Raw genomic sequence first — 71,692 nt, forward strand, 5'->3', positions numbered from 1 at the left:
AGTCACTCAGGGGATGAGGTCATCTGGAACTATTGATCTTGCTCACTGGGGCAGTATCCACACAGAAACTAAATAAAGGGGCATCAGACCAAGGTGCAAAATGTAACCCAGCTGCCAATTTTAGACAACTTTTAGAAGCATCTAATTTGCAGTGTGGCAGGAATCCCAGTTTATAGCCGAAGTAGGTCTGTCGCTCTGTGGTCAGCACGCCTGGGCATGTCTGGTGACCTGCTAAGGCAAGACTGAGAGACAAGCTGACTGATACAGGGTGGAGGCTGCTTCTTAGAACAGGACTCATTTTGGTTAAGAGGGAACCAGAGAAGCTGTGTAAGAAAGACTTAGTCATTCAATGGAGAGTCATAAATGCAGCTTGGGGTAGCTGTGACTCAAATCTGTCGCAAGTCTAGGCCCATGAAAACCTATCTGGGTCTCTAAAGGAAACAGAACTCAGAGCAAAAGCTTTAAGAACAGTTTCACAGAAAGCCTGGTACACTGGGCACAGCAGCCCACTCCAAGTTTCCCCTAACAGTGCTGGTCAACACAGTGATCTCAATTTCTCCAGAGTGTATCCTGGCTTTGCCTGTTTGGTTTGCCTTTCAGATTATGTTAGGTTGGTGCCTAGAACAGCAGACAAGTGTGGGAAGGCAATGGGATGGAGCGTTAGGAGACTTTCCACACCCTTCACCCCAAGGGTCCCACAGTGTCTTAACTTAGGTGCGAGGTGTAGGAGAATCAGTGAGATCCAAGCTAGTGATACTAGCTGGACCCCATTTGTACTGTGGTTGGTGTGTTTGAATACAGTACCTAATCCTATGTATCTTATGAAGTGGTGTGCTATGGGGCAATTGATAATTATGCTTGTTAGAAGTTTGGGGTCACAAAGCAAGAGACCACCATTGTAACCGCAGGGACTGGATTAGGCAACCACCTTTGATCAAGAGGGTATGCTCATGAGGTCAAGCACAAGGAGACAAGAAGTACATTTGGTTTTTATTCTAACTCAGGTAGTGGCTGTGGCTTTTCCTCATTGGCTGGGGTCTGACTTCACTATCTTATTCAACTGGCTAGTCTGAAAAAAATTCACGACATAGGAAACTGAGGAAGGCAGTCACTGCACCCAGGAGAAAAGGATGACTGCTCCAGGGCATCAAATTCCTAGAATAGAGCTTCATACAAACGCAGGTCTTATTGGGTGAGGAGGATTAAAATATTCACATAAAGTTCTTAGAAGGTGGGGGAGAGAAAAAGATTTGAATTTTCTCTGTTAGCCACAATGAATCCTGATCTTCAATGTGGGACAGAGCAACTGGCACATACTGTACGCATTTCAGTCTAATTCTGGTAATGGTTGACGTACAATCCAAGACGATAACACATTCCTGATTCATCTGGAAGAACGACTTCGAAGGTTAGTGTTTAGGGTTAGCACTCTGCACTGTAGAAGCATTTGAAACCATAAGTGTCCCCTATTACTATTTTATTTTTTGCTTTTCCTTGAGGCAATATTTTTTGAGGATGTTTCCTTCCACTGGGGGAACACTTTTGGCACGAACACATTACATATAATAGGATCCAAAGGTTAGGACTGCGGCCATAATAATGGGGTATTTGTGGTGATGTAGGCGTTTACCTTGTGGCCCACACTAGTTGGCCTTAAAATTGCAGTAATCCTCCTGTCTCACACTTGAGTGCTGCGGATACCTTGGTAGGCTACATGTTACTTCTGTTTTTTTTTTTTGTTTTTTTTTTTTTCGGTTTTTCGAGACAGGGTTTCTCTGTGTAGCTTTGCGCCTTTCCTGGAACTCGCTCTGTAGACCAGGCTGGCCTCGAACTCACAGAGATCTGCCTGGCTCTGCCTCCCGAGTGCTGGGATTAAAGGCGTGCCCCACCACCGCCCGGCTTTTTTTTTTTTTTTTTTTTTTTTTAATTAGCACAGTGAATTCTAGAAAAGTGAAAGTGCTCTACCCTACCTGAGAGCTGTCCCGGGCGCGTGGGAGGAGCTAAGAATGTCGGAGGGAATGCTCATTGTCTTTGAGAATGCCTCCCTTCTCCAGAGCACCAAGAGATGTGCCTTCCTCGTACTGTTAATGAAAATTTTGGGAAGGTGCAGTGTATCCCTTAAAGCCCTTCAGCACGAACGAAAGGGACTCTTGGCCCAGCAAGGGGAAGAGCCTTTCCCCTAGTTTGCGTGGTAATCTTTCCTTCCAGGCTTTCTTTCCTCTTCTTCACACCCTCCCGTTCTGTTTTTGAGACAGGATTTCACTGTGTATCACTGCCAACCTAGAACTCACTCTGTAGACCAGGCAGGTCCCAGAGGCCCTCCTGCCTCTCCCACCCCAGGGCTGGGATAGAAGGCGCACCCGTCGGAGGTCAGTGTTCTGCCTGCAGGTACGGATGTGCACCACCCACGTGACTGATGACCGAGCCCAGGAGAGGGCGTCGGCTCTTCTGGGGAGTGGATTTAGACAGTTGTGAGCCGCCATGTGGGTGCTGGGAACCGAGTGCCGAGTCCTCCGGAGGAGCGGCCGCAGCGCTTAGTGGCGGGACCATCGCTGTGCCCCCAAGAAGTCACCGAAAATCTTATCAGCGGCTCCTGAACTCAAAACGCCGGGGCCCTTGAGCCCAATCCCTGCCGCCTTCGTCGGAGCTGCCCTCCTTGGAACGCTGGGACACCGGGACAGGTAAGCAGGCCGGGCTGAGGGTGAGGCCTGGGGCACCCTGTTGTGGACGCGGGCTCCATCCCGATCCCTCAAAGAAACCAAACCAAACCAAACCGAAAAGTGCCGGGCGATGGTGGTGCACACACGCCTTTAATCCCAGCACTCGGGAGGCAGAGGCAGGTGGATCTCTTTGAGTTCTAGGCCAGCCTGGGCTACAGAGTGAGTTCCAGGAAAGGCGCCGAAGCTACACGGAGAAACCCCGTCTCGAAAAACCAAACCAGACCAACCCCAAACCGATTTATTTCACTTTCTGCACGTTTTCGTGGGCTGTCTTTGAGTATGGCAAGCGCTCAGAAGGCCAGACACTTGCTCCACTTATGGCTCCCTTCTTCAGGACACTCGCCCCAGACTCTCTGAGAGGGTGATTTTCTCTAGAGAAGTACAGGGCTGTGAAAAATCCCCCACTGGCTTCGGGTTTCGGTGGCTCGTCCCTCCGCCACCGGGCTCGGGAAGGCGTGGGAAGGCCGCGAGAAACTCCGAGGGGCCCGGGCGGGCAGGGGGCGTGGCCGCCGCGGGGCCGCCGCGCAGGCGCGCTGCCGCCTCCGCGTGAGTGCGCGCGTTCCGGCGCGTGTCCCCGCGCGGGCTCCGTAGCGCGTGTGCCGCCTGACGCAGCCCCGCGGGCCCTCCTCCCGCTCTGCGGCGGCCGCGGCCGAGAGGAGTTCGGGGCGGGCGTGCGGGCGAGGGCGGGGGGAGGCGAGGCGGCGCGCCGCGAGAGGAGGCGGCGGCGGCGGCGGCGGCGAGAGGAGGCGGAGGAGCAGCAGGCGCCGCCATGGCCGCGGCGCTCACCGACATGGCCGACCTGGAGGAGCTCTCCCGCCTCAGCCCGCTGCCCCCCGGCAGCCCCGGGCCCGCGGCGCGGGGCCGGGCCGAGCCGCCCGAGGAGGAGGAGGACGACGACGACGACGAGGCGGAGGCGGAGGCGGTGGCCGCGCTGCTGCTGAACGGCGGAGCGGGCGGCGGCGGCGCGGGGGGCGGCGAGGCGGAGACCATGTCGGAGCCGAGCCCCGAGAGCGCCAGCCAGGCGGGCGGGGACGAGGACGACGAGGAGGAGGACGACGAGGACGGGGGCAGCAGCAGCGGCGGCGCCGAGGAGGAGAGCAGCGCCGAGAGCCTGGTGGGCAGCAGCAGCGGCGGCTGCAGCGGCGACGAGACGCGCTCGCTGAGCCCCGGCGCGGCGAGCAGCAGCAGCGGCGATGGGGACGGGAAGGAGGGCCTGGAGGAGCCCAAGGGACCGCGGGGCGGCCCGGGCGGCCCGGGCAGTGGCGGCGGGAGTAGCAGCAGTAGCGTGGTGTCGAGCGGCGGCGACGAGGGCTATGGCACCGGGGGAGGCGGGAGCAGCGCGACCTCCGGGGGCCGGCGGGGCAGCCTGGAGATGTCGTCCGACGGGGAACCGCTGAGCCGCATGGACTCGGAGGACAGGTCAGTGCGCCGCCAAGGGGACTCCTCCGGGACCTGACCGAGGGGACTCTTACCGGACCCCGTCGAGGGGACTCGGGGGACTCCTTCCTGACTCACTCTCTCGAGGGGACTCTGCGTGGATCCCGTCTAGGGGACTCCTCCCGGACCCCATCGAGGCGGCTCCCCTGCCCGATCCCCTCCCACCTCCTGCACCCATGGCCCAGCCTTCGTCCTATCTAGACTCCCCGGCTCCGCCGAGGGGTCCAAGGGGACTTTCTCGCCGTAGTCCTTTCCGTCCCTTGCCCCTCCTTCCCCACCCCCCTCGCCCTGGGAACGTCTTCGTCGCGATCTCCCTTGCCCCCTGACACTGGGACCCCAGACCCGGAATACTTTCCCTCCGCGATCTCCCGCCCCCTGAATTCTCGGCCCCTCCCCCAGATCTCAACTCGGAAATCCCTGGCGGCCGCCGCGCCCCTCTCTCGCCACTGAGCGGCTTCCAACTCCTCACCATCCCCCTCAACTCTCCTTTCCCCACCCTCCTTCCCTCGGCGCGGCTCTCCTTTTGGATCGAAGGACGACTCTATCCCGGAGACAGCCCCCCAAAGTGGCCCAGACGCCCCAGCCGAGCTCCAGAGGCCCTTGATGTACACCTCGGTACACAAGGTTAGCTTCGTGCATCGGTGTTCAGGAACACTTGTCAGAACTGTAATTGACAAGTGTTTTCCAATATGGCTGGTCTCCTGGATCTCGCAGAACTAACTTGTGCAGGGAGGAGACCCCAGCCCTGGCTTTTCTTTACTTTTAAAAAGACGGTTGGTTTGTTATATGTAGTGACTGCTTCCCAAATCCCTCATGTATGTCAGTTGTATCATCTCTAAGGGGATTTGAATCTTGGTCATCAAATCTGAGCGAAAGTTTAAAACACAGAAAAGCCATTGTGAAAAGGAACAGTGTGAGTCGATGCCCTTTACAGTAACTTTGCCGAATCAGAAAGAATTGGAGTCACAAGATACAGCCACGGACGTTTTAAAAAATTAGGATGTGGCTTTTAAAACGGCACTACATAGTGATACTTTGATGTGGGAGTCATGTCCCCCTTGATTTTTTTTTTAAAGTCACATATAGGGGAGGTGTCTGGAGGAATTAGCTCTTTTCTTGAGCTTGTTAGAAGTAACAATGCACTACCATTTTTCTAGATAGAATATTTAAGAAATGCAGTATGCTTCCGTTGCTGCTCTAAATTTTTGATTGCTTTGTAGAATTTCATAATCAAAGTGGTCGATTTTTTAATGTACTTTTAAAAGAATCTCATGTTCATTATGTTCCTAAAGTACATTAGCTTGCTCATCTGCTAGTGTTTTGATGAGGGAATTTATAAGTCCATAGTGATTTCTCTCCTTGGGTTGTATTTTGGGGGCCTGGGGGCGTTGTCTGGCTAATAACATTAACCTAGTTGCTGTCACTTGAGAATCCAATCTTTTCTACCTACCTTAGCCTCTGAATACTGGGTTCAAACCCACCAGCATGCCTGGATTTTGATTTGATTTTAAGTTTAAGCATTCTGAAGTCTTCAGGAATTCTGGTTGCTAGCTAATAAAGATGAACATGTTATAGTTAATGATATGGGAATATTCTGAAAAAAAATTTCAGGAGTTCTTTTTGACACTTTAAAACCTAGACAAGTAAATACTTGTTCTTTCTCCTCCAACATTCTTTACAACAGGGTTTCACTCTGTAGCCCAGGATAGTCTGGAATTCACAAAAATCCTCAGTCTCCCAAATGCATGAACCACCATAGATGTAGCTCAAGAAATGGATCTTGAATGGGTGTAAAACAGACTGCTCCTTAGGAAAACATAGAAAATTGTGCTGAACTGGGTGGATGTAGTTGGAGATGGCATCTTCAAAAAAAATTAGAAGTTCATGTGGGGCAACCTATTTTGAGGGTTGCTCTCAACTTGTCTGCCCTTGAGAAACACTAGTTGATTCAAACTACACAATGAAGCATGTGCTATTATTCAGTGTTGTGTATGTTTCATTGATGACGTCTACCATCTTTTCTTTGCTTTTAGTGCACACATGTGCACATTCATGTTTCCATGTTCCCATTTCATTCTCACATTTATCATGCACAAGAGGGGTTATTTTAACTTCATTTAGCAGATGGGGAAGCAAATTGAATGTCTCACTGAAAACAGTATTTGTGAAGATGCAGCTGGATGTGAAACAAGGTTCGCAACGCTTTCTCCCTCACAAGAGTTGGAATAATTCACTTTTTTAGTTTTTAAGGAAGAAAGATTTTTTTTGGTTTGCAGTTCTGGGGGCGATGATACAACTCATCATGGCAGGGAATACAAGGCAGCGTGCAGGGAAGGCATTGGGGCGCGAGAGGAAGCTGGCTGGTCACAATATGTTCCCACTATGAGATTGGGTCTGAGAAGAGCCCGTGGCTTGGTTTGTTTTTTAGACAAGGTCTCTGTGTAGTCCTGGTTGTCTTGGAACTCTCTATACAGACCAGGCCGGCCTCAAACTCAGTGTCTTCCCACTGGACAACACTTGGCTGAGAGAAAGTCTGGATTGGGTCACACGGACTGCTAGACCTTAGAGATGTTCCCGAGGGAGCTGTCCACCCATAATTTGTGGGAGGTGGGAATAAAGTCCATCATGGCTCAGGAAGGTGTGGCTGGAGTGGCTTACACTGCTGGCCTAAACAAGTGGTGTTATAGTGTCTTAGAGGTGTCGCTGCCCTCCCCATTACTTCCTTTCAGGAGACAGGGAATTTCTGCTTAAGTTTCATTTAGTATTGTGAATATCCAATTTTGTTATATAACTCAGTGAAGAGTAACATTGCCATCAAAAGACCAGATAAGGTTAAAACAACAATCAAGCATACTTCCTTTTTCCGTTTTCAACATTGGTGGGTGTGGGTGTGTATGTATGCATGTATACCATGACACCACACTTGTGGAGTTTAAGGAGGACTTGCCAGTTCTCTCCTTCCATCTTGTATGATCTGTGGGAATCAAACTCAGGTCAGCTGGCTTTCAGCAAATTCATTTACCTCCTGAGCTACCTCATTGACCGTTCTTAACTTTCATAATGCTTTTAAGCATTGGCGACTGAAAAAAAATGCTATTGTGGTGATCATTTCAGGGTAGTAGCTTTATCACCTGTGTGAGGAATCCTTACTAGTGAAATTGGATTGTAGCCTTGATGGTTTTGAAATACACCCTGTTGGCTTTGAGTTTTTTATTTCAGAGTTGGTTTAAGTTCGGAAAAGATCCACTTTGGTTTTGACAGTCTGACTGGTTTAGACTGACCCGGTGCTCACTGTGTAACCTAGGCACTTAGTCTCCAACTCATGGCAGTTTTCCTGCTTTAACTTTAGTCTCCTAAATGTTGGGATTACAGGTGAGCTATCATGCTGCCTTGCATCCAAAGTTCTTGATTTCCTCTTTAGATTGCATCAATCTGTGGACTCATAGTTGATTTCATGGAAGGGAGTTTTGTAATGGATGGAAAGGTATGATAGTTTAAAAGTCATTTTAAAAGGTTGAGACTTGTGGTAGCAAGTCCTACCACACATAGCTCAGCGAACCTGATTAATCAAAAGTGAAAAATGTTAGATTTTATACGTTGCCTGTCACATTTGTTATGGTTGAAGTTGCAGTGGAGAATTTGATGGTAGTGCAGTGGACCATAAGTGCCATTTCAGCATGGGCCACTTAGGCAGTTTGGCAGGAGCTTCAGTTAGCTCAGGGCCTCAACATTTCCATAGGACAGTTTGTATGACATCAGTGTGGACTCGATAGTTTTACCTAGATTGGTCTGGGAAGGAGCAGAGGGGAAGCCACAGAGCTCTTTGACCCAGATAGACCTCTGATAAGTGTTTTATTTAGTTTATGTATTGGTGTTTTGTTTGCAGTTATGTCTGTACATGTGTGTGCTTGGTGCCATTGGAAGCTCTTGGATGGTTCTGAGACACCATGTGGTTTTGGGAATTGAACCCAGGTCCTGTGGAAGAATAGCTCTTGTTCTTACCAAGTGATCTGCAGCTCCTCTAAGCTTTTTCTGTTTCTATTTTAGTCTCTGATACATTTAATTGCTTGTTCACTTATGAGTGAAACAAGCTTTTAAACCCTCAAAACCCTACAGGTTACCTGGGGAGTGTGGTGCTGTCCTGTAATCTCATCACTGATAGGCAGAAGCAGGAAGATCATGACTAGCAAGTATGAGGTTGGCTTACCTTATCCTACATGAGTTCCAGGCCAGCCAAGGCTTATATCCAGATCTTGTCTCAAAACAGTCACCTCAAACCAACCCCCCCCCCCCCCCCCCCCAATGAAACCAAATGCAGACATAACAATTACTGCTTTTCTGGCCACTTTGGGGTGTGTATGTGCTTTGGGGTGGCCTGGAACTTACTCTTTAGCTCAGGCTACCCTTGAACCCGTGTTAATCCACCTGCCTTGGCCTCCCTTATGCTGGAATCACAGGCATGAGCCACCACTCCCTTACATTTTTTCCACTACATTTGTTTGTTTATTTATTTTTGGGGTGTGTGTGTGTGTGTGTTGAAATCAGAGGACAGCTTGTGGGAGTTGGGTTTTTCCTTCCATCATGTTAGTACTTGGGATTGAACTCACTATCTGGATCCCCTGAAACTGACGTTATAGTCAGTTGTAAGACACCAACAAATGTGGGTGATGGGACTCGAACCTGGATCATTTCCACTGCCCAGCCCCATCTCTCCAGTCCCCTACCCTCCTTTTTTTTTTTTTTTTTTTTTTTTAAAGCCAAGGTCTCATCTAGTCAAAGCTAACCTGGAACTCACTTTGTAGACTAGGCTGGCCTCAAACAAATTGGTTGCTGGGATCATAGGCATGATCACTTACCCTTGGTGGCAGTTTTTAAAAGGAATTTCTTTTCTTTTTGCTGTTTTATATGTGTATTTGTGTGTGGAGATCAGATGACAGCTTGTAGGAGTCAGTTCTCTCCTTTAACTTTCATGTGGTCTGGGGGATTGAACTCAGGTATCCAGCCTTTACCGCCTAAGCCATGTCACTGGCCTGGCAGCAGATAATCATATCATCCCCCCACCCCCCAGACAGTGTTTCTCTCTGTAGCCCTGTCTGTCCAGGAACTCCATTTCTAGACCAGGTTAGCCTAGAATTCACATAGATCTGACGTCATTTTTTTTTTAAATGTCAATTTGGATTACATTTTTTTTCTGGAATTTATAAAAATAATTTTGTTTTTGTTGTTGTTTGTGTGTTTGTATCTGTGTTGGGTCTGTGTGAGTGTGGGTGCTGAGAGGCCAGGGACATCAGATCAATTGGAGTTTCTTGTGGACCAGTCACTCGCTTGGGTCCTATGCAAGAGCTGTCTTCAGCCCCCTGGAAATGTTTTTAACAAAGTCAAAGGTCACACATTATTGTATAATTGTATTAAAGTTAGGTGTTTACTCAGTTAGGCTGAGCATGATTGATCGCTTCTGTCTCCAGTTAGATGAGAAGTGTGGATGGAGTAATGCGAAGGGCTCTGTTACTTCAGAAACAAACCCAGTGTGAAATGTGGAGTGAGAGTGGCCATAGAATAAAGTAGCTTGCTTGTTTTCCACAGACTGCATTTCATCATTGTTGCATAAAGTCCCTTTTGACCAATTTAGTGAATGCTGCTGGGTCTTGGGGAGAAAAATCCTTTGTCTTTCTCTAGAGAAGTCATTGTGGAGATAGACAGTAAACTTTTTTTTAATTTTGATTAGAAAAACCCATTTTGACTGTTTGGTTTACTGTGATAATGAGTTGTAATTAGGGTAATAATAGTAATACTGTCTTGGTTTTGGTTAATGATTTTTAATGTGCCTCTAATTTATTGTGATCAGCTCTGTGACAGAGTCATGTCTTTTACTTACCTTAAGCTATCTCTCCAATCCCTCATCCTGAGTTTTTAATCTTTTTTTTTTTTTTTTTGAGATGGGGTCTGGCTGTGTACCTCTGGCTGGCTTGGAACTCACAGGGATCTGTCTGCCTTTGTCTCCCAAGTGCTGATATTAAAGGCTTGCCTTTTGTATGATCTTAAGATCATCAACAATTTGCAGAATAGGTTACTCTTTATTACTCACAAAGTTGAAGGTTTTCTAGACATGGCTCATCCTTTTGTAATCTCAGAGCCAGCCTGGGACACATAGCAAGACTGTGAGTCAAAAACAACCCAACCCAACCCAACCAGAAACTTAAGGTTAGATTGTTCACTATGAACCTATTAAATTCTCTTAGAGCTATAATTTTTCCCTCCATCTTAAGCAGTTTTCATTCCATATGTATGGTCATATGTTTGTGTTTCTTTTGTTTCTCTCTCCTGTCCCTTTTGTTTGCTCAAACTAGCCTGGAATTGACTGTGGTTCAAGCTGCTGTTCCCAGTTGAGATTCCCTCAAGTAACTTGAGGTTGTATCCAGAAGACAGCATAAGCTAACTAGGAGACTACCCTTGAACTTTGTGCAATCTTCCTGCCTCCCTCTGAAGTTCAGGGTTCCCAGGTGTGAGCCACGCTCCTAGCATCTTGAGACCGACCACTTAGTGCTGCCAGGTCAAAACTTCTGGGGATTCTCCTCCTCTGGAGGGTTACAGACATGTCACACCAGGTGACTGACCCCTGGTCTATCCTGAGAAAAATGGGAATTTTGGAATACTTGTTTTATAGGCTATAGAAGTACCATACTTGCATGAGTCCTCAGGTTCTGTCCCTAACTCCCTACAGCCATGAGGGGTGTGTAATAATTAGGTGACTTGAAGAGGTCCTAAAGATCCTGTTTTTCTTTCTTTCTTTCTTTTTTTTTTTTTTTTTGGTTTTTTGAGACAGGGTTTCTCTGTGTAGCTTTGCGCCTTTCCTGGAACTCGCTTTGTAGCCCAGGCTGGCCTCGAACTCAGAGATCCGCCTGGCTCTGCCTCCCCAGTGCTGGGATTAAAGGCGTGCGCCACCACCGCCCGGCAAGATCCTGTTTTTCATTAATAAGGGGAAGAGCCTGATCTGGTAGAGATTAGGGAAGTTCTTATGGGAAGCCTCAAATCAGAACCTTCATTTCTTGAAGGGTTGGGAGTGTGCATTCTCTTAGTTCATGGTACCTTAATCCTTTCCCGTTACGAGCTAAGAGCTCAGTGGTTTCCAGCCCTTTAATAGAAAAGTGCTGTTATCACAGTAGTGGACATTTTGATGTCTGTTGTTGAGAAGATAGAATTTAAAAACAATTTACAGGGTACAATGCTGCAGTTAGAATAAATTCTGGTGTTCTCTACTGCCCAGCAGGGCAATTATTGTAAATAACAGAATAGCTAGGAGAGTTTTGGGTATACTACAACAGATGATAAATGTTTAATGTTATGGGATGTTCATCAGCCTAGTTTACTCGTCACCCACTGTACAGTTACTGAAACATCACTTTATCTGCTGTACAGACAGCTATGTATTGATCAAAATTTTAAAAAAATTAAGAATTTCCAGTAGTGGTTGAAATTTTTTCCTCAGATGAAATTTTATATACACATAAAAGTTAAAATGGTATTTAATTAGAATGGATTGGGGAGGCAGTCTTTAGACTTGTTTATGTTACATTTTAATTTATTTCATGTGCATGTAGGCATGCATGTCAAGGCATGGGTGTGGAGGTCAGAACAGCTGTGCAGGTGTCTGTTCTCTCTGATGGCAGGTCTTGAGCATGCTGAACAGAGTGCCTCCTCACTGAGCTGTGCCCCTCTTAGCTCTGTGATTGTTGCTTTGTTTGGTTTTTGAGACGGTCTCAGACTATAACCCAGGTTGGCCATGAACTCACGGTGATCCTCTGCTCAGCCTTAGTGTGGGGATCAGAGATGTAAACTACCATGCCCAGTTCCAAAGTGAGTGTTTCTTTTGGAGCTGAGGGTGATCTTGCTTTCGAATCTTTCTGCCTTCACCTGCCAAGTACTGAGATTATAGGCATACCACCATGCCTGTTTTATGTGGTGCTAGAGATTGAACCCAGGAGTTCTGTGCATGCTAGGTAAGCCATCTTAGTGTGCCCCTAGCTCTTTTTTTTTTCTCTCCAAACTGGGCTTCACTTTGAAGCCCTGGCTCTCCCGGAACTCACTCTGTAGACCAGGTTGGCCTCGAACTCACAGAGATCCTTCTGTCTCTGTCCCAAGTGCTAGGATTAAAGGTGTATGCCACCACCATTCTCCCTTTCTTTTTCTTTCTTTCTTTTTGGTTTTTTGAGACAGGATTTCTCTGTGTAGCTTTGCGCCTTTCCTGGAACTCGCTTTGGAGACCAGGCTGGCCTCGAACTCACAGAGATCCGCCTGGCTCTGCCTCCCGAGTGCTGGGATTAAAGGCGTGCGGCACCACCGCCCGGCTACCTTTCTTTTTCTTAAAAAATTATTACATTTTATTTTGTGAATGTGCCTCTGTGTGTGTGTGTGTGTGTGTGTGTGTGTGTGTGTGATGTACACTCGTGTGTACGCATGTGTGTGTGTTGTGTGCATATGTACTAGCATGCTTGGGTGTGTGGGCACGAATGTGGAGGGATGTCAGAGTGACAACTTGCTGGAGTTCGTTCTCTCTACCACGTGGGTCCTGGGATTGAACTCAGGTCATCAGGTTTGGTGGCAAGTGCTTCTATAACCCATTTTGAGCTTTTTCATAATAAAAATGTGAGGAACCAGGTGTGATGGTGCAACTGGAATCCTAACACTTAGAGGAGGGGCATAAGTTCAAGGCCTGGGCCAATAAGACCATCTCAAAACAAAACCAGTTACCACTACCCACAAACTGAAAACGTACATTTTAAAAGTTGTGACTAGGCTGGGTATGGTAGTATATACCTGTCATTCTGAGGCAGAAGAGCATGGGCTACTTAGCAAGATCTCACAAAGGAAAATTGATGGGCATTTCAGTCTTTTTGTTGGATAGAGATTAAAATGAAAGTGTAATCAGCACCAGCCTGGGTAGCATGACAAGACTGTCTCAATTGGGGGGTGGAGGCTGTCAAGATGGTTCAGCAGGTGAGAGTGCCTCCCCTAAGCTGATGATCTGAGCTGGTGGGAGGACAGAAACAACCCTGCAAGTTGTGTCTCCCCCATATAAATGTATATTGTTTCTATCAATACCTTCATTGTAGTACCTGCCATTCAGAGATCTGAAAACTCAAGCAAGTTCCTAAGAAGTCACTTCAAAAGCCATAGAATATCTGGGAGTTATGGGCGTGGAACTCAGCCTGAAAAACAACAAAACCAAAAAACATGCTACAGGCACAAAATGAGTGGTAAATAAATCTCCATCCCTAGAGGCAAAAGTCAGTTAATTTCAACACCAGGGAGACTGAGACAGGATGGCCTCTGAGTTACAGGTCAGACTGGTTGCAGAGTGAGACCTTGTATCAGAAAACAAAAACAAAATTTACCCCACCCCCACCACCCCCCCCCACCCCGAAACAGTTTCTCTGTGTAGCCATGACTGTCCTGGCTGGAACTTGCTCTATAGACCATTCTGGCCTGGAACTCAGAGATCCACCTGCCTCTGCCTCCCAAAGTGCTGAGATTAATGGTGTGCTCCACTGCTGCCTGGCAAAAATCAAAGTTTAAAAAGGGACTGAAAACCAGTGCTCTTAAGTTAAGAGCATTGGTTTGTACTCTTAGAGGACCTGGTTCAGTTCTCAGGACCAACATGATAACTTACAACCACCTGTAACTCCAGTTCCCTCCACTAGTGTCCTTGGGCACCAAGTGGTGCACAGACAGGCAAAAAGTAAAAAATAAAAAACACTTGCATACAGCAAAAAAAAAAAAAAAAAAAAAAGGTGTGATGGCACACTTAATCCAGCACTTGGGAGGCAGAGACAGGAGTATCTTTGATTTATCGTGCCAGCCTGGTCTACATGGACAGCCAGGACTATATAGAGAGACCCTGTCTCAAAAAAATAAAGATGTAAAAAAATAAAAGGATGGATGTTCATGGTAGGCAGTGCCAGTTACCCAGCACTAGTTGGGTGCAGGCCAGAGAGTCATGAAAAGTTTAATTTTAAGGTCATGCTGTACTACATATTGATCTGATAGCTAGCCTGGTCTACAGGTGACCAGGGAAAAGGCCAAAATTGCTACCGCTCACCTCCATCTGATTTTGCTGGTCAGTGCCGACAGGCAGAAATCACTCAGCTTGACCCCCCCCCAGGATGCATTTCTGCAGGTGTAATGGATGCCTTCCCTATAGATTAAAAAATCTTTAGGGCTTGGTTATCTGCCATACCATCCTTGTCTTGGTTCGCAGGTGTCAAAGCAGAGAATGAGTGCCTGGAAGACCTCCAGCATTGTGGAGAGCTGCCCTGCTGTACCCACAGTGCTTGGGGTCACAGGACTCCTTGCAGTTCATGGAAGTGAACCTGACTTGGCACCCTTAAGAATGTCAGCAGTGGGTACTGTGGTATTGGTAGAAATCCAGGCTGAGCTGGTGGGCTGGGCCACACAGCTCTTCCCCCTGCTCCATTTCCAGCTTCTCTCAGTGGGTGAATGGAGCCTCAATTCCCTCCTTTTGGTCAGGTTTGGCTAGTGCCTTGCATGCCTCCTGATCAGGAGGGTCCATCTGGGAGTGTGTCTGCCTCCCAGGTCTTAAGGCCTTGAGGACTCACGATGTGGGAGGTTCAGGGGATGCTGAAGGCCTTCTCTCCTGGCTGCATCTTAGTTCAGGAGTTTCAGTAAGTGCAATTTTTTTTTTTTTTTTTTTTTTTTTTTTTTTGGTTTTTTGAGACAGGGTTTCTCTGTGTAGCTTTGTGCCTTTCCTGGATCTCGCTCTGTAGACCAGGGTGGCCTCGAACTCACAGAGATCCGCCTGCCTCTGCCTCCCGAGTGCTGGGATTAAAGGCATGCGCCACCACCGCCCGGCATAAGTGCAATTTTTAAAATTCCATTTTCTTAGTTTGCTCAAGGACCAGAGAAGATTTATTTAGGTTTTGGTAACTTCAGTTCTCTCTCTCTCTCTCTCTCTCTCTCTCTCTCTCTCTCTCTCTCTCTCTCTCTCTCTCTCTCTTTCTCTCTCTGTGTGTACAAGGGTTTGACTTGTAGGGTCTAGCTTATGCTAAGAAATGTTCTCCCATAACTTATGCGTCCAGACCCTGTTGACTCCTGTAAGAGTTATTCACAGTGGATCTCATTCTCACTCTCCCAAGCTGTCCTCAAATTCTTGCAGTCCTGCCTCAGCCTCCCAAGTGCTAGGATTGTGGTTAGTACCCATGGCACCTAGCTTTGTATTTGATTTTGAGGCCGTGTTGTGTTTTTACCTTGTACTTCATTGCCAGCTAATTTCAAAGCAATGCAGTTGAATGGAGAATTTTGGTCAGTATACATTATTTGTATAGATCAGAATATCGTATGTAATTCAGTATTTGTAAGATCATACTTACGTTGGTAAATTTCTAGGAGTAACAGCCTTTTTCTTCTCTTGTAGCATAAGCAGTACTCTAATGGACGTAGACAGCACAATTTCCAGTGGGCGTTCAACTCCAGCAATGATGAATGGACAAGGGAGCACTACTTCTTCAAGCAAACACATTGCCTATAATTGTTGTTGGGACCAGTGCCAGGCGTGCTTCAACTCTAGCCCAGACCTGGCAGACCACATCCGTTCCATACACGTAGATGGTCAGCGTGGAGGGGTTGGTTTTACCATTTTTTTTCATTCTGTTTTGGTTGTATTCATTTATAATTGCTAGTAGAATTTTATTTTTCTCCATGAAAGGAATAGGGGAATTCCCCCTCATTTTCTGTTCTCTTCCTGTCTACTTGCTAGGATTATATGAAAGTAGGATATATAATTTTTTGGGTTTCAGTTTGCTCCTAGATAATATTTTGAAGAAATGAGCCCTTTAAAGCTGTAGTTCTTAGAAATATAAATGGACACAGTGAGTTCCTAGGTTCTGGCACTGAAGGGGAAAGCATCTGGGAATGGGCAGCATCCCTATGACTCTTGGTCAAAGCCTCAGTTACCATGACGGACTTGGCCAGCCTCAGAGATGGTGCCAGGGTTGGTACATGTGGCTCCTGTAATGCAAAGGGAGCTCATCATCTATGATCAATGACTGGACATCTTTCCTAGGGTCAGAAGTTCATGTAAGAAGATGTTCTGATTAGTCAGTGTTAACCTATACCCTTGCAGAGTTGGCTTAGTATAAGGCTCACTTTGGAGCCTTGCCTGGAGCTCATTTAATTTTGTCGTCTAATATCATGTGATGTAATATCTAGAGCCAACCAAGTTAGGTCAGTCAAAGTACATCAACTATTTTGTTTTCATGTAGGGTCTTACTCTGTAGCCCAGGATAGCCTTCCTGAGTAATTATTTAACTGTATCTTAACTGTATCTAGTTGACCATAGTTAGTACATTTTTCAGAAACTAATATTACCTTCTAAATACAGATAATACTAGGCCATGCCTTCACTGTTTTTGTTTGTTTGAGACAGAGTTTCATTCACTGTGTATCTCTGGCTGGCCTAGAGCCTGCTAATATCTTCACTGTGGAGGTAATCTGGTTAAAATTGCCATAGATAGTTTAAGCGAGTTAAACTTTCTGGAGTTAGATGGCTCCTTAAAATACTGGATGCAGTATGTAGCTGTGAGAGAATGCTTGGGTAGGATGCAGGAGACTGACCCTGTGTTGAATCACAGGGACTAGAATAGGCAACTGTGGAAGTGTTTATCATTTTGATCAGTGGGGTTGCCTTTCAACTTTCCTTTAAAGCTGGGCACAGTGGCACACATCTTTAATCCCAGCATTTGGGAGACAGGCAGACTGATTTCTGAGTTTGAGGCCTGCCTGGTCTACATAATGTGTTCTAGGACAGCCGGAACTACACATAGTGATACCCTGTCAAAAACAAAACAAAACAACAACAAACCCCACCAATCAAAATATCTTTAAGAAATAATTGTCCTTAAAATGATGCAATATGTCAGCAGTCTTTTCTTATACCTGAGGAGTAAATGGTTGTCTTAAGTTTCGTATGTCTGAGTAGCCAGTCAAGTAGCATACTTCCACTTGGTCTACTGGTGAACTCTGTTCACCTTACGTCTTTCACTGGAGTGAAATCCAGTCCCCCACCCAGTAAAGCAGATACTAGTATCTTACCATATTTTAACCGTATTGGTTTCCTGTTACAGATAATGCCCTTTTTAAGACACAAGTCTCACCGTGTAGCCCAGGCTCTCTTTAATTTACAATCCTGCCTTAACTTTATGCTCAAATTGCAGTTGGGTACCACCATACTGCCTTTTGTGAGCTTGTGCCTGATGCTACTTACATTCTACTGTGGCATAAGCTTTTTTGGCACTTGACTTAGCTACTATATATAGGATTAGGATCAATGTTTACATAGAGATCACTTGGCATTTCGTAGTAGGTTTGAGAGAATTGAATCTTGGATTCTATGAATTAAATTGGCACACATCCTATGTGAATATTCTCAGCTATTTAAAGGCATGTAGAAAAAAATGAAGTTAGACTAAGTTTCCTTTATGGAACAAAGTTGAAGTTTATCATTAAAGTTCTGTGTACTGGTGAAATGGCTCGGGTGAAGGGGCTTGCTCAACAAAGTTGTCCTGTGTCCTCCTCATGAATGTTGTGTCTCAAAAGCCCACATACCACACAATAATAATTTAAACAGGGCTGGAGAGATGGCTCAGTGGTTAAGAACACTGACGGCTCTTGTGAAGGACCTGGGTTTAGTTCCCAGCACTACATGGTGGCCCACAGCCATGCATAATGCCTTCTTCTGACCTGAGGGTACCAGGCATGCACATGGCGCACATACATATATGAAGGCAAAACATTAATGCACATAAGATAAAAGTAAATGAAATCTAAAAAAATAAACAATAGTTTTATATATATATATATATGTGTGTGTGTGTGTGTATGTGTGTGTGTGTGTGTATACACTTTTTTTTTTTTTTGAGACAGGCTTTCTCTGTGTGACCTTCCCTAGAACTCACTCTGTATCTGTAGCCCAGGCTGGCCTCGAACTCACAGAGATCTGCCTGTCTCTGCCTCCCAAGTACTGGAACTAAAGGCGTGCGCTGCCGCCGCCGCCGCCACCACCACCATCTGGCTAATAATAACTCTTTAGAGAGTTGGCTTAGTGGGTAAGAGTGTTTGTTGCTTATCCAGTGGACCTAGGTTTGATCCCCAAGACACATATAGTGTTCATATCCATCAATAACTCAACTTTCAGAGGATCCAGCACCCTCTTGACTACAAGAACTGGATGTGCAAGTTGTACACAGACATATGCATAGAGAAAACACTTACACACATAAAATAAACCTAAAAAACAGCAGTTTTAGTATAGACTTAAACACATGCAGTAAAGAAGAGAAGTAGTGACCAATCATGAGCCTAACTACCTGTGTACAAATCCAAAGATTTTGGGCAAAGGTGGAAGGGCTGACTCTGCAAAATTATCTTCATGCTTGTCAAACACACACACAGACAGAGCGAGAGGGAGAGGGAGAGAATAAAAGTTAAAGCAGGAATAGAGGTAGAGTTCCTTAAAGAAACAGTACATACTACTTGGGTGTGGACTTCCAATAAGGAGGGGAAGGGAAAAAGGAATAAAGATAGATATAGATATGGGAGAAGGCTTGAGGTGTTTTTTTTTTTTTTAAAAAAAATATTTATTTATTGTGTATGCAGAGTTTTGCCTACAGGCCAGAAGAGGGCACCCGATCTCATTATAGATGGTTGTGAGCCACCATGTGGTTGCTGGGAGTGGAACTCAGGACCCCTCGAAGAACAGCCAGTTCTCTTAACCTGAGCCATCTCTCCAGCCCATAAGCTTTTTTTTTTCCCTTTAGAAATGGGGTTTTACTATATATTTTGTGCTCTCTGAGAATGTTCTGTGACTATCCTTCCCCGAGGAGAGAGAGAGAGAGAGAGAGAGAGAGAGAGAGAGAGAGAGAGAGAGAGAGAGAGCGAGCGCCCTGTACATCTCCTTGACCCCTCACAAATGTCTTGATCTGGCACCATGAAGCCCAGGCTGGTCTCAAATTCTTTGCAGTTATCCTTCCTCAGCCTGTTTAGTTCTGGAATCAAGTCTTAGTTTGTCTGAGCTTTTTTGGTTGAGTTTGTGTCTTGAAGAATGAATACTTGTTGGTTGAAATAATATGTTTTGCAATGACCTTTTTAAGGGTAACATAACCCATTTTAACTATTTAATTTTATGTATGTGTTTTGTCTTCATGTTAGTCTATGAATCACATGTGTGCAGTGTCCCATGGAGACCAGAAGAAGACATCTATCCCCTGAGACTCTGGGGGTTACAGATGATTGTGAGCCACCAAGTGGGTGCTAGGAATTGAGCCTGGGTACTCTGGAAGAGCCCTCAGTGTTCTTTGGTTGTTGGTTGATTGGTTGGTTTTGTTTTGTTTTCTTTTGAAACAGAAGTTCTCTGTGTAGCCCTGGCTGTCCTGGAACTCACTCTGTAGACCAGGCTGGCCTCCCGAATGCTGGGATTAAAGGCATGAGCCATAACTGCCATTTCCCAGTGTTCTGGGGAGCCATGTCTCCAGCCTCAAGAAACTTTTTTTAACTGTTTTTAAGTGTTTAATTCAGTGGCACCCTGTAAATTTACACCGTTGTATAGTTTTCATTATCTGTCTCTATGGCTTTTCCATTATCATCTCAAGATGCAATCTGGACCCCTTGAGATCACCCCCTTATCAGTGGATAGCTATTTTGGTGACCACTTTCTGTATCGAAGTTGTCTGCATATCTTCTACAAGGACTTCTGTTTTCTCCCAGTGCTGGAACTAGAACCTAGGTCTTTGTGCATGCTTGACAAGAAACTTGACATTTGAGCCTATAGCCTCATAAGAGTACAAGGGGAATATCTGACTTTGATTGCCTAATGATGTTTTTAGATTTCTTGTTTCTTTAAATATTAAAATGCCATCATGAAACAGAAAAAGATGAGTTTTACTGGAGCAGTAAGTTAGCAGGATTTAAATACTAAATTATCACCTGTTTTCTCTTCCTTTGTAATCCTTACCCTGGGAGAAGTAAGAGCCCATGGATAGTGTAGAGACATCTCCACCAGCTTCAAGTTGTCTGTATTGTCATGTCCACGTGAGATTTAATTTTAGTTGGCTATTGAACAGTAGCTTTTCCTTATGTTTTCTTTTTAAAAAATGTTTTTAAGCCGGACATTGATGCATTCTTTTGATCCTAGCATGTGGGAGGCAGAGGAGATGGATCTCTTGAGTTTGAGGCCAGCCTGTGAGTTCCAGAACAGTCAGAGCTGTTACACAGAGAAACCTTGTCTCCAAAACAAAACCCCCCAAAATTAAAGATTTATTTTATTTTTATGGATGTTTTGCTTATGTATCTGTGTATATTTTGTGCATGCCTATGATGGCTGTTACCCCCCATATGTGGGTGCTGGGAACTAAAACCAGGTCCTCTGCAAAAGTAGCACGTATTCTTAACTGCTGATCCATCTTTCCAACCCCCTTAAAATGGTTATTTTTATGTGTTTGGGTGTTTTGCTGTTGCACTCTGTGTATGCCTGGTGCCTGCAGAGACTGGAGATGTAGACAGCCGTGAGCTGCCATTTGAGTGCTGGGAATTGAACTCGGGCTTCTGGAAGGGAAACCAGTGCTCTTAACTGCTGAGCCATCTGTTTAGCACCCATCCTGACCTTTTCATATGTAAGTGTGGTTGAGCGTATGAGAGATTAAATTATGTAAACAATAGAGTATGAGTATACTTTAGAGAGTTATGAGGCAACCTGAGTGTTATATAATCCTAGCACTCAGGCTGAGGTAGGGATATCTAGACTGCCCTGAACTATTAGTATCAAAGAATAACAATGATTAAAAAAACTAAACAAAACACAAAACATGAGAATGTTATGTATAATTAAAAAAAGCAGTAAAACTTTTGTATTACATATAATAAAATTACATATAACAAAAATAAATTTATGTACAGACATGAAGTGTCTGTACTTTGGATTCTCCATAGTGGCATGGGTGTTTTTTGAGATAGTGGCCTAGAACTTTTTGGTTTATCATGCTGCCCTTGACTTTGTGGAACTTTCTTCCCTTCTTGTCTCCTGAATTCTGAGAATATAGGCATATACCACAGATTAGTTGGTCACTGTATTTGTTTTGTTCAGTATTCCCTAATAATACATAAGCTTTTCCATATCACATGAGACTGGACTGTGAATTTATTAAAATAGCTAAACCTAAATTGATTTATAGGACCCATTGTTGAATATGGTGAGGCAAACCTTTAATCCCAGCACTGGGGAGGCAGTGAGAGTTGGATCTTTGTGAATGTGAGGTCAGCCTTGTCTACATAGCAAGTTCCAGCCAAGGCTACATAGTGAGACCCTGCTTCAGAACAACAACTACAGAAAAATAAAATCATTTTATACTAGAAGTGTTTCTAAAAATCAAGTATAAATGTTTTTCAAGGTCAGAAATAGTAGCATTTGCCTGCTCGGGAGGCTGAGACAGGATGATGCCTAGTTAGGTTCTAAGGTTACATGTGAGACCTTATCTCAGAACCAAATAACCGGGGCTGGAGAGGGGTCTCAGTGATTGAGAGCACAGGCTGCTCTTCCGGAGGACTCAGGTTCCGATCCTAGCACTTAACTTGGCGGCTAGCATCTGTCTGTAACTCCAGGTTCAAGGGCATCCAGTGCTCATTTCTGCCCTCCAAAGGCAATATATGGATGTGGTGCACAGACAGATTCGGGCGAAATACATAAACGTTTAAAAAAAGAGTATTAAAAAAAATAACATAAAGCAGACCATAGCCATGTGTGAACAGCTACAATTGTGTATCCAAAGTCTTAGGTTCTGCCTTGTCCTTTTCTTTTTCTTTTTTTTTTTTTTTTGTTTGTTTGTTTGTTTTTTGAGACAGGGTTTCTCTGTGTAGCTTTGCGCCTTTCCTGGGACTCACTTGGTAGCCCAGGCTGGCCTCGAACTCACAGAGATCCACCTGGCTCTGCCTCCCGAGTGCTGGGATTAAAGGCGTGCGCCACCACTGCCCGGCCGACTTGTCCTTTTCTTTTGTGTCTCATTCTTCTCCCTCCTCTTCCCCTCTCCTGATTCCTTGTTTTGAGACAGGGTCCCTCTAAAAGCCCTACATTTCCTTTAATTAAGAGTAGTCACTTGAGGCTGGGCAGTGGTGGTGCACGCCTTTTTTAATTCAGCACTCGGGAGGCAGAGGCAGGCGGATCTCTGAGTTTGAGGCCAGTCTGGTCTACAAAGTGAGTTCCAGGACAAGCACCAAAACTACACAGAGAAACCCTGTTTTGAAAAAAAAAAAGTCACTTGAGATTTTAGATTAATAGAGCAGATATGTAAAAATCTTGGCACATGAGAGCTTAACTTAGGAGGATCATGGAGGTCAGCCTGGCTACATTGAGGATACTTATCTCAAACAACCAAGCCATCCAAACAATTTTTTTTATTTTTTATTTTTTATTTTTTTGGTTTTTCGAGACAGGGTTTCTCTGTGTAGCTTTGTACCTTTCCTGGATCTCGCTCTGTAGACCAGGCCGGCCTCAAACTCACAAAGATCGGCCTGCCTCTGCCTCCCAGGTGCTGGGATTAAAGGTGCACGCCACCACTGCCCGGCTCCATCCAAACAATTTTGAGATAGGGTTTCAGTATGTAGACCAGACTGGCCTTAAATTCACAGATCTACCTGCTTCTGCCTCTTCAGTGATGGGTTTAAAGGCATGCCACTCACTATCTACCCAGTAGATTTATTTTCTTTAAGTAACCTTTTAAATATCTGTTTAAATATGTTTATATTAAATTTATCCACTGTATATTGTGTGTGTGTGGTGGTGGGGGGACTGTTGAGATCAGAGGGCAGTTTGCCAGAATTGGCTTTTCCACTTTGTGTGTCTGGGATTGAACTCAGGTTTTCAGGCTTAGAAGCAAGTGCCTTTACCTACTGAGCCACCTCACCGATCGAAAAGTAATCTTGGAAACGTTTTTGTGATGGGTGTATTGAATGTGAGTCCTCTGTGATTTACTTCTTGAACTTTGATTGTAGCCCAAGCAGGCTTTGTACTCATCTTCCTGCTTCATCTTGCTGAACAGCTGCAATTACAGGCCTGCTCTGCCAGGCCGGTTTAGTAGCTTTTAAAACTTGGACTATGAAACATAGGGTGAATATAGGATGAATATGCAAGGACCAGAATCAGTGAGGAGGAAGAGGAAGTGTTTTTGAAATGCAGCGTCTGCCTAACTGACATTTATGTGCATTACCATTGGCTAGGTCATTTAGATGGTCAACAGTGATGCTGCCTTGTTAGAATAAGTTCTGTTTTGAGATCAGATCTTATGTAGTCCAGGCTGGCCTCAGATTTGCTCTGTAGCCAAGGATGACTTTGAATTTCAAATCCCTTTGCTTCTATCTCTCAGTTGCTGAGATTACAGGCATGGGTCATTATGCCTAGTTTCTCCAGGTTTTGTGAATGTTAGGCAAGTACTCTACCAACTGCTGGGTCACACAGCAGTCCCAGACCTTGCAATATCTGCTAAGGAGCTGGGATTAGGCTTGTGTCACTAGGTCCAGCTTGCATTAGAATTGACACTCAGCTCCATCTGAGAAATCCAAAAGCCAGAGTGGATTACAGAGTCCATTCTGACTTCTGTTATTAGTTCATAGACGGAGATGTTTGCTGCACACTGGATGTTAAATTCATGCTGGTTCCCAAGAAGGCTAGAAGAAAATGTCACATTCCCTAGAGCCACCAAGTAGATGCTGTGAATTTAAGGCCGGTCTCTGCAAGAGTGCCAGTGTTCTTGGACACTGAACTGTCTCTCCAGCCTGTGTTTTATGTTTTCGTTTATTTTCTTGGTGTTCCCTGGGATTCAGCCCCAGGCTTTGTGCATGATAGGCAAGCACTCTCTGCAGAGCTGCATTCTCAGCCCTTAATGTATTTTCTTCAGTCTGCATATATTTTTGGTGTGTTCTATATGTAGTACTAAAGTGTTCTATATATAGTACTAAAGTGATTCTGTATGTAGTTGTTCTTAGGAAGAAGATTCTCAAAAGTAGCTTCGTTTTTGTTTTGAGGCAAGGTGTGCCAGTTCTTTCAGGGGAAGATTGCAGTGTGTGGGACAGTTGCCAGTGTTTGGAATACTCAGAAATTGCACTAAGTAAGGGAAGAGTAGGCTGCTAGTGCTGGACCTTTCCACACCTGGTCAGATTTGGTTTCCTGAGGCTGAGCAGGTACTTCTTACAGTGATAGATCAGTCTTCATCCCTTAACTCTTGTATTCGCTTCAGAAGTAAGATAGCTGAAAATATTCTCAATGGGAAGAACAGTCTAAGAATACAGAATGTTAATGAGCATGTGAGAACAGGAATCCATGAGTAGAAACACTTGATAACAAAATTTTTGTTTCTTTTAAAAGTTAAACACCTTTAATCCCAGCACTTGGGAGGCCAAGCTAGGCGAATCTCTGTAAGTTCAAGGCTAGCCTTGTCTACAGAGTGAGATCTAGGACAGGTACCAAAAGCTACACAGAGAAACCCTGTCTCGAAAAACAAAAACAAAAATACCCCCAGAAAGTTGAATGTGACTTATGTAAAGTGTAATTTTTGACTTGTTCTTTTGATGTTAAAAGCTTATCTACTAGTTAATGTCTATTGACCATTTTCATATTTTCCTAGTATTGAGAAGTAGCAAATTCTTTATAGAAACGTAAGTAAGGGTGGAGATTGTCATCTTATGTATCTTCATCCTGAGGAGTCTGTTAGTTTCTTACTGAGGGAAAAGGACCTAGCATTGAGAGTGGGGCAGAACTACTCCCTATTGGGAAACTAGAGTTGAATTGTTATTGAGTGCACAGTCAGTGGCTTTTTATCAGTTGGAGATTTTCATGATATTTGAAATTATGAGTGACCGGAGTCTTTACTGAGATAAATGATGACCCTTGTTCTCCTTTTAACAGGTGTTTGTTTGCTTGTGGAAAGGTTGTAAGGTGTATAACACACCGTCAACCAGTCAGAGTTGGTTGCAGCGGCACATGCTGACACACAGTGGAGACAAACCTTTCAAGGTATGTGTGCTTGAGCCTTATAAGGCCACACTGGGAACTCATCTCCCTTCTTTTTATAGGTAAGGGCTCACTGTAATCTTAGCTCTTGTGATCCTGGAATTCCTAATGTAGGCCAAGCTGGCTTTGACGTTGGCAACCTTGCTGCCTTGGCCTCCAGTTTTTGGGATTACAGGCTGAGCCACCATGCCTGGCTGATCTGTATAATGAGCATGTTTTGATCCTTCTAAACATTCTTTTCAGTGCTGAGGTACAAACACAGGGTTCTTTTAAAAAATTATTGTTATTGTATTTTGTGAGATAGTCTCCATGTAGAGCAGGCTGACCTCTTAACTCAGAGATCTGTCTGCTTCTGCCTGAGTGCTAGGATTAAAGGCGTGTGCCACCATATCCCCCCACCCCGGGGTGTGTGTGTGTGTGTGTGTGTGTGTGTGTGTGTGTGTAAAATCAGTGCACCTTAGTGCAGTTGCCCTTGGAGACCAGAAGGAGTTGGATTTCCGCAGGAGCTCTAGCTACAGATGTTGAGAGCGAAATTCCACTCTCTTAACCACCAAACTCGGTTCCCTTTCTGCTGTTTGTCACCTGTCCTAGGTCACTGCCCTATTCTGTATCTGCTAACGTGCCACAGCTGTATGCGCCCTCGGCTTTCTTTTAGTCATTTTCTTTTCTTTCATTTAGTCAGTTATTGGTAAGATTAATCGAAACTGTATGAAGCAGCATTTTCTTTCTTTCTGTAAAATTATTGTGTTAGGTTCCACAGAAGGGTTAAACGACAGTGTTTCTGTTTGTTCCTGTTTCTCATTGTCTGTAGATTGTTTCTGATCTTTACTTGCTATTAATTAAGCTGCCTATGGACATCTTCTACCCACCTTTGGATTGTACACATGCACTTGGTTTTTTTTTTTTTTTTTTTTTTTTTTTTTTTTTTTTTTTTGCTGCACAGTATCTTGATATTACCAGGATTTGTAGCTTTAAATTTTCATCTTTCCAGAGGTATGACCCCATGACCTGTGTGTGTGAGGCAAGTTTGGCTCTCTTTTCATTTCTATGTCTCCCATGAGTGATGCTACTGAATACTTCCATGTGCTCTGTCTCTGTCCTGTTTAAGTCTTTAGCCATTTAAAAATTTTGTTGATTTTTATTAGATGGTTTGTTAATTAATGCGTAATATTATTGAGTCAACTGCAGTGGCTCACTTCTGTACTTCCTCATTTTGAAGCTGAAAACAGGAAAATCAGCATGAGGTTGAGGCCACTCTGAGATTATTATTGAGATGGGGTCTTGCTGTGTAGCCCTGGATGGCCTGGAACAATATAAAATCAGGCTGTCCTCAAATTCATAGAGCTGCTCCTTCTAACCTCAAGTGCTAGGATTAAAAGCATGTACCACCAAGCTCACTAAAGCTTTGTGTTTATTTATTGTCTGTGGCTGCACCCGTGCACTTGCCTATAGATTCCTGTGGAGGTCAGAAGAGGACATTGGAGCTCTTGAAGCTGTCCAATGTGGGTGCTAGTCAGTTGTTGCATTGAGACATCTCTCCAGGCAGGAACATTTTTAAAATTTTATGTGTATATAAGTATGTCTGTGTGTACATGCTGGAGCATGTGTGGTGGATACAGTTCATTATCTTATTTTCCTGATTGTCAGGGTTTTTATTTTTCCAGACAGGGTTTCTCAGTGTCTTTGGAGCCTGTCCTGGAACTCGCTCTGTAGACCAGGCTGTGCTTGAACTCAAAGAGATCTCTGCCTGAGATAAAGGCATGCACCTCCACCACGTGGTGGTGTTTAATTTTTATAGTTTTTGATATATCCTAAATATCAACCTGCTGTGCTGAAGTATTTTGATTTCCTGTAATTCTTGGTATTATATCCTGTGTTAATTAGAGTCTTGTTCAGAAAAAAAATGACTCTGCCTATATCATATATGTGTGTGGGTGAGGGGCATATATGTTCATATCTAGGCCAGAGGTTGACAATGGGTGTTTACCTTAATTGCTTTTCATCCCCACTTCTTCCTTGAGTTAGTGTCTCAGCTTAGTTGTAGCTCAGAACTCCTGGTGCTGGTGACCTTGAATGCCTGATCCTGCTTCTCTTTTAGAAGTAAGATGCTAGGGGTTGAACCAAGACCTTGTGTGTGTGTAGTGTAACCACTCTGCTTACTGAGCTACATCCCTAAGTCTCCACCCACCTAGGGTCTCTTATTGAACCTCATCTCACCAGTTTGGTTACTCTGCTCCATGAGCTCCAGGGATCCTTTTTGTCTGTGTCCACATGTTAGGATTATAGATGTATGCCTTCATGCCTGGTGTGTATCGGTGGGCCAGGGTCCAAACTGAGGTCTTTATGCTTGTGTAGTCAGATTTAATCAACTAACCCACCTTTCCACCTCCCATGCTTATTTTGAAGTGCTTTTTCCTAGCAGTTTTGAATTTCAGGTGTAAATGAAGGTCTTTTGAATTTTTGCCAGGGAAGACATCTGATCTAATTTCATTCCTGCAAGTGAATATCCTGCTTTGCTAAAATCATATGTTAAATAGCTTAGTTTTTCTTTTCTTTTTTTATAATTTTTAAATTTTATGTGCATTGGTGTTTTGCCTGCATGTAGTCTGTGAGGGTGTCAGATCCTCTGGAACTGGAGTTACAAACAGTTGTCAGCTGTCATGTGGGTGCTGGGAATTGAACCTGGCTCCTGGAAGAGTAGCCAGTGCTTTTAACCGCTGAGCCATCTCTCCAGCTCCATGCTATCTTTTCTTAATTACATGTTGTTGACACCTTTGAAAATTTAAATTTACTGATTGCATTTAACACAAAGTTATTTAAGGATAACCCCATTGATAAGATTGTTCTACTATTTATTTATTTATTTTATTTTTGTTTTGTTTTGTTTTTTTCTTTTTTAGTTTTTCGAGACAGAGTTTTTCTCAGTAGCTCTGGCTGTCTTGGACTAGCTCTGTAAACCAGCTCTCTTGAACTCAGAGATCTGCTTGCCTATACCTCCCAGTGCTGGGATTAAAGGCGTGGGCCACTCCTGCCAGGCTGGTTTTATTTTTCTTTTTGCAATATTGAGGGTAGAACTCAAAGCTTTTGTGCTTGGATCTATCACTGACCTGTACACCCAGCCCATTACACGAATGTAGCTCTGCTGTTGTTGTAGTTACCGTTTTTTTTTGTGTCTTGCTGAATTCATAGATCTCCTTTCTGGGCAGGAAGTTGGTTTTATTCGTCCCTGTACTTGTACCTTGTATGATTGTGGATCCTGGGATGTGTTTGCACTGATATCTCAAGTCATTCTTCTTTCTCACTTACTGAGCACCCAGCAAGTGAGTGTAGACTCCTATGATAACACTAGGTGCCATTCTTATTAGCACTGTGTAGGTAGCTTGTTGAATGTTTGGGCTGCCCCTAATTTTATAGGACTCTGTAAGTACTCATCTGCTCATTCCCATTACTGTACACAGACATGTCTGTGGTTCACAAGATGTTCTGGGCTTAATATATATGCATAAGGGTATTCATATTTCCAGGAGACATTGAAAGTGTGAATTGGGGTATGTGCGCATTGAAGGTATGATGGCAGGCCCAGGTGAGAACACATCTTGGTACTTTGTGAAGGAAATTAGCAGATTGTGCTGAATTTTTTTCCCGAAGTTAGGGTTGGTAGTATATTGGCTAGAGGAGCCTGGAGGCATGTAGGGTGGTATTTTGGATGTTTAGCATTGAACTTTACTAATTGCATATTTATAGTTTATTTTCAAGTCAAAAACTAAGGAGATTGGATCTATGAGAATGTCCTCCAACAGAGATTAGATCTAGAAGTCTACAAATGCATAAAGCTTTTAAAATTCCATTTTTAAATGTCTTTTCTACTTGTTAAAACAGTATAGAAAAGTAGGGAGGCATCTGAAGATTCTGGATAGATGGAGATATATATATCAGAGATCATCCTTCCTCAAGTGTTGGGATTAAAGGCGTGTGCCACCGCTGCCCAGATGGTTAGTTTATATATTTGATGGTGTTGCATGGCTTTAATCCTGGTGCTCTGGTGGGATAGGCAGGAGGGTCTTTGAATTTGAGGCCAACCTGGTCTAAATAGTAAGTTCTAGTCCAGCTAGGGCTTCATAGGGAGATCCAATATAAATAACAGTATCTAGAAATTGGAGTAACCACTAGGGAGTCAGTTTCCTGCCCTGCTTATAAACATGGTTTATTCAAAATCATCTCTTGTTGGAAGATGATCCTGTAGGTTTTGTCTTGGTATAGTGGAGAAAGCAGAGAAATTAAATTTGGAAACAGCAAAGCCACTGCTAAGTGGTGTACTTGTTGGATAATTTTTTTTTTTTTTTTTTTTTTTGGTTTTTCGAGACAGGGTTTCTCTGTGTAGCTTTGCGCCTTTCCTGGAACTCACTTGGTAGTCCAGGCTAGCCTCGAACTCACAGAGATCCGCCTGGCTCTGCCTCCCGAGTGCTGGGATTAAAGGCGTGCGCCACCACCGCCCGGTGGATAATTTGTTTTTAAAGTGAACTTGTAAAAGAAATGCTTCATGTATCTTGTCTAGAATCAGTAGTTCTGTTGTGCCATAGTTTACTGCTGAAAATATCCTTGGCCTTCAGTTCTGATCATGTCTATGTGGTAACCCTGACAGCCTTTTCTTTCTCCTTTTTAGTGTGTAGTTGGTGGCTGCAATGCCAGCTTTGCTTCTCAGGGAGGGCTAGCTCGCCATGTGCCCACACACTTCAGTCAGCAGAACTCCTCAAAAGTTTCTAGCCAGCCAAAGGCCAAAGAAGAATCTCCTTCTAAAGCTGGAATGAACAAGAGGAGGAAACTAAAGAACAAAAGACGGCGCTCATTACGTAAGTGTTCACTTGGAAAGCGTCTGTGTAGAAAAGGGCTTTCAGCAAGTCCAGTTTTACTAGTATTGAGTTTGGCTTGTTGATATCTATGGGAAATAATATACGGCACCTGCCTGTCAGCATGAGTATCTAGTGAGAAACGTTTGTAGAAGCTAAAGGAGTATTAAGTGTATGTGATCTTAGAATATAAACTATATGTTTAGAGAATTAGATACTAGGGGTACTTTGATTTGTTATAAATTAGGAAAGTTTAAAATATGACAGTTTGTTTCTACAAATACTTTAGAAAATTTTGAGCATGTGAGAAGTAAATATCAACCAAAGTGTAGAATATGTGTGAACTGTATGTTTGCAGCATGAACATGAAGATTATATTCTTAATTACTGGGTTATAAAATACTCCTTTGATATTTAGGGCTAAAATAATTAGATGATAGTCATACAGTACTGAAGGTAGGAAACTCTGGAGACTGTAGGGCATCATGCTTGATTCTTTGGGTCTACTAGTCGATAAATCTGAACTGATGAAATGTGGGTGGAGTGGAGTGCATTGGGTGAGTGAGTGAGTGAGTGAGTGAAGGAAGGAATGAAGGAATTCTGCTGTGAAAGGGAGTCCTGCAAGGGTGAAATAGGAAGCCAATGAGTTCTCCTCACTTTATTTACTCTTGGTTGATTGGGGTATAGAAAAAAAGGCAGATGCAAGTCTCAGCCCATAAGCTGGTCTCTAAAACACTGAAATAGTTCCGTTAGTACAAAGTTACACTCAACAAATTGATCACAAAGGAAAAAAAATTTGTTTTTACTAAATTGTTTCCTACTGTTGAAGTAAAAATATCTTTGCATGCTGTCTTAGTTGGGTTCTAAACACCATGACCATAAATTACTTGGTGAAGAGTTTATTTCCACTTACAGTTTCATAACACAGTCTGTCACTGAGAGAAGTTAGGCCAGTAACCTGGAGGCAGAAGCTGATGCAGAGGTCATCCTGCCACCAGTTTGATGGTATAAGTTTGATCCCTGGAGCCCACATGGTGGAAGGAGAGAATTAATTAGACGTCTCTCTGACCTCTACATGCACCGAGGCAATGATGTGTACCTCCCTCCGCCATGAATGTAAAACAACGAAAAAAAGAAAACTGCTTACTTCATATTGTATTGGAAACCCAGGGGAGCTTGCCTACTCATTTCACACTGTATCACCATTTAAATCTATTCACTGTTCCTGTTACTTAGCAATGCCTACACAATTTGCTACTCTGTTTTAGAAAAGGTCTCCCTGTAAACCAGGCTGGCCTAGAACTCACCGAGATCCCCAGTGCTGGGATTATAGGTGTGTGCCACCAATCCACGTCCCTTTTCTGCTTCTTTTTAAGGCATTCTCAGCCTAGCCCAGGCTGGCCTCAAACTCTTGATCTCCTGATTCCATTTCCTGCCTGCTCAGCATTCTTAGAAAGTGAAGGTGGATGCAGTTTAGTTTCCAGGCGTGTTTAGGATTGGCAGATATGCTGCTTGAGGAGAAACTGCTCTGACTTGCAGTCTCTGCTAAGGCCAGCTGCTGAGATGGGTTGAGTACCAGTGACAGGTGTGGATGGAAGGAAGCACTGCTTACTGTTTTGTGTTTTGTTTGTTTGAAGAGAATGAATGCTTGTTGTGCAATTTTTCTTAAATTGTTTGTAAACTTAGGACATTTATTTGTAATCAAGAAAATACTGGTTGAAAGAAAGCTTGGACATAATATTGCCTCTGTTGCAAATTTGGAAAGATTTTGATAGCAAATAAAAATAGAATGTTGATGAAATCACATGGTAAGTTTGAAATCTCCTTATTGCACAGGTGGAGATATAGCAAATAAAAATAGAATGTTCATGAAATCACATGGTAAGTTGAAAAAGTAAAGCTGCTGGAGTGTGGAATGGTGGAGTGTGAGGCTAAGAAGCTGGGGTAATGGAGTTGTTGTGTTCATTGATAATTGGAATTCTGTCTGTCCTCACCTTATCAGAGCTATACCCTGAACACAAAGACACATGCAGTTAGACACTGGGCAGGACTTGCTAATCCCTCCAGTTAAAGCACTCCTCTCCTGGGTTTGGGAAATACCTGAGCATTTAACAGACTGTTGAAGTTTTCTAAACGGTCCTTAACTTTTCTTTTTGTTGTTGACTTTTAGCACGACCACATGATTTCTTCGATGCACAAACACTGGATGCCATAAGACACCGAGCCATATGCTTTAACCTCTCGGCTCATATAGAAAGTTTAGGGAAGGGACACAGTGTTGTTTTTCATAGTACTGTAAGTATTCTGTTTTTCTTTCAAATTATATAGATTTTGGGGAAAAAAGTATATGTTTGTTTTTCACGATTATATTTCTAAATTGCTCAAAATTTAGGAAATTTTGTTACAGTCACAAAATTTGTTGGATGTGGTGGTGCATGCTTATGATTCTTAACACTGCAGGCTAAAGCAGGAAGATCTTGGGTTCAAAGCCTGCCTGGGCTACAGAGTAAGTATAACGCCAGCCCAGGCAGCAGAGTTACTCAAAATGAAGACTAGGGATATAGCTCAGTGATAGAACATGTTTCTAACATACATGAGGCCCTAGATTCAATCCTCAGTCCCTCGTACCAAAAACCAAAAACAGGCAGGGTTGGGAGTGGGGGTATAAATAATGGAGGTTATCAAATCACCAGCAGGAAGAGATACTTAAATGTGCTTTGTTTCACAAGTATAACCCAGTTTCGAGAACTGTGGCTGGCCACCACACTATAGAGAGCCGTTATTTCTTGGGGCTAGGTTTTCAACCCAGAAGAAGCTGAATGCCAGCCAGTTTGGAAAAGCAAAGCTAAAAGATCAGTTTAGTTTGTGGTTAGCTAGGAACTTATTTTATTGTCCGTTCTTTCTTTTTCTTTTTTTTTTAAAATCTTATGTGTATGTGTGTGCGCCTGCATGTACATCTCTGCACCATGTGTATCTGGTGTCTGAGAAGTTCAGATATCCTGAAACTAGATTTACAAACACTGCCACCTGGTTGTTGGTATCTGAACTCAGGTTCTCTTCAAGGGCAGCAAACACTCTTAACCACTGAGCCAGTAGCCAAAGAGACTCTCTAGTCTTTTTCCAGTCACTTTTTTTTTTTTGAATCTTTTTTTTTTTTAAAGTTTTACGTGCATTGGTGTTTTGCCAGTTCCCCTAGAACTGGAATACAGACAGTTGTGAGCTGCCATGTGGGTGCTGGGAATTGAACCCGGGTCCTCTGGAAGAGGAGTCAGTGCTCTTAACCACTGAATCATCTCTCCAGCCCTCCAGTCACTTTTAAATTGGTGTAGTTTTACAAAGTTTTGCAAAGCAGTCTCTAGATAAGACTTCTGGCATTTTGAATTCTTGGGAAAATGAATGTGTAGTTTTGGCTTTTAAAATTATTATTGGTGCTGGAGAGACGGCTCAGTAGTTAAGAGTGCTTGCTGCTTTTGTGGAGGACCTGGCATCATGTCAGGTGGCTCATAGCCATCTGGAACTCCCAACTCTGTGGGAGCCAGCACCCTCTTGTGGTTCGTGGGCATTCTCTCTCTCTCCCTCCCTCCCCCCACTCCTCTCCCCCCCCCCCCCCTTCTCTCTCTCACACACACACACACACACACACACACACACACACACACACACACACACACATCTTGATTGTGCAGAGTCATCATATGTGTATGAGTGCATGTGAGGAGGTCAGAGTACTTTGGGGTCAGTTCTTTCCTCCACCCTTATGGTTTCTAGGGATTGCATTCAGATCTCCAGGCTTACGCAGCAAGTGCAAGTGTCTTTACCAATTGCCATTTGTCTAGCCTAGTTTTCATTTTGAAATATGAAATATGCTATTGAAATAAGAAATTTTGCTTTCTATTTCAACAAAATAGAGGTTTGAAGTATTCATTTTTGGAATTGATCATAGATTGGCATCTCACTTCATTCTCCTATAATGAGATTCCTTGCCTTCAGTTTTTGAGAGGTCAAGTAAGGAAAACACTTTGTTTATAGTATTTCAGGTTCGACTGTGCTTGTAAAAACAAGGTAGTGAGTATAAATGGAGGGGATGAAGTTAGAGATACAAGACACGAGAGGCAAGTGGGAAAGTCAGTGAGGTTGAGTACTCACTGAGTGATGTGACTACTCACTGAAATCATCGCCAGAACATGCTGTCTGTCACCTTTCTAATTCACCCGTGCTTCTGTGCCCATCGTATGGAACCTACTGGGTTTTGTTTTTGGAGACAGTTTCTCTGTGTAGCCCTGGCTGTCCTGGAATTAGCTCTGTAGACCAGGCTGGCCTCACTCACAGAGATCCGCCTGCCTCTGCCTCCCCAGTGTGCCACCACTGCCCCACTTAATTTTTTTTTTTTTAATTTGTGTAGATTTATAACTTTGGTTTATATGCCATATAAAATCCTGATTGTAAGGGGAGAAAAGGAACCTGGGGTCAGTAAGATGGTTCACTGACTAAAGGTGCTTGCCACCAAGCTTGACAACCTGACAACAACAACAAAAACAAAAAAAGTTGTGCTTCACCAAGCCTGGCTTTAAAAAATTATTTAAAAATAATATGGTAAGCAGTTGAGGAAGAGACCTTATATTGAGTGTGTGTGAGGTATCTGGTGTTGAACACATGCATGCCCCCATTTCCCCCCCCCTTCGGTTAATGGGTTTTTTTTTTTTTCAATATGTATTGTGCGTGTAAATAACCCCAATTAGATTAAATGAAATATCCCTATCATTTTGTTGATAATATTTTGGCTCACTATAGAAGAGAATATGAGTCCTCCTTCAGAAGAAAAGAAATAAGGTTAAGAATGTGGGAAAATTAAGGACATTCTAGTGTATGTTGTATGCTTAGTGATTGAGGAACGAGTGATACAAACCAGTAAGTACGTGAGCAGAAGGGCCTAGACTGAGAAGAGGGTGATGGACAGGTGCAAGCTGAGGAACCGTGCCTGGGAAAGCCAAGTGAGTTAGAGAGGAGGTAAGCCAGGTACAATCAACCTTTAAATAATAATAAAAACGTTTGGGACACAGTCTACACAGGCTGGCTTCAAACTCCAGACTTTAGTTTCCTGCTAACACACACACACACACACACACACACACACACACACACACACACACACACACACACACACGATGTGCTCACTTATGCACATACCCAGTGCACAGGTGACCATACACACGTCAGACTTAGTGAAGCACATATTTAATCACAGTCTACACAGGCTGGCTTCAAACTCCAGGCTTCAGCTTCCTGCTAAAACACACACGCATGCAGGCTTGCGCCAATCTTATTGAAGCACACATTGAATCTCAGCATTAGGGAGACAGAGGTAAGTGAATCTCTTGAGTTCTGGGTCAGCCAGGTCTACATAGTGAGATAACTATCTCAAAACATATCTTAAACATCTACTTTAAGCAGAAATGCTTAATACAAACTGCAAATGTAAGTTTGCCTGTTGTTAACTGTTGAAGGAAATAACCTCAATGGTCATGAAACAGTTTAGACTGCTTACATGATGTGCTAATGCATGTCTTAAAAGAAGTTTTCTCCAGAAGAGGTCAGCAGAACCCCAGTTTCCAGTTGGGTTACTGTGCCTGCTTGTTCTGTCATTTGTAGGGTTTTAGTATCCCCAAATCTACTTTTTTTTTTTTTTTTTTTTTTTTTTTTTTTGGTTTTCCGAGACAGGGTTTCTCTGTGTAGCTTTGCGCCTTTCCTGGAACTCACTTGGTAGCCCAGGCTGGCCTCGAACTCACAGAGATCCGCCTGGCTCTGCCTCCCGAGTGCTGGGATTAAAGGCGTGCGCCACCACCGCCTGGCTTACTTTTGTGAGTTTTATCATTAATTGCCAAGTCTAAAATTAGGGCATTTATTCAACTGCAAGCTTGTCTATAACAGAGGAAGTAACTTTTTTTGTTTCAGGTTCTGTTTTTAGTTGTATGTTTTCAGAATAACATTACAGTATTTATTTGGGAATTTGTAACTTGAATTTGGTACATGGTACAGAGATTGACAGCACACTAAAGCATCAATGTCAGAGTGGATGTTGGAGAGCTGTTCAACACCAGGTGTCACCTTGGTTTTCAGACTGCTAACATGACAGTGGTTTGATGCACTGTCTAGATAGGTAGTCCTAAAGATGAATTGGCCCACCAAGTACAGCAGTAGAAACCCAGGCAGAGAGATGTCTCAGTTGTGAAGTAGATCTTTTTCTTTGCAGCGGTTTTGGGTCTCCTGTAGCCCAGGTTATTTAGGAGCTAACCATGTAGTCAAGGATAGCATTGAACTCCTTGGCCCTCCTGCCTGGGATTATAGGCCAGCCTGGTTTCTGGCTTTACTTATTGTTTGTTTCTTCTTTGTTCTATCCGTCCACACATGTAGAGATCAGAAGACACTTGGGAGTTGGTTCTCTTTCTTCCATGGATATCAAGGGTCAAACTCAGCCTTTGTAGAAAGTGCTTTTAACAGCCATTAGTTAATGGCCATCTTGACAGCCGTTAGTTGCTCTAACGTTTAAACAAGATTTATTTATTTATAATTATGAGTATGTTTTGGTATTTTCAAGTCAGTGCAGGCCATGTGGCGATTTCAGTGTAGTGGGAAGAGGTTGGAGTCTGAAAAGCAGGAATGATACGAATTTGGGGTAACAGTGCCTTTCCTGTGTAGGGTATGGCCTTTTCAGGTTCTTAATAGTATAGAAAAATGGTGTTCTATAGTTTTTTATCCTTTCTTTCTTTTGTAATGTTACTAGGTAATAGCTAAGAGAAAAGAAGAATCTGGAAAGATAAAGCTTTTGCTTCATTGGATGCCTGAAGACATGTAAGTATTTGAAATACTGTGTGTAAGAAATTTTATTTTGCCAGGCGTTAGTGGTGTACACCTTTAATTCCAGCACTTGGGAGGTAGAGACAGGGAGATCTCTGTGAGTTCAAGACCAGCCTGGTCTACAAAGCGAGTTCCAGGACAAGCAGGGCTGTTACACAGAGAAGCCCTATCTCTTAAAGTCTTGAGTGTAAAAATTATTTAACTTACTAAAATAAGGAATCTTAAGAGAAATTGAATTGTACTGTACTGTGCTTTGAGTTGTCAAGTTGGCAACTGAACGTTCTAGGAGCTTTTTATACTTTTTAACTGCCCCTACCTCATCAGGAAGCTTCTGGTGAGGGCTGAGAGGAACACTTGTCAATGTGTGTAACTTTAGGGGCAGCTTGATAGATGTCCCTTCAGTAAATGGTAGCAGTAGGTTCTCCTTTGCAGCCTCTGACCTCCTGCCATGATTGCTTGGCCGTGCTACGAAGCCAGCATGACTGTCTTTGTGGAGTGGGTCTTAAGTTCATTTAGAAAGCTGCTACCTGGATAACACCCATGCAACTATGAGGGAAGATTTTTGTTTTAGATGAGGTTTCTTCATATAACCCAATGTCGGTGAACTCATAATCTTCCTGCCTCCACCTCTGGGAGTGATGGGATTATAGATGTGAGCTATGTCTGTCTTACACTAATTTTTTTTTTTTTGAAGGAGGGTAGGGATTTTGAGACCAGGTTTCATGGAGCCCAGGCAGGTTTTGAGTTCTGACTCTTCTGTTTTCTGTGTCAAATCTTGTAGTACCATTCCTTGCTTGATACTAATTTTAAAAAATATATTTTAAAATTTATTCTTTGTTGATTCTGATCTTTGAGGAGATGTTGTTGATTCCCAACATCCACATGGCACCTCACACTGTTTATAACTCCAGACACCCTCTTTTGGCCTCTTAGGGCACCAGGCACATGCATAGTACACAGACATACATGCAGATAGAACACTATTACACATAAAATAAAAACAAATCTTTAAAAGAATGTCAAATTTAAATGCCTTTATAATCCTACTATTGTGGAAATTGTCCAATACAGATATATCAAAGTACTTTGAATGTTCTGTAGGATTAAATATCTTCAAATTCAGAATTTGGTCACATACATGCATTTTATTTTCTTTCCTTTCATGTGGGCTCAGTCGCATCAGAGGCCCCTCCTTGGTACTCTTGATATTCACTGTACTCCTGAGCTCATGGATTGATGGAGTTTTCCTTTGCTAGTAAGAAACAGTTAGCTTTTTGTTAATTTCATTTAGCTAGAAGCCAGGCTATACAAATTCCCAGTCCACCCTACACCCCAAATTGAACGTGCTTCAATCTGTGTCTGGCTCCTGAATAGATGGCCTGACCCATCTGTCTTTGCAGAAGCACATAGGTGTCCCTGTCAGAAAAGGCCGGGGAGTGTGAAGACGGGAACAGTAAGTCTAGGATAACTATAAATTATTGGCTTTTCTTTTCTTTAATTCATAGTCTGCCAGATGTGTGGGTGAATGAAAGTGAACGACACCAGTTAAAAACTAAAGTAGTTCATTTATCAAAGCTACCCAAAGACACTGCCTTGCTGTTGGACCCAAACATTTACAGGTAATTTATTTCATGACAGTATACTTCCCATTTTGAATTGCTATCTTGAAATTTTCTAAATTTTGGGTAAGTTGGGATTTATTTTTCAGTACATATTGACTACTCTTTATCCAAAATGCTGGGTTTTGTTTTGTTTTTGCCTAGACAGGACTAAGTGAGCATTCTTGATCAGAATGCTCAAAATCATCTTGATTCTACCTTCAGAATTACCTAGATTGCTGGCCTTGAGACAATCAACTTGTGCTGGATTTCTCTGTCCAATAGACTTTCTAGTATTTTTTGTTGTTGTTGTTGTTGTTGTTTTGTTTGTTTTTTGTTTTTGTTTTGTTTTGTTTTGAGGGGCTTGTGGGAACAGGATCTTCTGTAGCTCAAGTTACCCAGACTTGCTGTGTGGTCAGTGCTGCCTCACCACCTGGCTTTGGGGCATTATAGAACATTGGCACTCTATGCTTTTTAAAAGTGTGGATGTAATGTCACAAAGAGCTAAGTCTTAGGATCCAGAAACAATATTTGATAAAGTTTATATGCAAGTTTAGTTCTAGATTTATTTTGGATTGCTTAAATTATGAAACAGAAATATTTTAAATTATTTTAAAATGTGATTCTGAGGCTGGAGAAATGACTTGGGAGTTAAGAGTACTCAGAGGACCTGAGGCTAGTTCTGAGCACCCACATGAGCTTGTAACTCTAGCTATAGGGGATCTGACACCTCCTGGCTTCATAGGCACCAGTACACATGTGCTATTCATTCACTCAGGTATATACACATACATGTTAATGAACATAAACCTAAATTTAAAAAGATGCCATTGTCTGTATTTAAATCAGACTTTTGTGGGCCTGAGAATAAACTGAATGTGTTCTAAATACCATGTACTTCAGTAGCTTCTTCCCCAAATTTTCCATAAGAGCAGTTTAAGTAGCAGTGTGCTTGTTAAGTACTTCAGAGACTGCAATTTCTAAGCTTGGTGGACCTGGCTGTTCTAGACAGTTGTGCTAGGAAGAGAAGCAGCCATGAGTTTTTCTTAGGTGAGCAGTCACTTTTGTGATTGCTTCATATATACACCATAGCAGCCTCTCTGGGGTCATTGTATCTGCACATAGATTGGTTGTTTTTTTTTGTTTTTTTTTTTTTTTTGGTTTTTCGAGACAGGGTTTCTCTGTGTAGCTTTGCGCCTTTCCTGGAACTCGCTTTGGAGACCAGGCTGGCCTCGAACTCACAAAGATCCGCCTGCCTCTGCCTCCCGAGTGCTGGGATTAAAGGCGTGCGCCACCACCGCCCGGCTTGCACATAGATTGGAAACTGCAGTGGGATTCCACTTCATCTGTCCAAGGTCACAGTGTTATATGCTAATAACATAGACTACTCAGGTGATTAAACCAGTGATTAAAAAAGGCACTGGACGGCTGGAGAGATGGCTCAGAGGTTAAGAACATTGGCTGTTCTTCCAGAGGTCCTGAGTTCAATTCCCAGCACCCATATGGTGGCTCACAACCATCTGTAATGAGATCTGGCTCCCTCTTCTGGCCTGCAGGGATACATGCAAACAGAACACTGTATACATAATAAATAAATAAATCTTTAAAAAAAAAAAAAAAAAAAAAAGGCACTGGACTTTATACTTTTAGAGTGAAGATCCATTTAATGTATTTCTCATGAGAGTGGGTTGGCTAGAATTAAGATGATACTGATAATCCCTGGATCTTATTTGTTTGTTTTTTGAGACAGGGTTTCTCTCTCTAGCCTTGACTGACCGGGAACTCACTCTGTAGATCATGCTGGCCTTCTATTCAGAGATCCACTTGCCTCCTGGGACTAAAGGTGTTCACCACCACTGTTACCACCACCACCCAGCTTATTTTTCATTGTCATAAAATGAGCTAATTTGGAGTGGTGTAGGTTGGAGTAGTGGGGATCAAGCTGAGGGGCTCTGGCATCCTACCAGCTGATTTATATCCCTATCCCTAAGATGGGTTAATTTTGTAGTAATGAAAAACACCTTCCAAGGCTCTGCTCCTTCTGTGACACTGCTGTTTGTGCTGCCATTCAGTGTATCAGGATTCTTACTTGAGACATTCTTTTTTAAAGATTTATTTGTTTATTATGTATACAGAATAGGGTGCCAGATCTCATTACAGATGGTTGTGAGCCACCATGTGGGTGCTGGGAATTGAACTCAGGACCTCTGGAAGAGCAGTCGGTGCTCTTAACCTCTGAGCCATCTCTCCAGCCCGAGACATTGTTTTGAGAGCAAAGTTTTAACACTCATGGGCCTTGCCATGAGGAGATATATCTGGACTCTAGAGCCTTCCCTACTCCCCATTTTAAATGAAATGTCTTTTGTGGAAGGTGCTGGATTGCAGGGGTCATATTCTCTGAAGATGGGATAGACAATAAAGGGGAGAAGACTGAGGAAAATCAGACCAAGAATATGGAATGCCATACTTCAAAGGATGATTGGGTGTTTATTTACTGATACCTAACTTAGATTTGATCCTGCTTACTCTGTGGGGAGATAATTGAAACTGGCATCCTAGCAGAGCAGTATTCTGGGAGAGCTAGTCTGCTTGTAGAACTGGTTATAAATGTCTTCAGAATTAACCGTTGGGATGAGTCTCCATACTTCTGCTCTCTTTTCTTTTTCCCTCTTCTTTTCTCACACATCAACTTATTTTTGTGCTATTGTGCTTTGTAGGAAGCAGTTTAGATATCATAGTGAAAATGATTTAAAATATTCTTCATGTTTAGAATTTATTTATTCATTCATTTGTTTGTTTGTTTGTTTGAGCTGAGGATCGAACCCAGGGCCTTGCGCTTGGCTAGGCAAGCGCTCTACCACTGAGCTAAATCCCCAACCCTCGAATTTATTTTTAGAAGTACTGATAGAACCGAGGTTGGCTAATTCAAGATATGTGATTCTTCCGTTTTTTTTTTTTTTGTTTTTGTCTTTTTTTTTTTTTTACTAAAAGTTTCTTGGGAAACGAGGATGTTCTTGGGTGCTTGTGTGTAGCCCAGACTATCTTGGAATTCCACATTGTCCTGCTTCAGTCTCCCAAGTACTTGGTTTATAGGCATGCCTCATCACATTTGGCTTGTATGTTAACTGTTAAAACAACCAGCCAAAATGAAACATACCCCAAAACCTTAACATTGAACTTTGTCTTAGGTGCTTCTTCTCTTCTGGTGCAGTCATAAAGGCTTGATGGTTTCTTGGTGTGAGATTAGGGTTAAGTGTCTGGATTTTGACTGGGAAAACAGTTATTTCCACTTTCTTTTTGAGGAATGATGGCTTGCTAATATACATGTCAAAATGAAGTATTACTGTTCCACTAGAAGATACATACTTCACTTACAAATGAGACTATAAAGAACATTTCTTTGAAATTTAAATATACATTTAAAAGTAGTAGTTGAAAATGCATGTTAGATGTGGAACTCTTGATAGAAATGTTATCAGATTACAGATTTTTATTAAAAGCCATGTAAATAAATTTGTATTCATTATATCTGTATATTTTAGGAATAATTACTTTTGCTTTCAATATACATATTTGTTTCCTGGGACAGGGTTTTTCTGTGTTGCCCTAGATATTCTGGAACTCCTAGGCTCAAGCAATACCCACCCCTGCCTCAAGTCTTGAGTAGTTGGGACTAAAGACATGCAGCAGCACTTGGAAATACCTTGTTATGATGGCCTGTCACCACCACTGTGTTCAAGTCTTTAATGTTTCTTTTGAAGTACTCTGTTTTTTTGATTCAACTGAATAAAGAATTTCTTTTTCTTTTTCTAGAACAATGCCGCAGAAGAGGTTGAAGAGGTAAAACATACATAAATACATAAAAGCAAACAAGCGGGGCCACCTGCAGTCTTAGTCACTGACAATGGGCTTAGGGAAAGTTGCACATTAGAGTCAACCCCTTCCTCTTTTATTTTTAAGTCCAGTATTTAGAGTAATATTTATGCTTAGTGTGGACATTCTGTGAATGAAGTAGGTCTTCTGTGGAATATATTAATATATTACTGTAGTCCACATGTCATGGAATGGCGCTGTGGGAGACTGCGCAGACACTCTCTGGCAACTCAGTTGAACAGCTTCTGAAAGGCTTTGCATGCTCGCTGCTTAAGCTGCTTTTTTTCTTCCCCTTAGTGATTACAATAGTTTTATTGGAAAGACAAACAATTGCCCTTAAAAATACCGAAAGCACTGTAAGATATTCTTCTTGACAGTGTGTATTGATTGGAAGTCCTAATAGAAATATTTAGACAGTGAAAATTATCAGGAGATAATTAATCTTTCAGTTATGATAAATAGATGTGATTGGTTGCCATTTGTGTTCTTTTGCAGAACTCTGATAAGAAAAATGTTCAATTTGTATTTAAGCAAACAGTGAACGACATTTGCAATCAACTAAAAATTCGTCTATCGAATTAGGTCTGAGAATTACTGTTAAAGAGTGTTGCCGTATGTCTGGCTCCCTTTTCAGGACTAGGGTCTTTTATGGGGTACAGTGTGTTATATTTACCTACATAACTACTCTTGTCAATGGTTTTTGAAAAAAACCTCAAATTCAGCTTATTTGAATAATCTTCATATTTTCATTTAACCTGTGACTCTAATTTTTTTCCTGAGGAAAGTGTTGGTTTTTGAGTTTTTTTTTAATGTAAAAAAAAAAATGTATTTTTTTTAAAGTATCTTCAAACCGAATCTTTTATGCACCAAAGTTGGTTTTGAAAAGGAAAATAAAATCACTTTCTTGCTTGGCACGCAAGAAGCCATATGGAATTTTTTAACTTTACAGAAATGGAAATATGTGTAACTTGTCAGTACTGTATCAAACAAATGTCGCATAGAGATAATAGAGTGTTGCTTGTAAATAATTCAGCAGATTTGTAATATATTTTTCTATTATGAAATGTACTGTAGATGTTTTCTAGAGGCATGAAAGTCAATGTATATATTATGGTAGAAATAATATTGAAGGAAATTGTAACTCACTAGTGCTGCCAGAGGGATTGCTATCAAAGCACCTTTAACAAGAGACGTCTTTGCAGACTGAAGGGACTGTGTACTACTGTTAATGTCTAAGAACAAAGCATTGGACATCCTTCCAGAAAGTCTTTGAGGGAGGACCTAGACCCATAATGGAAGTTTACGGCACACCCCTCTGACAGTGACTGAGGTAGTTGTTCCTTACTGTTGGGAGCACATACTGGAAAGCATGTGCTGTGCAGTCAGACTGCAGAAAGCACTCCTCACTCGGGAGTTCTCACTTCCTACAATGACAGGAAAACCAGCAGTTTTTACACTCAATTTTTTAAAGAAAGATAGACAAAAATATAAAACTAAACCTTTGGTTCCAAAATGGGAAAGGTTCCATGATGCATAGATCATTTCTCATTTGCTTAAAAAAGAAAAACTACACACAGAGAAGGTACTGAAAGTATTGGAGGTTGAACAGGGCAGTGGGTAAAGAGGTAGACATGGAGTGAGTCATGGACGCTGAGGGACGAGGGAAAGCACTGCCAATGAGGACACTCTGGAATGGCCGTCTAAGGTGCTCTGTAGCAAACGGAATCTATTTTCAAAAGAAGAAAAGCGGTGTGTTCTTAATCTTTTTTTTCCTTTGCTTAAGCACTTCATCATTTGTTTTATTCTATATCTGCGAAGTACTCTGCAATCTCCTTTGTTCCTTTTAAATTTTGGTTTGTTATAACATTGCCAAATAGAAGTGTTTCAGACATAGAGTTTGTACCTGTATTTTTATTTTACTGTCTCATGTTCTTGTAAGTCATTCTTAATTGACCGATGATTGTAGACTTTGCTTGAATATTTTTTCTAATAAAACAAAACAAATCACATTTAGCTTCAAATTGTAACAATTCAATTTAATTTTTAAGATGACATCTGGAAATAAATACGCATCCAACATTTTCTGTAGGTGTACAGATAACAAATTGGTCATTGTCACTGTATAGAAACCTTTAGATGTCAAAACCATCCATCCACATTGCTGCTTGTTGATTAGCCTCGGAGTACTCAGTTGTTCCTGGTCCCTTTACTTCTGGTGTGACTTGGGTTTGACACTGTTACTAGCACACCAAAAAGAATATGAAGTAAAGCAAGCTAGTTTTATAACTTGTATGTATACATATTTAAACATTCAAATCTGATTGGATAGTAACTTTGGACTTTTTAGGCTGTAATGTTCATTAATGTTTCTTCTTACTCTGCTGCTCTTCCTGTGCCCACATATGACATATTTTGTAGTGGGCCTAGGATTATGTTTCTTTTTCCAAATCTATGTCTAGGCCAGCACTGGACAGCCTGCAGCCCATAGTCATTTTCATATCTGTTACTTGATTTTCCCCTGCAGTGGCATATTGGAATTGTCAGACCTTAGGGGTCTGCAAGCCTGAGGTATTTAGTGTCTGCTTTATAAAAAGATGTTTGTTCTTTCCTTGTATAGCTAATAAAAATTTTGGAGTAGTAAACATAGACCACATAATTTGCACTTGATATGGTAGTGCACACAGTGCTAAATTTCCGAGAAGGTCATTTCCTACACTTTGCAGGAGGCACTCCCACAGGCATCTGAGGTGTTTGGGTGGAACTTTCATGTTGGATTGCTTATATTGTTGAGGACCTACCATTTTACCAAGTGTGTTTTGTCTTACAGGGATTAATTGAGAATCTGTTAAGTCAGATTCTGTGTTTGAACTACAAGTAACATTGATTTTATCTAAAAGAATCTTGGAATATGAAATATTGTAAAATTTTAAAGTTCTTTATTTTTCTAGTAAACCTTTTCATACACTAATGTGGCTACACATTAATTCTGAATTTCAGATGAAAGGAAAATAAAGTGGACAATAATTAACTCTCAAGTATTTTCAAATGTGTCTAACTCATTGACAGTAGAAAGCTGAGTGTGCTGACTAAGTCTGCTGTTGGGAGGCCGAAGCAGGAGGATTACCAAGAGTTCAAGGCCAGAGTGGGACCCTGAGTCAGAACAAACCAAAAAGGAAAGAAGAAGTGTTCATAGCTATAATTTCTGTCTCTCTTTTATACATATTAATAAAGTAGGGCCATTGAAGTGGCTCAGCAGTAAGGTGCTTGTTACCAGCCTGATGGCCTGAGTTCCATCCCTGGATCCATATGGTGTGAGGAGAACTGACTCTGTGAAATTGTCCTGTCTCCCCCCAACCCCCACGTAAATAGACATATTAATAAAATTTTAAATATGCAAATACTCAAGGTAGAATTTGCCATAGTTTAAATCATGCTCTGTTTGCTTTTGAATTGTTGATTCATGGTTAACAAGAGATGTGAGATAATATATCGAGTGACTATCAAAATGGGTAAATGCGGTTGAAGTAGTTTAAGCACCCTCGAGTAGTTATGTAGTCACAACTTTGATTTTTTTTTATTTTTATAATACCCTTGTATAAGTTCTAAATGTAAACCAAATTTTAGTCTTTGTAGATTTGTAATGCAAAACCTGACATGTTGATGTATCTATCGAGGCCTCAGGTGGCAGAAATATATATACATAATATATACATATATAAAGAGAGAGTTTATTTATAAAGAATAATAAAAACCATATATTATTTGGCAGGGTTTTTTTTTTAGAGGAGTGGCACTTTGTGGAATTTTAATTTAAGATATTTTTCTATTTCATAAAAGGATAAAAAATTGGAAAATTTTATGCATAAATGTTTTTCTTTAATTGTTGAATCTTGTGACCTGGTGTAGGGCATTTCGTAATTACAACATTGCAGCTTTAATATAAATACCATTTGCAGAGTTTTTCTTTGTAATAAAAAGTGAGAATATTTTGTAATTTCTAATGTTTCCTTTTGAGCCTCAATAGCCTTAAAATATAGACATGAAATGTTGTATCCTGATTTTTTTTTCTTTTTTTTTTTTTTGTGGGGGGGTTGGTTTTTCAAGACAGGGTTTCCTCTGTGTAGCCCTGGCTGTCCTCGAAATCATTATAGACCATGCTGGCCTCAAATTCAGAGATCTGCCTGCTTCTGCCTTCCGAGTGCTGGGATTAAAGGCGTGCAGTTTAGAGCAGGAATTTTTTTCTAGGTCAGTATTCTTCCCACTATACCAAATTGCTTCTCACAGAGTGAGCAAGATGATGATAAATGTGTGTTTAATATCACTGTGAAGTCCTCAGTGTTTGTCCTTCACAGTCTGTGCCAGGATTATACTCAACAAAAAATAATTTGATGTGTTTGTCATTTAATGAGTTGTGAAGAGGAAAATGCTTGTTGTAGTGAGGTACTGTGGGGAACTATAGGGCAGAAGACACTAGGGTTGAGGTTAGGGATGGTGATTGATGTCTGTCTTTACATACAAACTTTATAAAGGGACCTGTGCTTGGATATCTAAACATCCTCAATGTGATGGGTTATTGATGTTGCATTTCATAAACTCAGTTGTGATGTAATTATTTTGACTTATTTAATCTCATTAAAAAAATTGTTTTTGGCAAAACCCTTTAAGAGTAGTAGGACCTTGATGAAATTGCTGTGAATGGTGTTTTCAGTAACCCTATCTTGAGGACCTGCCTGGCCTGTAGCTTCTCTAACTAGTGTCATGGCTGCAGAGTCTTGCTGTCCTCTATTGCGATGTTCTTTTCCTTCATTGTTTACATTCTTTGGCTGAAGAAAACCTGTTTTTAAAATTTTACAACTTTATAATGATTTCTATGTTTCTTGTAAAGAAAAATTTCACAAATTTATATTCGGATGCTGTGGTTCTTGTGTGTGCTTAAGATGATTACATTTGGGGGGTCTTAAAGAATCAGGTTTTGGGGAATTTATATAGCTACGGAATACTAATAGAGTCCAAAAGGACTTGCGCTTTTGATGCATGTACACTCAGAGTGGAACCCAGTATCTTACTTGTGACAAGGTAAGCCATCTCCCAGTGAGTTATCTCCAGCCCCGAGTCTGCTCTGGGTTGCTGGGCCCAATGCAGATAGTTTAGCTGGGAACACCATTGGATGTTGCGCAGAAAGGTTCTAAGGTCCTCAGTGTGTATCCTTGCATTGTCTTCAAACACCAGGAAGCCTCATTGATGACCACTGGTGCAAGCATGGTGGATGCCAGCTTGTAGACATTAGTGTGTCACATTTGTTTGTCTCAAAGCATATGCCCTCTGCTAGGTCATCTCAGTGATCTGACTTCTGAACAAAAGGATATGGTTGAAACTGCAATTAAGGAGTACAAACACTTAACAAGTGGCTCTGAACTGAGTAAAAAGAACAATGCAGTCAAAAAATAGACAAGTATCAGAAATCAGAAATGCTGAAAACATGAAAATATATGAAAATTTTAAAAATGAGAGGGTTGGAGGGTTGGACATTGGTTAAGGGTGTGTACTGTTTTTGCAGAAGACCTGATTTCAATTCCCAGTGCCTATTACGGCTGCACAGGATCCGGCACTCCATGAACTCTTGCACTTAACCTACACAAATACATAAACATTTTTTAAAAAAAGAATTTGCTGTTGCTCATCATTAATGAAAACTAAGCTGTTACCAGGGTGTAAGCTACAATTAGGACTGAGAATGGTATGACAAACCAACCTTGTCTTTAAAATACTATCTTGGTTAATAAACAGAGAAACAGATTTCATTCATGTGCATCATAATTCTATTTGCCCTCCTTTTTCTTTCTTTCCTCCCCCACATTCCCTGCCTTCTGCTTTCATGACTTAGGTCGTGTTTCCTTTCCAAGTTCTAGATAGCAGCTCTTTCAAAAAGTGTTCTGAACATCAGTATTGTTTTTGTCACTCAAGTGTAATTACCAAATTGAGAAGAGTTGACAATAGAGAAAACTGGACTTTCTGCTTTTCCCTCAGCCATTTGTAGTTGAAGTAGGTATCAGGAACATTAAAGAGCAGCTGAACTTTTATGACTTGAGACTTAAAAACAGAAAAGGTATGAATTGGGTGACTTGTCATTTTGCATTGCTTGGGCCCTGTGTATTTGAGGCTACTATTACTACTGAGCTATCCCCCAAGCTCTTGCTTTTCTGTCATCCAGGTTCACTGTAGTTCAAGCCGTCCAAACCCTTGCTTGCTGTAACACCACTCCGACTTGTCAGATTTTGGGTGCTGTGTGATTTGGAGTGGGTTTCCATATACTCCAACACAGGAGATATTAGGCCAAATAGTTCTTGGAAAGAAACTTGTTGAATTAGCAGTGCTATGAGATGATATCTATTAGAGTCCACAGAATTAAAACAGTAAGAATTAAAACAGTATGTTTTACAGGTTTTTGTAATACTTCATCCATTCGTACCTACCCAAAGCCTCACCTCAAAATACTTGTACAACACAAATTAGAAAATCAAGTTTTCAACAAAGGAACTCTGGGAGGATGAATTCAAACCATGGCGTTTTCTAATTCTCAAGGCCCTCAGCCTTTCCGTCAGAGCTTGCTAAGCACACCCCCTCACCCCTAGCTCTTCTGTGAAGCCAAAAGGCACTTGAAGAATATTCTGCAATGGGGATGGCTTCCAGGTGACAATGATGAGTTTGAGATTTGTGGTCAGTTGCAGATCTGAGACTCTAGTGCCTGCCATTGTGGTGGTGAGTTCAGGTCAGAAGGGCAGCCGGTACTGTATGAGAGAACAAGCCCTTTTGGTGCTTTTGTGTATTTTTTCTAAACTGCATTTGTTACTTTTGTGGCAAAATGCTTGGAAAAAAAAAACTAGCAGGGAGGAAGGGAGACGGGTAAGAAGGCAGGCAGAGAGAAGAAGGGAGGGTTTATATTTTGGCTGACAGTTGAAGATACAGCCCATCATTGTGAGGAAGGCAGAGTGGAAGGGTCATGAGGCAGCTGATCACATTGCAACCAATCAGAAAGCAAAGATAAATGCTGGTGCTCGGCCCCCTCACCCTTTTAATTAATTAGTTGATTAAAAAATATGGGGTCGGGAGAGATGGCTCAGTGGTTAAGAGTCCTGACTGGTCTTCCAGAAGACAAGGGTTCAATTCCCAGTACCCACATGGTACAGCTAATGACTAACTCCAAAACCCTCTTCTGGTCTCTGCAGACACTGCACATGGTGTACAGACATATACACACAGGCAAAACACTATACGCATTAAATTTAAAATCAAAATTATTTTAAAAATATGTATGTGTGTGTACCTGGGTGCAGGTATGTGCACGACATCCCATCCAGGAACCTGCAGAGGTCAGATCCCCTGAAACTGCTGTTACTAGTGTTTGTGAGTCACTACATGGGTGCTGGGAACCTAGAGTCTGCTGCAAGAGCCGCCAGTACTCTTAACCACTCAGTTGTCCCTCCGGCCCCCAGCTCTTCTGTTTCATGCAGTCCAGTACCCCAGCCAATGGCGTGATGTTACTTATGTTCAAAGTGGGATTTCCCTCCTCAGAGTTCTCTGGAAACGCCCTTGACGTAACTATAAGGTAGATCTCAGTCCAGGTCAAATTAACCATGAAGATGAAACTTCATAATAACCAAGTACTGGACTTTTCCCTTTGTGCATTCTTGGTCTCCCCTACTGTGTGTGTGTGTGTAAACAGCATGCTTGTGCATACATGCGTGTACTTTTTTTTTTTTCTTTCGGTTTTCGAGACAGCATTTCTCTGTGTAGTCCTGGCTGTCTTAGAACTCACTCTGTAGACCAGGCTGGCCTTGAACTCAGAGATCCTCCTGCCTCTTGAGTGCTGGGATTAAAGGTGTGCACCTCCACTGCTTGTTGGGTTCATGCTTCTTAAGCAGTAGCCCCATTTGCCAGGAATGTCTTAACATTTCTTGATGTTGCTGGCAGCTCAAAGCATTCAGACTCCAACTTTCTGGTCTCAGCAAAGCTTTATTCTTCTTAACATTTGCACATTTTCTCAGGTTGCTGACATTTCTTTAAAGAAGGAAACACTTCCATCTCACCCCTGTGTGATTGACTTCCGTATTGTTGATGATTTCTGACTTGAATCTTCCCTTAGCTTGGAAATAAAGCTGCCTATGTGTCGTTAGTGTTGACCCTGACTGCTGGAGAGATTGCAGTGAATGCAAAGCCCAACAGTTAAACTGGATCAAATCCACCTTTATGTGGGTTCAGGGGATTGCACTCAGGTTTCTAGGCTTGTGCAGCAAGCACTTTTACCCCTGAGCCCTCTTGTTGTCCCACCTTCCTTTTGGTGAGTAAGATCCTTTGCTGAAGAGAAGTAATGACTTTGGTCATATGAAGTAATTTAACAGCACACCTGAAAAAGCCATAGAATATAAAGGACAAACAATACCCAAAAAGAATAGATGGCAAGAAATAAACTCAGGGCTGAGATCAATAGAATAAAAACAAACAATACAAAGAATTAATGAAGAGTTGGTTCTTTGAGAAAATCAGTAGGTTCCTCCTTTCCTCACTCCTTCCCAAAAGGTCTTGCCTTCAGTATATGACCTTTGTGTTTTCTTCTGCCATGGAGAACATGGCCAAGGCAACTTATAAAGAAAGCGTTTGATTGGGGGCTTGCTTATGTTTTTAGAGTGTGAGTCCATGATCATCATAGTGGGGAGCATGGTGGCAGGCATGGTGCTGGAGCAGCAGCTGAGAGCTCACATGTTGAAGCAACAGTCATGAGGCAGAGAGGGAGGGAGGGAGGGAGGGAAAATGAGAAGGAAAATGTTGAGGCCAAACCTAATCCTTTGCAAACAGTTCCATCAACTGGAGACCAAGCTTTCAAATATATATGAGCCTAAGGTGGCCATTCTTATTCATATCACCACAACCTTATATAATTCATTCAGTGCATTACCCCTGTAAAATGGTGGTGTGTGTGTGTGTGTGAACTTTTCTAGATCAATGTGGCTATTGATTTCTGTACAATGCCAACTCAAAATAGTAAACTGTGTGCTCCACCCCTCCCCACCAAACTGACAGCAGAGCTAGCTAGTTTCCAAAAATTCTGAAATGTAGATTATAAGATAGCTCAGTGGATAGAGGCCTGTCCAGCACGAAGCCCTGAGTTTGATCCTCAGTTCCATATAAACATGTAGATGCTTATAATCCCAGAATTTAGGAAGCAGGAGGATTAGGAGTTCAAGGTCATTCTTGATTATATAGCAAGTCAGAGCTCAGCCTTGGATATATGAGGGACTATCTAAAATTTAAAAAATACTTTCCAAATTTTATATATATAATATATATGAAAAACATATGAAAAAAATTTAGCAAAGACATTGAGATTTGGGAAGAAAAAACATCCTAAATGGTTATATTGGAAATGAAAATGTCAGTGAAGCAAAACACAGAACCAGCAAACAGTACCAAACTGATGAGAACATCAGGGATGGGGGACAAGGTTGAGGAAATTCTGCATTCCCAAGTCAGCAAGAAAAAAAGCCCATAAGCTCTGTGGGGGTGTGACAAAGAGAACACACTTAAGAACTGGTGGGACAGAAGAAGGAGCTAAGATAAAAACCAAGCAGACAATTCAGTTCATGAAATTACAGAAAATCCCACACAGAGAAAGAAATGAGTAGCTTCTCCAAAGCAGCTAGTTAGAATCCCAAACGTGTGAACAGAGATGAGCCTCCCCATGATTTATAGACAATATGTCAAAAATATAAAACAATATTAAAACCAGAAAGAAAAACACAACTCACTACAAAGGCAAACCCATTGAGATCACATCAGCTCTTTCTTCAGCAGCCCTCGCAGCGGGGACAGCCCTGGGCGATCTGTTTCCAAGTGCTGAGAGAAATGACAGCCAGAGAAGATGACTCTTGCCAAACTATCCTTTGGCTGATAGAGAAGGATGCTTCGAGACAAGCACTAAGAATCCCAGCACGTGGGAGGCAGATGCAGGAGGAACTCTGAGTTTGAAGCCAGCCAGGACCACATGGTGAGACCTGTTTTTAGAAATAACACCAGTTAAGCTGGGCTGTGGTGGCGCATGCCTTTAACCCCAGCACTTGGGAAGCAGAGCCAGGTGGATCTCTGTGAGTTTGAGGTCAGCCTGGGCTACAGAGCGAGATCCAGGAAAGGCGTAAAGCTACACAGAGAAACCCTGTCTCGGGAAAAAAAAAAAACAAACCACCAGTTAAGGCAGCTCATGACCAGTCAGCCAGAATTGCAGAAGATACTAAAAGGAATAATACATGCTAAGGAGGAAGAAAGTCTCAATCCCAGGGGCACAGGAAAAAATAATTTTTGTGGGAGGAAAAGATGAGTGAAGAATGTGCACCATAGCCAGGAAACCTCTAACACTACAGGAGAGAAAGGAAGGAATAAACAACAACCCAAACAACCAAGACCCAACGAAGTCACAGGAACTAGTATGTATATTTCTCAATAGTAACTTCAGATGCAAATGGACTTAACTCTAATAAAGACACAAACTAGCTGACTGGATTAAGAAAACTAAATCCAACAACTCCACATCTCCAAGAAATACACTTCATTGCAAAGGCCCTTGCAGACTGAGTCAGTGTGGGGTCAGCCAAGTGAATGGGAGTTGAAAACAGGCTGGCCTGGCTGTTTTGATGGCTGATCAGATGAAGTTCAAATCAAAGCCAGTCGAAAGGCCAGTACATACTCCTAAGGGAATAATTAGCTAACTCGCTACAGTTGTAAACTTGACATTAACCACCTGGTGGGGGCTCCAGATTTCATAAAGCAAACACTCTGTGTGTGGAAAGCCGCACATACCCTGTCACCCAAGATAACAGTCAGACTCCATGCAGGAGAAATGAAATAAACTCTAAAATAAATCATGTTCCGAACTGAGTGTGGTGATGGTACCTGAAATCTCAGCACTGGGGAGGTGAAGGCAGGAGAATCAAGCAACAGTTCAAAGCCACTCTAAGCTACACAGTGCGTTTGAGGCCAGCCTAGGCTGAACTATATAAAACCCTGTCTCCAAAAGCAACCAAAAGCCAGGTGTGATAGCACATGCTTTTGATCCTAGCACTTGGGATTCAGAGGCAGGCAGATATCTTTCAGCAGTGTGATCTACACAGTGAGTTGGAGGCCAGTCAGGGACACAGAGGGAATCAACCCTGACTTGAAAAGCAGACTGACATTCTAGATCATAAAGCAGTTACACAATACAAAAATAAAGGTGTGGGCTGGAGAGATGGCTCAGCAGTTAAGGGCACGTGTTGCTCTTACAGAGGACTGAGGTTTGGTTCCCAGCACCCACACAGTGGCTCACAACTCTCCCTAGCTCCAGTTCCAAGGGATCTGATGCAGTCTTCTGACCTCCACAGGCACCAGGCACACATGCAGTCACCATTCCCTGGGCAGCGGTCTCCTGGATTGTGTAATACTGGAGAACGTGAGCTGAGCGTTGTCGTGCAAACATCCATCACTGCTCTCTCTGTCGTGACCATGGATGGATGCCGTGTGACCAGCTCTCTTGAGCTCCTGTGGCCCCAACCCGCCACACCACGAGGGACTACAGCTTATAACTGGGGGCCAGTTTAACCCCCTTCCCCCCTAAGTTGCTTTTGTCAAGGTATTGTATCAAAGCAAAAAAGATACCAGTGAATGGACATCACATGACTACTACTCTGTTTCCTCCTTTGAAACTCCTTTTTCTTTTTTACTGTGAGAGCTGTAGTGGTATTTTTTCGTCAGGACCACCAGCCTGCAAATAATGACATGGAGACTTATTATTAATAAATCTAAACTTGGCCTTAGCTTAGGCTTTTTTCTAACTAGCTCTTATAACTTAATTAAGCTTTTTCTATTAATCTATGTTCTATCACGTGGCTTGGTTACCTTTCCTCTGTCCCGTGTGTCCAGCTTGTTCCGCTTCCCATTGGTGTCTCCTGTGAGCCTAGACTCCTCCTCCTCTTCCTCTCTCTCCCTGAAAATCCCACCTATCTCTCCTGCCTAGCTATTGGCCATTCAGCTTTTGATTATACCAATCACAGCAGTGCATCTTCACGCAGTGTACAAATACCCCACAACAGAGAGCTTTGTTCTATTTTTAACCATTGAACAATTTATTTGTTTATGACAAAGTTTCACCCTATAGCTCGGGCTAGCCTGGAACTCACCATGTAAACCAGACTGGCCTGCAACGTGTAGTAGGCTCCTTTCTCAGCCTCTGGAGTGTTGGGATTACAGGTGTCCATCACATTGAAGTAGGGTCCTTTGCTGAACCTTGAGCTCCTGATTGGCTGGGCTGGCTGAACTTGGGATCCACCTGTTTCTGCCTCCCCAGTGCTGGGGTTATAGGTGTGTGCTGCCACACTTGCTTTTTCTTTACATGGGTGCTGGGGATTCGAACCAACGTCCTACCAACTTAGCCACCTGGTGTGTGTATGCATGTGTATACATATAAAATATAGATACATATTTTAATCTAGGTTCTTGGGGCTGGCGAGATGGCTCAGTGGTTAAGAGCATTGGTTGTTCTTTAAAAGACCCAAGTTCAATTCCCATCACCCACTTGGTGGCTCACAGCTGTCTACAGTTCCAGATTTTGAGGATTGCCATCCTTATTGGTCTCTGCAGGCACTGCATGGATGCAGTGTGCAGGCATACATGCAGGCAAAACACCTATACACATAAAATAAAATTTGAATATAGATTCTGCATATGAGAAAACATGATATTTTGCCTTTCTTCTTCCAACCAATGCTTGTATACACACACACACACACACACACACACACACACACACACACACGTACACACACACACACACACACACACACACACACACGTTAGGAGATGGGGGCTGCAGGTATCAGTGCAGAAGTCATACCTAGAGAAAGAATGACAGTGTCCTTCCATCTGCTCTCTTGGGGAGACTAGAGGTGGGTGTCTGGGATAGGGAGGTTGGAGCTTTACTTTAGGAGCTCAGAATTAGGGGGTGCTCAGTACTCCTCTTGGGAAGAGAGGGGCAAGCCTTGGGGTCAACAGTAGAAGCCTGGTGAGTTTCCTGGAGGCTAATGAGTTTGTGAAAGAGAAGGTAAAGCTGTTGCTCCTAGACCACCCCTCATTCCTCAGGGCCCCAGCCATACACTGTGTGGTCTGACTAGCCCACGCACTAAGATGCCAAACTCTGGCAACATTTCCAGCTTGCGTATTTCAAGGCCCATCAGCTTCTCTGCAGGAGAATCTTAGGATTCAGATCTTGTTTTACCCTGAGGGGAGCAGCATTCTCAACATTGGCAAGATCCATTCTTTCTCCATTACTTGATGGGTAGGTATATCACATTTCCAAATCCAGGGGAATCCACCTGTGGTAGCTCATCATGTAGGATAAGAGCCCTCACATTCCCCCCAGCTTTCCATGAAAGATGACAGTAGTGAATGTTGATGGGAAGGAAGGAGCCACATCCACACACTGCTGCTGGCAGGTCCGTGGTGGAGTGAGCCAGCGACTCAGTTGAGCCTCATCTGCTTTCCATGTCTGGCAGATTGAACATAGGAGAATTTGTAAGTGTGAATGAAGAGTGTTGAAGAGTATGGAAAAATGAGATCTTATGTACTCTAGTCAGTTAAAAAAAAATCAACGGGGTTAATCCCAGCACTCGGGAGGCAGAGGCAGTCGGATCTCTGTGAGTTCGAGGCCAGCCTGGTCTACAGAGCAAGTTCCAGGGCAGCCAGAGCTACACAGAGAAACCCTGTCTCAAAAAAAGAAAAAAAAATCAAAGGGGAAAATTGAGGACATATTCAGTGACTTACATAGACTTTTCTGGGGTATTCCAAGAATTCTGTGAGTTAAATAGGATTTTATAAACTCCACTGGGAAACTACTGATTGTTTCTGTGGGAAAGTGTGTTCTGTCTTTCAACTCTGGATGTCTGGAACATGTCTCCACCTGTCACAATTCCAGAAGGACTCACAGGAATTTCGCTGTTTGATGGGAGCAGTACTCCCTTTTCCCAGGGGCTCCACAGAGTAAGAACACATGGTGGGGATGAGCATTGATTTTTATCCCCATGGAGAAGGGAAATTTTCTAGTAATAAGAATAGTGTTTCTAGTGCCAGAGTTCTATCCATACATATCTTATGGAAAGACAGGAAGCTTGGAAGCTGCTGGAACAGAGCCCAGAGCTCAGGACTTGAGGAAACAGCCAGAGTTCTCTTGCCTATACATGAGGTTTGGCTTCTTCCCATGCTGGCCAGGACTGTGCATGGCCGAGAATATCCCTGTATCTTGGCCTCTCTTCAAAGCCTATCTGGCACGGAGTGTGACATTGATGCAGTGTCTCATTTCCCCTTTCACTCTGGGGACAAGTGAAATTGGCTCCATGCCATGTCCTGTGAACTCATGGAAGGGGGTAAGGCGAAGCATGGCCAGCACCTGGCAGGCTCTGTCTATGCTTTGAGAGAGCATTATTTCTTCATGGCTTAATTGGTTAGAACTAGAAATGAAATCTTGCACAGATTTGGTTTACAAAAAGAATCTGAAAAGTATACCAATAGTGGCTAAACTTTTCTTGATACCACTTGATGCAGTGGTTCACACACAGAGAGCACACACAGAGAACTGTGTGCTATGTGTTCCATACGCATGTCTTACGGTGTCACCGTGATGAAGTTACCTAATGATGCCTTTCTCAGCAAGCACCACAGTGGCCACGTGATTTGACTCTGTATTTATGTGCACACAGAAATGGAAGTGTTAGGTGCTACAGAAAAGTGAGTGGTCAGTCCCCGACCCCCAATTTCTCTTTAGAAATTTAATTTCCTAGGGGCTGGGCTCAAAGGTGAACATCCTCTAGCAGGTGTGAAGCCTTACATTTAATCCATAGCACTGCTTAAGACAAAACAAAAAGCCTCCCAAAACACCACCTCCCAAATTCTCTCAAAAAATAATGAAGTTAAAAAGTGAAGGGCTAAAAATGAATTGATTAGACTGAATATACCTTTACATGGCTGCAAACCTCATGGCATGTTTAGACAGCTTTCTTAACTGGGGTGCTGTTTAAAGCACCCCTCTCATGGCCCACACCGTTCATTTTACATTCAGAGGTGTGGGCACATGGGAGCCATCTGCCGAAAACATCTCTGATGGCCTCTTCAGTTGATGAAGTACAGAAACAAAGGGTAGGAGGTCTTTCTAACTTGGGCTGTACACGCCTTTCTTTTATTACTATGGAATCAGGCACTCACCAGCAACAAAAAAGGAAGTTACGACATTAAATGAAGAGGTAAATGCATCCCATCTCAGGAAGTATGTAACGAGAATTGTTTTTGTTTGTTTGTTCTTTAATGGGCATAATATCATCTAGCTGGGGTTGAGAATGCTGCTCACAGATGATTTTTCTTTTTTAGTGCACTAGAGTAGGTAAGGTGATAGGAACAGGAAGATAGGAAGCTGAACTGGGTAGTTACTCCAGCTAAGTTTGGGGCCAGCTTGGGCTATATGAGACACTGTCTCAAAAGGAGGGGGTAACAAAGATTTACAGAAATAAGAATATTTGCGGTGATTGTTTGGGACTGAATTTTGGTGAGAAATGATCAAGACAGTTTTGCCCCCTCTCCCCTCCAGGGTCTCACTGTGTAGACCAGTCTGACCTTAAACTCATGGAAAACCACCTAGCTCTGTCTCCCAAGTGCTGTGATTCAAGGTGTGAAGTCACCGGCCTAGTTTTGCCCCTTTGCTCTAGGAATTAATGGGCAGGAGATGGTAGGACATGCCATTAAACCTAGCACTTAGGAGGCAGAGACAGAAGCAGATGGATCGATGTGAGTTCAAGGCCAGACTGGGCTACTCAGACCCTGACTCAACAGCAATAAAAGGACAGTGAGAGTGTCATAGATGGGAGTAAACTCCGAGAACCTCCGCCAGCCCGACATAGCGGGAACACTGCACTTTCTCTCTCCGTTTTTACCTGTATGTTTTTATTTAGTTCTTTTGAGACAAGGTCTTGCTGTGTAGATCTGGCTGGCCTGGTACCCATTTGTGTAGCCTCCCTCCCCCTACACTGTTGGCCTCAAGCTTGTAGCATGAGGCCTGGGATTATGCCTGCCCCCAACTTTTCTCTCTCCATGTTCTCCCTCTTCCCCTCAGTGCACTCTACTTCCTGAAGCTATCTCTGACTCGAAATGTGATGATTTATTTCCATTTTTGTGTGTGTGTGTGTGTGTGTGTGTGTGTGTGTGAGAGAGAGAGAGAGAGAGAGAGAGAGAGAGAGAGAGAGAGAAAGAGAGAGAGAGAGAGAGAGAAAGAGAGAGAGAGAGAGAGAGAGAGAGAGAGAGAGAGAGAGAGAGAGAGAGAGAGAGAGAATGAATGTAGGTGTCTACAGAGACCAGAAAGGACATCAAATCCCCTGGAGCTGGAGTTACAGGTGATTGTGAGCTGCCTGATGTGGGTGCTGGGAACTGAACTCAGGTCCTCTGCAAGAACAGTACAGGCTCTTAACCACTGAGCTGTCTCTCCAGCCCACAAACATGAGGATGTTTGTTCCCTGTGTTTCCAGAAAAGAACCACAGTGTTGTAATCTGTTAGCCAACACCAACTCCTGAATTTATATGTATAATTTTGGGCCCATAGCTAGAGTCACCCTCTCATCCCAAAACAAAGCAAAATATGAGGTTGTTGCCAGCACTTAAGCACTGATGAATTTGACAGAAAAAACTGTGTAGTCTGCTGTTGTTACAATCTTGAGACTTTGGGAACATTAACTTTCCATTTTTTCATGGTAATAACTGGCTCTATTTGGAAGCAGATGACTGTGCAGATTCTCACAGCATCTGGACACACCCCACCTCTCGTTGACGTGTTTTCATTTTGCTTGTTTGTCTGACTCAGTCGGTGTTTACAGGTGCTGTAGAGCACTATCCTGCTGTGGGATGGTCTGTATGTCAAATGTGTTGCTGATTGGTCAATAAATAAATCACTGATTGGCCGTGGCCAGGCAGGAAGTATAGGCGGGACAAGGAGGAGAATAGAGCTGGGAAGTGGAAGGCTGAGTCGGGGGACACTGCCAGCCGCCATCAGGATAAGGAAGATGTAAAGTACCGGTAAGCCATAAGCCACGTGGCAAGGTATAGATTAATAGAAATGGATTAATTTAAGCTGTAAAAACAGTTAACAAGAAGCCTGCCACGGCCATACAGTTTGTAACCAATATAAGTCTCTGTGTTTACTTGGTCGGGTCTGAGCGGCTTGGGACTGGCAGGTGAGAGAGATTTGTCCTGACTGTGGGCCAGGCAGGAAAACTCTAGCTACAAATGGCGCCCAACGTGGGGCAAGAGTTTCCACCTAAAACCTGAGAAAAAAGATTCTAAAACGGAGCTAAAAACAGCTTCCTAATTGTCTCTCTCAAATGAGCGGCAGCTGCCGGTTTGAGCTACCGGCGGGTTCCTGGCGTGCGGGTTCCTGGCGTGCGCGTTCCTGGCGTGCGCGCTCAACCTGCGGTATGGCGGGAATGAGGCCTCTGCAAATGGCACATTAAGCTGTATGGTGAATTTAGCCTTTGCTAGTACAAAACAAAACAAAAAAAAAAGAAAAGAGGTTTCTGGGCTACACACTGCTTTGATAAAAGCGTAGACCCACTATTTCTGAGACTTGATGGTTCCCAGAGCTGGCGGAACCACCATGTTGGGAAGCTAAAGTGGGTGGAGCCAGCAGCCACAGTGCCATTTCAGGCTTAGAAGGCTGCAATTTAAAGCAACAGGTTCACAATAAGACAGATTCAGATGTAATAGTTTAAAATGTGTGTAAAATATACATAGGCTTAAAAGAGACAAAAAAAGGTGATATATACAGTATAGAAACAAATACATGGTTTTAAAAAATAAAGTCTTTAAAGAGACAGTAAAATTAATATAAAAAATAAGCCACGTAGAGATGACTATTACACAGAGAGTCTGGATTGTGTTGTCTTTGGGATTCTTAACTACAGAGAGATATTTGATTGTAAAGGAAGCTGAGTTAAACCAGTATGTATATTTTAAAGATACTTTGACTTCAAAATTTGGATGTAAGGATATGTTGCTTTGGAAAAGAGTCTCTTTTGTTTCCACAGAAAGCAAGAGGCTATGGATTTGTTCCAGAGTAAGATACATCAGGTTTGACCAGCCAAGACCCCCTGAAAGGTCTCCGATGACACCATGGCCCAGATGATCCAACATCCAGAACCGTTTCAAGGCAACTGGCTCAGATGATACAGCCTCACGGACTACTCCATGATCCTAAAATTTTCTTTGTTTCCCCAGAAGATACAGCGCCCCCCTCCAGCAGAAAGTAGTAAGAAAAGCTACGCCCAAATTCCCAAATATACCAAGCTGACTTTGGAGATGTGTAAAGGTTAAAACCTTCCTTTTTAAGAAAGGAAAAGGGGAGGTGCTGTGGGATGGTCTGTATGTCAAATGTGTTGCTGATTGGTCAATAAATAAATCACTGATTGGCCGTGGCCAGGCAGGAAGTATAGGCGGGACAAGGAGGAGAATAGAGCTGGGAAGTGGAAGGCTGAGTCGGGGGACACTGCCAGCCGCCATCAGGATAAGGAAGATGTAAAGTACCGGTAAGCCACAAGCCACGTGGCAAGGTATAGATTAATAGAAATGGATTAATTTAAGCTGTAAAAACAGTTAACAAGAAGCCTGCCACGGCCATACAGTTTGTAACCAATATAAGTCTCTGTGTTTACTTGGTCGGGTCTGAGCGGCTTGGGACTGGCAGGTGAGAGAGATTTGTCCTGACTGTGGGCCAGGCAGGAAAACTCTAGCTACACTATCCCCCCCACCCCCAATGACATCAGAACAGCTGTGGCTGCTCAAGAGACTCTGGAGATGGGATCTGCGGACTTGGTGCTCCTTCACAGACGTGGGATGGGGAGTCACTGGAGCCTCCCCTGAATTCCAGCCACTCCCTCCTGCATCTCCTGGCCAGCTGTGTATGATCCTGCCCTAATTGCAGGTGACTTGTGGGAGGTGCTGGAGTGCTGTGGGATGTTCTGTATGGCAAATGTGTTGCTAATTAGTCAATAAATAAAACACTGATTGGCCATTGGCTAGGCAGGAAGTGTAGGCGGGACAAGGAGGAGAGTAAAGCTGGGAAGTGGAAGGCTGAGTCAGAGAGACACTGCCACCCTCCACAATGACAAACAGCATGTGAAGATGCCGGTAAGCCACAAGCCACGTGGCAAGGTATAGATTTATAGAAATGGATTAATTTAAGCTGTAAGAACAGTTAGCAAGAAGCCTGCCACGGCCATACAGTTTGTAAGCAATGTAAGTCTCTGTGTTTACTTGGTCGGGTCTGAGCTGCTGTGGGACTGGTGGGTGACAGAGATTTGTCCTGACTGTGGGCCAGGCAGGTAAACTCTAGCTACACTGGAGTGTGAGCAGAAAGTTAGAAGGGGCAGGCCTCCATCTCTGCGGCTTCAGGGAGATAGATCATCAACCATGCAGGGCTGAGAATTCCCATGGTGTGGCTGCTTTGCTGTCACCCTGCTCCACAAGGAACTTTTTATCTCTGTAAGTTAGCCCAATAAACTCATTGGTTCCCCAAGGTGGGTTTTGTGGAGCTAAACTTTGGTTTGTCATTGGTCCCTATAAGGAGGGCATAGATGTTTGCTTATACCAAACCTCACCCGACCAGGGAAAGAGTTCTGGAGACAACAGGCATTTAAAATTTCATCTCTTGGAGTCCAGTTCCTCCCCTCCTATCTGGAGACTGTGGTTCTTACTAATGTTTTGGGGTTATCATTTTCTCCTTTTAAACCTTATGTCTGAAAAGTAATTTCTCCCAAGATCCTCAGGTGTCACTCCCAGGGCTTTAGGTACATCGGAAACTCATCTCCAGTTACCAAACCATTTCTTCTCCCTTGATCTTTGTAGCTGTGGCTGAAGAAAGGCCTTGAGGATTAAGAAGGCTCACCTTAGGTGTGCCTGTGAGGGCTCACCCTGCTGTGGGTGGTACCATTCCAAGGACTGGGATCGTAGGCTGAGTAAAAAAGAAAAACGTAGAAAGCCAGTGGAGTGCTGAACCCCTTTCCTTTCCTGACCCACTCAGGTGTTATTTCAGGAAGCATCCTCACATACTAATGGCCAACGCCTTCCCCCATCATGGACCTTATCCCTTCTGTCAGTGAGCCCAAAGTGACTAACACAGGCGTCTTCCAAAATGGAATCCATCTTGCTTCCGCAAAAATTTTTTTTCTGGGTTGTCTTCTTCGTTTTTGTTTTAATACCCACTGTAGCTAGAGTTTTTCTGCCTGGCCCACAGTCAGGGCAAATCTCTCTCACCTGCCAGTCCCACAGCCGCTCAGACCCGACCAAGTAAACACAGAGACTTATATTGCTTACAAACTGTATGGCCGTGGCAGGCTTCTTGCTAACTGTTCTTACAGCTTAAATTAATCCATTTCTATAAATCTATACCTTGCCACGTGGCTTGTGGCTTACCGGCATCTTCACATGCTGTTTGTCATTGTGGAGGGTGGCAGTGTCTCTCTGACTCAGCCTTCCACTTCCCAGCTTTACTCTCCTCCTTGTCCCGCCTATACTTCCTGCCTGGCCACTGACCAATCAGTGATTTATTTACTGACCAATCAGCAACACACTTGACATACAGACCATCCCACAGCAACCCACCTTCGTGTGTGTGTGTGTGTGTGTGTGTGTGTGTGTGTGTGTGTGTGTGTGTGTAGGTCAGGGGACAACATGCAACAGTCCATTCCCTCCTTCTATTATGTGTCCCCTGGGCATTGAAGTCAGGTTGTTAGACTTGGCAGCAAGTTCCCCTAAGATGCAGAGCCGTCTCAATACCCCCACCCCCCATCTTCTTCTTCTCTCTGTAAAGGGTGTTTTCAACCACAAAAGCCCAACTTTGAGTTATTTTCTCCAACTTGTTTGGCCTTATTCCTAATCATTGAGTCTTGTCAGTTTATTGCTCAGGGTCTCGGGGTGCTCAAAGCAGAACTCGGGTCCTGTGCAGGAGCTGTAAGTTCTGTTGACCACTGAGCCATCTCTTCAGCCCCTGCTATTGCCTTTGCGATTCTCTCCATCAGATCCGATTATGTTCTGTAGTTGCTGCAATGACCTCCTAGTTATCTCCCACTCTTCCTTCGCCTGCCTGCTGATCAGTAGGATGATTTTTAAAATTCTACAAAGTCAATCAGCTCAGCTGTCAGTGTTACATCCTCGAGTGGACAAAGATTGCTTAATTCTGTGGGCTCAGTCTAGAGTGGAGATGGGGAAGCATTGTTCAGCACATATCAGTGATTGACAGACGGTAGAGCAGAGAGGGCTGACTGTGCCTGTGAATATGTTTGAAGTTGCTGCATTCCCATTTTGTGCAAAGGTTAAAGGCTGACCTGGGGAAGCAGGGGGAAAAGATTGATCTTGGTCCTTAGGTTGGAAAAAGTGGGATGAAAGGCACATAAGGTAGAGATTGGAATGAGAAGAGAGAAGAGCCAAATTAGAATCATAACTTTTGCTTCTAATGAGTTGGCAAGCAAGAGGCTTTTTTCACTAATGCAAAGGAAATGATTTTGTATAAATCCCAGCAGTGTCTGTAACCATCCACTAAAAAGAGGTGAAGAAAGGGACCCTGGCAGGCATCGCAAAGGAAGAGGGAAATCTAAAACAGGGCATGGGGGTGTGCTTCCTTTTGAAGTTGGGGAGAAGAGGGCAGAAACTTACAAAAAGTATGACTCATTTCCATATTCTGTGTGTGTGTGTGTCTGTCTGTCTGTCTGTCAGTCTGTGTCTGTCAGTCTGTCTTTCGTCTCTAAACAAGACATCCATTACCATATTCATGAGCTTGGGATGGTTGTTTCTGATATCTGCACAATTATTTCAAGAAGTGTGTGAAGTGTCAGTGGGGACCTGGGCTGTGCTGGTGACTGTGGTTCAGTGAGCTAGGGTGCTTGTAGTCAAGCCTGAGGTCCCGTGTTTGACGACTGCGCCCCACCTGGTGGAACGAGAGAACTACGTTCTGCAAGTCATTCCCTGATCATGGCACCTGCATGCTCGTACACGTACAAAGGGTGTAGACATGACTGGAGGCACAGTGTGTGGAATATGGGTCAGTTTGCTTCCTAAATGGTTAAATCTGTTTGTTCTGTATCAAAATCCAAGAGAATTAAAGTACAGTGTGAGGACTGACAGCAGACAAAGGGCAGTGGTGTCACGTCTCACTCTATTAGGCACAAAGACAGACGAACTAGTTAAGAACCAAATCAAACAAGAGGCAAAGTCCCATTTCCTGAGCTGGGAAACCTACCTGCTACGGAAGACAGAGGATTTATGGGAAAGAGGCTAGACACCTATTAGAGCACATCTGGCTCCAGTTGAAATATGAGGACTTGAAGCTGATGGTGGTAGAAGAGCCGGAAAATAACTTTTATGAAATAGTGGTTTCATTGCGATGTAGCTAAAAATACTGCCATCAAAAGCTTACTCAACAATGCCTTGGAGTTACATATACTACAAAAAGCAAAAACCTGACAGTCATTTCATAGTAAATATGCATTAGAGTTGGTGGAGGAAGCTCAGGAAATCGAGATGAAAAGGAACATGAACCTCCGTTTCCACATGGGCTGTGGAAAGCTCTGGTGGTGTGCATGGACTATGGCGTGTGTTTGCACAGCATCGCCTGAGCTAGCTAGCAGGAAGGGCTTTGTCTAATTTGTTTCCTCAGAGCCAAGAACTTTTTGACAGTTATCTCTCTAAGAAGGGTGATGTTTTCCTAAGCCACTAAAAGCCTCGCAGGAATGTAGTGGCATTAGAAGAGGCCAAGTTGGATGCTTAGATTGCAGTGTAGGGCTTGGTCCTGTGTCAGATTTTCTGCTCTTTTCTTGTCTCCTCCTCCCACGGTCCCTCCCCCCCACTCTTCTTTCTTTCTTTTTGGTTTTCTGACACAAAATCTTGCTGTGTAGTCCAGGCTCCAAACTACAATAGCCTGCCTGTCTTAGCCTCCTGAGTTCCGGGATTAAGCATGCATGACACCAGCATACCTGGGTCAAGTCTGAACTGTCACAGGAAAAGTAATGTGGGTCATTTCACGGTGTTCCTGTGACCATGGAATCTGTCTCTGCTTGGGAAAGTGGCCAGTGAATCTCAGACGCTTCTGATCTTCACTCCATCCGCACATTAGAGCATGAACTGTGTGCCAGGTTGTTTTTGTTTTCTTAGCCCTGCAGATTCAGCCTGAGACACAGTCCTTTCCCTTGAAGAGATCACAATATATGGGGATGGCAGACAGACCCATAAGCTGCAGACATCGTATCTACAGTGTGAAAGAAGATCTAGAATGGGAGAGTCCCCAGGGACCCTCTGACAGAAAAGGCCTCCTCCCTGGGCTGCTGGTCAGGCATTTACATGATCAAGGGCCTGGGGCATGTGGCAGAGTTTGCCCAGCAAGTCTAAGGCTCTGATTCGATCCCCAGCACTGCAGAAATAAAGATCGTATCATACAATGACATAAGCCCATCATAGTTTCTGCGAATACTGGCTGTTATGGTGTGGTTGTCTGATGATGCGTTTCTCAGAGCTTAACCCTGCCATTAAGTGATACAATATTGTGCTTAGGGAGTGAATGCAGCACAAGTGTGCGCAGCTAAATGGTTTCAGAGTCATGATAGTGTGTGTGTGTGGGTGTGTGTATGTGTGAAGTAGAGGATATGAAGCACTTCTGGCACTAAGGGGCTTTTGTGCACTATAGAAAGAGATATGTAAAAAATTATTCATTAAAACTTTTTTTAGATTTCTATTTGACTATATGTATATGAGTGTTTTGCCTGCATACATGTGTGCCTGTTGGATCCCCTGGAACTGGAGTTATGCATGGTTGTAAGCCACAATGTGGGTGCTGGGAATCCAATCTGAGTCCTCTCTGCAAGAACAGTATGTGTTGTTTAACTGCTGAGCCGTCAGCCCCACAAACAGATTTCTTTTTAAATAAATTTCCAAATGTGATCATCCTGCAGAGACCAATCAGACAAAAATGTCGTTTTGGGCAAATCTGTTCATACCTGGGTCAAGGCACAATATAGAATCAGACCAGAATCATCTCATACTGCAGAGGACCACAGTATCAGTTGCTCCCTGATAAATAAGCATGGTGGGCTGCCATTGTTAGCTGTTTGAGTATTCTTACTCAAAGACAGCATTTAAAAAAAAATCACAGCTGGATACAGCGTAGGCCACATGTGTACATGCAGATTACAGCTGAATACAGCATAGGCCACGTGTGTACATGCAGATTATAGCTGAATACAGCATAGGCCACGTGTGTACATGCAGATTACCACTGAATACAGCATAGGCCACATGTGTACATGCAGATTACCACTGAATACAGCATAGGCCACGTGTGTACATGCAGATTACAGCTGAATACAGCATAGGCCACGTGTGTACATGCAGATTATAGCTGAATACAGCATAGGCCACGTGTGTACATGCAGATTACCACTGAATACAGCATAGGCCACGTGTGTACATGCAGATTACAGCTGAATACAGCATAGGCCACGTGTGTACATGCAGATTACAGCTGAATACAGCATAGGCCACATGTGTACATGCAGATTACAGCTGAATACAACATAGGCCACGTGTGTACATGCAGATTACAGCTGAATACAGCATAGGCCACGTGTGTACATGCAGATTATAGCTGAATACAGCATAGGCCACGTGTGTACATGCAGATTACAGCTGAATACAGCATAGGCCACGTGTGTACATGGCAGATTACCACTGAATACAGCATAGGCCATGTGTGTACGTGTAGTTCAGGGGAAGGGTTTAGTCTTGTGAACTTGCAGGGCACACTTTGCAGAAGCTGAGGAAGATACTCCTCTGCCTTGCCACTTCAGCATGAACAGATACATGGAGCTGGTTCACCACCAGCTGGGAGCACAGAAACCAAGTTTCACACAGATGTTGGAACTGCTTGCAGGAAGTCACAGGAGATGGTGAGCCAAGCCCCATATTGGCTATGACTGCAGGGCATCACTCGAGTCAGTGTTACTGGAGCCCTGAAGTCAGGGTCACTCTAAGGAGATGAAGCTGTAGCTAGCCTGGGTGGTGTGAGCAGGAGCTGTAGAAGACAGGTGTGGCTGGAGATGTTGTTGAAGGTGGCCTGGGAGGGGAGGTCCACTAGGCTCCATTCTTCTTCATCTCCCTTCCTTCCCTCCCATCTGGTCCCTAATCCACCAGCTCCAGCAAGTCATGGAAATGCAGACTGAAGGCAGTATCTGAGGGCGTAGGTTCTTGGCTGGTACAGTAAGAGGAGAAAGAGATGCAAAGATAGACTGAACAGCCAGGAGCAGCACAGAGCTGTTATTTTAGTTTTCAATTTTATGTTGGAGACGAGGTCTCTCTATGTAGCCCAGATTGACCTTAAACATACTATGTAGTCACTCGTGACTTTGGGCTTCTTATCCTCCTGACGAGGGGGCTGGGCTTGTAGGCATGAACAGCTCATTGAAAAGGTTTTTGTTTTGTTTTGTTTTTTTGACTGAGCTTGGTGGCCCATGCTTTTATTTTAGCATTTGGAAGGCAGAGGCAGGCAGATCTGTGTGAATTCAAAGTCAGCCTGTTCGTGTAATGAATTTCAGGGCAGCCAGGAGTACATATATATACAGTGAGATCTTGTCTCAAAAAAAAAAAAATTCTAAAACATTTTACTTATTTAGCGTACATATATATATAAGCAGGCATGAGATTGCCATAGTGCATAGAAGTCAGAGGACAACTAACTTCTCAGAGTTGGTTCTCCAGGTGGGTCTTGGGGATTGAACTAAAGTGGTCATCATCATGTGGTTTACCTGCTGAGAGCCATCTCATTGGCCCATGAATGGCTTTTTTCTTTTCTGTTTTCTCTTTCTTTCTTTCTTTCTTTCTTTCTTTCTTTCTTTCTTTCTTTCTTTCTTTCTTTCTTTTCTCTTGTCTTCTCTCTTCTTCTTCTCCTTCTTCTTCTTCTTCTTTGGTGTTTTGAGACAGAGTTTCTCCGTTTAACAGCCCTGGCTGTCCCAGAACTCGCTCTGTAGATCAGGCTGGTCTCCAACTCACAGAGGCAGAGGCTGCCCTCCCTCTGCCTCTGCCTCCCAAGTGCTGGGATTAAAGGCGTGCGCCGCCACCACCACCCGGCCTTTCTGGGTTTTTAATGGTCAAATGCAAAGTCTGCTTCATTTTAGCTCCTTCACTGCCAAACCAGGGGTTAGGGAGCGCTGCAGCTTCTCTGCCTTCTTGTCTATTCTGACCAGAGTGTAAAGGGACCTGCTGTGTGAACCTGAACTTCATTTCTTCTCCTTCTCCTTCTCCCTCTTCTTTTTCTCCTCCTTCTTCTGCTCCTGCTTCCTCTGCGTCTTTTCCTCCTCTTCTTCCTTTCCTCCTCCTCCTCCTCCTCCTCCTCCTCCTTCTCCTCTTCTCTTTCCTCTTCCTTTTTGAGACAGAGTTTTTTTGTGTAACAGTCCTGGCTGTCTTAGAACCCACTTTGTAGACCAGGCTGGCCTTGAACTGAGAGTTCTGAATGACTTATTTTAACTGGTTATATTTTATTTTATTTTATTTTATTATTTTTTTTTTTTTTTTTGGTTTTTCGAGACAGGGTTTCTCTGTGTAGCTTTGCGCCTTTCCTGGAACTCACTTGGTAGCCCAGGCTGGCCTCGAACTCACAGAGATCCGCCTGACTCTGCCTCCCGAGTGCTGGGATTAAAGGCGTGCGCCACCACCGCCCGGCAGTGGTTATATTTTAAACACAAGTCTCCATATATGTCTAGTGGCTGCCACATTGGCCAGGATTTCCCTAAGGTTACCTGTTCAGTCGTGTGATTCCCTAGTAATTCCAGGCATTTGTCTAATTCGGACCATCAGGACAGATTTAACTTCACTGCAGTGGCAGCTTTGTGTGTGTTGTTTACGTCCCCAGTGATCTATGTAACCAGGACTATTCTCTGCCTCTCCTGTTGGTGAAATTGCAGGAGACAGAAAGGTCCCTTTGGGTTGGCCATGATAGTGCAGGTCTGACCCCTGCTGAAGTGGGAGGAGACTGAATTTAAGTGCAGCCTGGGCTATATAATAAGACCCTGTCTCAACAGACAGACAGACAAGTCCCTTTGTTCAGGAAGAGCCAGACTAAAGCAGCACTTTAATGGGTTCAGCAGCAAGAATGGTGTGGAGGAGCCTGGAAGACTCTTTTCTTCCCTCGACAGAGGTACAGGAAGAGGCTAAGAGGGAGCTGTAAGATGTGGGAGACTGCTGTCAAGGAAGGTGTCCCAAACCCACAGCCAGGATGGAATGCACACCGAGGTGGGGCACGACAGTGGACCCGGAACTCCCTTCCATGCAAGACTCCTGCGATTCCTTCTGAAGCTGCCTCCTCAAATTGCTCATCTGGAGATGGGAGGAGCAGAGAGCAAGTCCCGGGGGGGGGGCTGGGTTGAAATTTAGATTGAGAACATACAAAGGTTATTATCTCAGTAACAGAATTACACAACAAGATAACGATTAGGTAGTAGTTCTTGTGCATAGAGACCATAGGCCCAATGGCCACATGCACTTACAGCAGCCTTACTTGTAATGGGAGAAAAAGGCAAGCCTGGGCTACATGGTAAGATTCTATCTCAGAAAAAAAAGGAGAACTAGAGAATATGAATATAAGCAATGAAATGAAATCATTCCAGCAGAAAAGTTGACACAGTGTAGAGTTATCATACATCACACAGTGTACTGTATCACAGTAGAAACTGAGCAAATGCTGCTGCATTTACCATTGTAGAAAGATTTTCAAGACACTAAATGGGGGAAGTGACCTTGTATACACACATTATTATGCCAAAAAGCGTGTAAAGCTAAGAGAGCCCAGATCTGGGAATCCAGCAACGGTGGAGAAGGGAGGCAAGTGGCCACGCTAGTCAGGGGACATCATTGCCTCTGGGGCAAAGGGGTGGGATGAAGACCAGGGCCCCTGGATGTCATGGTAACAGCTACGCTCCTTTTGTCAACCTGTGTCAGTAGCTGGAAGCATAGAGTTGCACAATGTGACATCATTTCTGTGAAGTCTAAAGGCACGTAGTGATGTGTGCTGTTCTTAGACACCCGTTGGAAGTCTCCCATCTCTGTATGCCAAGTTCAGGGTGGTGGGGAATTTGAGACGGAGCAAACAGCAGATGGTGCAGAGTTCATGGGGTTCCCACTGACGCAGTCGCTCTCATTTCTGAGGCTGCGTGGATGCTGACATCGTTCTGTATGCCTGAAATACTTCACCAAAATCAGAAAAAGCCAAAGCATTTTTGCCCAAAGTGTGGGCCACTCAGACTTAAGACCAGATGGATCTGTGAGTGGGCTCAGGAAGCAAGGTGAGTGCCAAGTTAACCTCCAGGTGCCTCCTACCAGGGGCTAAAGATAGAAGCCTGCAGAAAACCTGTGTGTGGAGCTAAGCCAGCAAAGGGGAAGCGAGCCCGCTGGTTTCAAGTGAGGAATGTGAGCAGATGGCTGAGCAAGAGTCCTGGGGCCACATTCCTGCATTCTTTGGACAGATTCTTCTCATCTGTTTCTGTGTGAAAGGTTTTGTTCTGGTCTTCTCCTGTCATATCTTCTTCAGCAATTGGGAAACTAAACTGGAAGAGATGAAAAGCAGCCCCAAATAACTGAGTGAAGTAGGAGTGGGGTTCCACAGAGAGCACTCGGTGCTGGGTGTAGGTGTAGCTCATCCTGGCAATTGGGAGACCAAGGCAGGGGGATCACGAGTTTGAGGACATAGATTATGTTTCAAAAAACAAATTGTGTGTGTGAAAGACACACACACACACATACACACACACACACATACATACACACACACATACATACATACACACACACACATGCACACAGAGGGGTTGGGGGAGATCACTTATCATCTTTCAATTTTTGTTTTCCTATTTTGGGAACACAGCCTAGGACAGAGGTTTAAAGAGTATAGGTCTGGAATAAGACTGCTTGGTCTCAAATCTCAGTTATTGTTGTGTCCCATAAGGCCCAGGCATGAGGCCCAGTGTAACTTCCTGAGCCTAGCTTGAGTTTGGCGACCTGTCCTCGGACATGACTTCCATATATGAGTGACTCAGCACTACCTGACCTAGAATCGCCTCTGCCTAGTAACTGCTGAGATGGCATCATCTCATTGGCCTGCTATCCTTACCCCATACCCCGCCCACCCCCTTCCCCCCGCCCCCCCCAACCTGTATA

General features: G+C 43.3%; 1 protein-coding gene across 2 annotated transcripts; it reads left to right on the forward strand.

The window, feature by feature from the left end:
- Positions 1–3,419: 3,419 nt before the first annotated feature.
- On the forward strand, positions 3,420–45,429 carry Aebp2 (AE binding protein 2). 2 transcript variants are annotated; one of them, XM_052720093.1, is made up of 10 exons: positions 3,420–4,139; positions 15,586–15,793; positions 25,117–25,224; positions 29,885–30,071; positions 31,905–31,949; positions 32,239–32,363; positions 36,850–36,917; positions 38,429–38,542; positions 42,335–42,361; positions 42,890–45,429. In XM_052720093.1, the coding sequence occupies exons 1-10, from the start codon at positions 3,490–3,492 to the stop codon at positions 42,933–42,935; spliced, it is 1,578 nt and encodes a 525-aa protein (XP_052576053.1). In that variant the 5' UTR covers positions 3,420–3,489; the 3' UTR covers positions 42,936–45,429. The 2 variants fall into 2 exon arrangements, with proteins under 2 accessions (XP_052576053.1, XP_052576055.1); XM_052720095.1 differs by lacking the exon at positions 31,905–31,949 and having other exon boundaries at positions 3,425–4,139.
- The last annotated feature ends 26,263 nt before the right edge of the window (positions 45,430–71,692 follow it).

The sequence above is a fragment of the Peromyscus californicus genome, unplaced genomic scaffold (genome assembly GCF_007827085.1).
Source record: "Peromyscus californicus insignis strain IS unplaced genomic scaffold, ASM782708v3 Scaffold_6__1_contigs__length_162567912, whole genome shotgun sequence".
NCBI lineage: Eukaryota > Metazoa > Chordata > Mammalia > Rodentia > Cricetidae > Peromyscus > Peromyscus californicus.

Bases quoted from the DNA above. Each gene is read 5' to 3' on its own strand.
- Aebp2 (XM_052720093.1), top strand. From the start codon at position 3,490: ATGGCCGCGGCGCTCACCGACATGGCCGACCTGGAGGAGCTCTCCCGC. The intron at 25,225-29,884 runs GTATGTGTGCTT...TCTCCTTTTTAG, and splicing joins GTGGAGACAAACCTTTCAAG to TGTGTAGTTGGTGGCTGCAA. The intron at 30,072-31,904 runs GTAAGTGTTCAC...CTTATTGCACAG, and splicing joins CAAAAGACGGCGCTCATTAC to GTGGAGATATAGCAAATAAA.